Source organism: Gossypium arboreum, chromosome 4, assembly GCF_025698485.1.
Source record: "Gossypium arboreum isolate Shixiya-1 chromosome 4, ASM2569848v2, whole genome shotgun sequence".
Classification (NCBI taxonomy): Eukaryota; Viridiplantae; Streptophyta; class Magnoliopsida; order Malvales; family Malvaceae; genus Gossypium; species Gossypium arboreum.
In genome coordinates, this window is record NC_069073.1 from 41,158,206 (window position 1) to 41,230,294 (window position 72,089).

At 35.0% G+C, this 72,089-nt stretch overlaps 2 protein-coding genes across 6 annotated transcripts; one reads left to right on the forward strand and one right to left on the reverse strand.

Moving 5' to 3' along the window:
* Window positions 1-20,586: 20,586 nt before the first annotated feature.
* Window positions 20,587-45,709, reverse strand: LOC108460192 (uncharacterized). Of its 4 annotated transcripts, none has more exons than XM_017759586.2 (28): window positions 45,193-45,709; window positions 44,980-45,074; window positions 44,486-44,585; window positions 44,167-44,271; window positions 43,843-44,005; window positions 35,220-35,340; window positions 35,008-35,070; window positions 34,845-34,925; window positions 34,630-34,724; window positions 34,392-34,542; window positions 29,910-29,996; window positions 29,421-29,540; window positions 29,201-29,329; window positions 29,026-29,123; window positions 28,807-28,930; window positions 28,515-28,622; window positions 27,950-28,088; window positions 26,207-26,317; window positions 26,040-26,100; window positions 25,806-25,872; window positions 25,340-25,522; window positions 25,130-25,240; window positions 23,749-23,913; window positions 23,501-23,659; window positions 22,599-22,832; window positions 21,839-22,003; window positions 21,485-21,588; window positions 20,587-21,335 (listed from the first exon to the last, which is right to left on the reverse strand). In XM_017759586.2, the coding sequence occupies exons 1-28, from the start codon at window positions 45,353-45,355 to the stop codon at window positions 21,254-21,256; spliced, it is 3,384 nt and encodes a 1,127-aa protein (XP_017615075.1). In that variant the 5' UTR covers window positions 45,356-45,709; the 3' UTR covers window positions 20,587-21,253. The 4 variants fall into 4 exon arrangements, with proteins under 4 accessions (XP_017615075.1, XP_017615074.1, XP_017615072.1 ...); XM_017759585.2 differs by having other exon boundaries at window positions 20,587-21,394; XM_017759583.2 differs by having other exon boundaries at window positions 20,587-21,403.
* Window positions 45,710-48,041: 2,332 nt separating this feature from the next.
* Window positions 48,042-56,577, forward strand: LOC108460507 (DExH-box ATP-dependent RNA helicase DExH1). 2 transcript variants are annotated; one of them, XM_017760022.2, is made up of 16 exons: window positions 48,042-48,497; window positions 48,885-49,030; window positions 49,186-49,285; window positions 49,376-49,591; window positions 49,704-49,799; window positions 51,089-51,364; window positions 51,860-52,063; window positions 52,159-52,314; window positions 52,951-53,043; window positions 53,270-53,484; window positions 54,288-54,447; window positions 54,567-54,840; window positions 54,924-55,116; window positions 55,216-55,402; window positions 55,665-56,033; window positions 56,184-56,577. In XM_017760022.2, the coding sequence occupies exons 1-16, from the start codon at window positions 48,210-48,212 to the stop codon at window positions 56,313-56,315; spliced, it is 3,105 nt and encodes a 1,034-aa protein (XP_017615511.1). In that variant the 5' UTR covers window positions 48,042-48,209; the 3' UTR covers window positions 56,316-56,577. The 2 variants fall into 2 exon arrangements, with proteins under 2 accessions (XP_017615511.1, XP_052883136.1); XM_053027176.1 differs by lacking the exon at window positions 48,042-48,497 and having other exon boundaries at window positions 48,898-49,030; window positions 49,182-49,285.
* Window positions 56,578-72,089: the final 15,512 nt, after the last annotated feature.

Consider the following 72,089-nt stretch of genomic DNA (forward strand, 5'->3'; position numbering starts at 1 on the left):
TTGGTGCCTCTAATCGTCGATTTAGATAATAAAGACTCAAAACCATCTCCACCCCTACAAGGCGAAATCGTCATCGATGAAGCCCAAGTCTAATCGAGACAGAGCTTTCTTACAGTAGTCCCACTACTTCCGAAAGCTTGATTCCTAACCTACAACCTAGTTTTCCTTTACTACCATACTATACAGGTTGCTTAAATGAGGCTGAAACTTCTAATGACCATGGCAATTGTCCTTCGAATAGAAACGAGCACATTCCTGAGTGTCGAACATGATCATCCACCACTTGAACACATCAACCACCACTTGATGAACCAATAACACCTCCACATAGCAGTAGTGAAGTTGTGGAATATTTGAGCACCCCACCTAGCTCGCCTGAAGAAAATGTTTGACCACCCCAAAACAGTCAATGTAATAAGCGAGGCCGTACCTACACTATACCAATAGAAGCACGACTTCGAGGGTCCCTAAACTTTGCAACCACAGAGCACCGCGCAAGATTTGACGACATTCAACAACGTCCACTCCAAGTCTGTAAGAAATTTTCTCTTTACACTCTTGATATGCTTAATATACATGATGTTGTATTGAACTATTTCGATGTTATTTGTTGGAATTCGTTTACAAATATTTCATGTGTGGCATATTATAAACTAGTTTATGAGTTCTATGCAACATTTAGCTTCAATATTAATGCATTTCAAATTGTTGAAACTCAAGATGTTGTCTATTTTCGATTACTTGGTAAAGATTTTAAGATTTCAATTTCAGATTTTAACATCGCCATGGGTTTCGTTGACCCTGACAATGTTCAAACTAATTCATACTATATTGCATTATTGGATATATCAAGTAAATTTGATGCTAATGTTGCTTATTATGTTTTAACTCAATCTAGTATTCATTTTTATAATCCCAAGACCTCTAAGGACTTGTTAGTGCATAAACCAGCTTTAGGATATATTCATCAGTGTTTAGGTTTTAGCTATTCAGGTCAAAATGATTCATCTGTTTTAACCAAAATAGAATTATTTTTCCTGTAGTGTATGCATTCTGGATATAAGGTTAATTTAGGATATTAGTTTGCGCAAAATTTTCATGTTGTTTTACGCTCTAATCGACCACTCATACTTGGCCCATATATTACAAATTTAATCTCTCAACTTTTTCCCTTTGAAGTCAATTTTTCTTCCTTTACATGTGCATATACTATGGATCATCTGATGAGTATTGTTTGGATTCTACGGGCGAACTGGTCGTAGTAATAGGGTCTTTCGCCAATGTCACAATTTTGCTATTAGGAAGCTAAAGGAGCAACTTCCTTCATCTGTAGAGGAACATTTAAGCCGCATCAAAGCTTGCCTTGAAACAATGGAAACCTAAGTCTCCACGATTCTCGCCATCTTGCAAAGTAGTCACTCTCAACACTAACAACCACGTTAGATATACACGGAGAGTATAGTTGGCCCTTCTCTCTACTATACTTTAATTCTTATACAATATGCTTGAAGACAAGCATAGGTTAAGTAGGGGGTGTTGGATTAGTAAATATGCATGATTGTTTCTCTTCAGCTGCCTGATTGTTTCTCTTTCTCATGTGTTAATTCTTATGTTAGGATTATTCGTTAATTTGTTTGACATTGAGCTTCTAATTCCATGCCTAGTCAATTTAGATAGTTGGGTGGTTCTTGAATTAAAGTGTTAATTATCGAGTTTAATCGACGTGTGTGTTATAAAATTGAAATATTCTAATTAGATTATTTCATGAAAATTTATTGTTTATAAATTTGCTTGGTAAGTATATTATTCTTAGTTTTTTAATTTTAAATGTATCTGCTAATGGAAAAAAAAGTATTTAAAAATAATAATAATTAATTCTACTCCGTTAATGGCTTAAGTTATGAGTGAAGATTTTGAGAATGTGACCGAATTTAGTAACATGGATGAGGTGTTTGGGTTTTCATCTCATTTCGCGTAAAAAGGTTCAAGTGACGAACTAAAAACTTGCAAACGCTCCGCTATTCGAGCTACCATGAGTAGGGAAAAATAGCCCATTTGGAGATGTGTCAAATTGAGTAATCGGGATAAGGTGCTTGGGTTGCCATTTAACATCGCATAAAAAGGTTTGACTATGTCCCAAATTTACTACACAATTAATTGAGAATAAATACCTTGCAGATTTTGGTTCAATCTAATTTAGTGAAATGATTGAATTTACATGTTTAAATTTTCTAAACACTTGTTGATTAAACTGAGTATTTGAACAATTATTCATTTTTCGCCTAAATTGTTTACATTGATCATGGTTGGGCAAGAGAGACTTGATTTCTAATAAATTATTGGATAATTTCTAATGTAAGAAAATACAAAATGCTTGAGGACAATCATAGGCTAAGTAGGGGGATTTGATAGCATATTTATTTTGCATATTTGACGTGTTCAAATCAATTAATTCTTTAATTAATTCCTGCTAAATTGGTGATTTTATGTTTAAATTTTGTCAGCAACGCAATTGGGATGCTTTAAATAAAAAACAACTAGAAAAGAACTAAATTGGAGTACAAGTAATAAAAGAGGGGTCGAATCAGAAATTTTGAGACATTTAAGAGCTGGTTTGTAACACCCCGAACCCGAGACCATCGCCGGTGTCGGACACGAGGGGTTAGCAAGCCAAGTTCACTTGTTTTGCCCATCCATTGGACATTTCCAGTCAGGCTGGAAAAACTGCGTCACTGTCGCCTTAAAAATCATATCTCGAGTTTCAAAACTCGGAAACTGGTTTCGTAAATTTTCCCTAAATTTAGACTCATATATCCATCCATGGATTTATTTCTAGAATTTTTGGTCGGGCCAATTGGTACAGTTTATTAGTTAAATTCACCCATGTTACAGGGATCGACTGCTCTGACCTTCGCGCGGTATAACTTGAATATCTCTCTGTACAGGGCTTTAATGCTGGTGCCGTTTGTTTCTAATGAAACTATACTCAAAATGGAATCTGTACATATAAGTTATGTCTCCTAATTCTTTTGGATAATTTATAGTAAATTTTAAAGTTGCAACAGGAACCCAGAAACCGTTCTGGCCCTGTCTTACAATAGCTTTAATATCTCTTAACATGTAACTCCTATGACCATTTCGTTTCTTCCATATGAAAATAGACTCATCAATGTTCATTTACATAGCTGATTCACTATTTAATACCATTCCTACAAATTTTGGTGATTTTTCACATTCACGTTACTGCAGCTGGCAGCATCTGTTTTAAGGTAGGTCTTACCTATTTTGTAGTCTCCATGAACCAACTAGTCTTGCCTTACATAGGTCCACATATGATCATTTTAACCATGCCAATGGCTGATCATGTGACCAACATTCCCATTTCCAATTCATAGTCACATCATGACACCATATATATATATACAAACCGCAAATAGTTTAAGTTGATACTTCACTATTACGAGCCATTTTCGCATGGCCGTACACATATACATCATAACATATTTAAACCAACAAGGGTAGTCCTATACATGCCATTTCAAGTTCAACCAAGAATTTATACCAAAATGGGGGCTTGATAGTGTGGATGACTTGACTTCAACGATCCCGAATCCGATTGCTATCGAGCGAAATCTAGAAAACCGAGAGCCAAAGCGGCGGAGTAAGCATTTTTATGCTTAGTAAGTCTCAAGGAATATAATCAACTCTAATTACAGCAATACATTCACATAGTTAAATGCATCATTTCATTAATGCACATTCACATAATCATACTTACTTCACCATCCCAACTCTTATGTTCATACACAAATAACGGCTTCATTAAGGCCGATAACTCGTTCCATCATAGGAGCGGATATTCACACGCTCTTACTCCTAGCGCAAAGCACACACCGCACTTACCTTGTCATTGGGAAATTTCACAAGTGCATTAGCTGAAATTTTCCAGCAAGCTTATAATTTTCAAATCACATACCTTCGAGTTTAACCGGATGTCGCTACTCGATCAATCGCCTTGGGACATAGCCCGGTTATGGTAACCCGCACCAAGGCCTCACGGGACTTAACCCGGATATCACGATTTGCACAAATGCCTTGGTCTTAGCCGGATAGAATGACTTCATACGAATGCCTTGGTCTTAGCCGGATGTAGCCACTAGCACAATTGCCTTCGGTCTTAACCGGTTATAATTTCCAGCATAATTGTCTTGGGGCTTAGCCGGATATCATTCAATTTCTCATGCACACATACATCAATAATCATTGGACATACATATTTATTTTCGTTACTAAGGCTCAAACACAATTATAATCACTAACATAATCGCCTTCGGGACTTAGCCCGGTATCATTCGAATACTCATACACACATAAATTAATAATCAATACATCCATATTTCATTCCACATAATTCAAGTAAGGTCACTTCTTGAGGACTTACCTCGGATGTTGTCGAACGGCTTTTACGGCTATTCGATTACTTTTTCCTTCCCCTTGTCCAATTGTGGCCCTCTTAGCTCTTGAGCTAATTCAAACAAATTCAATTTATCAAAACCTCATTGTGCTAGCTTATGGCGAATATGACAAGGAATTTAAATGGTCATATGGCCACCCTTTAGCTTGAATACACAATGGTCATGCACATTTTATACTACATCAAGCAATTCAATACAATTTATTCGAGCATCAAGGAAAAGCTAAGGCCTTCAATAGGCTACCCAAGGCCGAATATACTTGTCCATGTTGAGGCCAATTATGCACTTAATACCACACAAAAACAGCATGCATTTTACTAGTTAATGCTTTGCATATTGTAGCTCAAAACTTACAATATAGCATCAAGTACTCATATGTGTGCTAGGCGAGAATGTGCTTACAATTTCACAATTATTCTTCAACATCTTCTTCTTTAAACAAACTTATTCATCACTTCCTTCATAACCAAAACATCATGTGCAAACATATATATACATATATGAGCATGGCGAATTTCAAGGTGTCCATAGCCATCCAAAACACAAATTTTAACTAACATGCAAGAAGCATGAACCATGCTCATGAATGCATCATGGTCGAATATGACAATCATGCTCCTTTTCAACTTCAATCATGATAAAACAAAAGAAAGCTCAAAATCTTACTCAAGAGTAGACAATCCATCATTGCATGCATCATCATCAAGCTTCACACTTAGCATGCAATGGCTTTATCACCATAACAACTTTGGCCAAATACCATTTCCATGGCTTAACAAAGATTTGAGCCATGGCTAACATGCACATCAAGTTAGCAACCAAAACATGCATGAAACTCCTAACACAACCTCATACATACCTTAATCTTGATGCAAACTTAGCCAAATCTCCTTCTAGATCTCTTCCAAACCAAGCATGAAGCAAAATCCTCCTTCTTCCTTAGTTTTGGCTCAAAGAAAGGATGAACAAATTTTTTCTTTCCTTCTCTACAACTCACGGCAATGGGGGATTACCACACTCACACACATTTTTTTTCATTTTTTATCACCCATACACCTTTGTTTATTATTTCACCCTAATGCACCAACAAAACATGTTTCATGACATGTTTAGCCCATCCTCCCTTGTCATGGCCGCCACCACCTATAAAGGGGAATTTGACATGCAAGTCCATTATTTTGCATGCATGCTTTAATTAGTCATCACACATTTCCTATCATACTTTCAAAGTTCATTACTAAGTCCTTTCTTGTGGAATTCACCCTTATAACACTAAATCAATCATCATAAAATGTCATACATGAGCACACACATATTATAGGCATCAAAATAAATTTTAATTATTTTTATGTCTCGGTTTTGTGGTCCCGAGACCACCTTCCGACTAGGGTCAATTTTGGGCTGTCACAACTCTCCTCCACTTAAGAAATTTTCGTCCCGAAAATCTTACCGTAAATAGGTTTGGATATCGCTCTTTCATAGAGTTCTCGGTCTCCCAAGTAGCTTCTTCTATCCCGTGCTTGAGCCATAACACTTTTACTAGCGGAACCCGCTTGTTTCACAACTCTTTCACTTCTCGTGATGGGATACGAATCGGTTCTTCCTCATAACTCATATTAGCTTGAATTTCAATTTCGATGGACTAATCACGTGCGATGGATCGGATCTATAGCGTCAAAGCATCAAACGTGAAAGACATCGTGAACCTTTTCGAGTTCGAGGGGCAAAATCAAACGATATGCCTTTGGATCGACTCGCCGGATATCTCATATGGCCCAACGAACCTCGGGCTCAACTTGCCCTTACGGCCGAATCTGAGTATCTTTTTCCAAGGCGATACCTTGAGAAACACTTTATCACCCACCTGATACTCGATATCCTTACGCTTCAGGTCCGCGTACGACTTCTAACGATCGGAGGCTATCTTCAGACTTTCACGGATTACTTTCACTTTCATTCAGCATCCCTAATCAAATCCACCCCGAAAATCTTGCTTTCACCGAGCTCAGTCCAAAACAATGGTGTACGGCATTTACGACCGTACAAGGCCTCGTAGGGTGCCATCTTAATACTTGATTGAAAGCTGTTGTTGTAAGCGAATTCAATCAACGGCAAATACCGTTCCCATAAACCACTAAACTCGAGGACGCAACATCTTAACATATCCTCAAGTATCCGAATTATCCGCCGGATTGACCATCGGTTTGGGGTGAAAGGCGGTGCTGAAATGCAACTTGGTACCCAAAGCTTCTTGCAACTTTTTCCAAAATCGCGAGGTAAATCTCGGATCTCTATCCGACACGATGGAAATAGGCACCCCGTGTAATCTCACAACTGAGAAACGTAAAATTCAGCTAATTTGTCAATTGAAAAATCCGACGACGGGGACAAAGTGGGCCGACTTAGTCAATCGATCTACCACGACCCAAACCGCATCCTTCTTACTTGCGACAATGGCGGTCCGGATACAAAGTCCATTGTGACTCGATCCCATTTCCACTCGGTATCGTGATTGGTGAAGTAATCTGAAGGCACCGATGTTCCGCTTTCACTTGTTGACATATTAAACATCTCGAAACAAAGTCGGAGATGTCTCGCTTCATACCATGCCACCAAAACCGACGTTTCAAATCATTGTACATCTTCGTACTCCCGGGTGGATTGCCATTCGGCTCCAATGGGCTTCATTGAATTATCGAAATGAGTTCAATTCTTTGGAACACACAGACGACTTTTGAACCTCAAACAATCGTCATCATCGATTTGAAACTCGAATCCTTGTTTGGAACACACTCGGCCGTTTTGCGCCAACTCGTCGTCGACTTTCCGAGCTTCTCGAATTTGATGTATCAATAGTGGTTTGGCTTTCAATTCAGCTACTAACACACTATCGGATCGAACAGATAAGTGCACGTTCATCGCTCAGAAGCGAATAATGATTTACGACTCAAGGCATCCGCAACCACATTCGCCTTTCCCGGGTGATAGTCATTGACCAGCTCGTAATCCTTTAACAGCTCGAGCCAACGTCTTTGTCGCAGATTTAAGTCTCTTTGGATCATCAAATATTTGAGACTTTTGTGATCCGAGTATACATGGCACCTTTCACCAAATAAGTAATGTCACCAAATCTTTAAGGCGAATACGATGGCGGCCAATTCGAGATCATGAGTCGGATAATTTTTCTCATGTGGCTTTAATTGCCTCGACGACAGGCCACAACTCGACCTTCTTGCATTAATACGCAACCTAACCCAAGTAGAGAGGCGTCGCTATAGATGACAAGCTCTTTGCGGACTCGGGTTGCACTAGAATTGGGGCTTCATCAAATAAGTTTTCAGTTGATCGAAACTTTTTGGCATTTCTCCATCCATTCGAACTTAACATCCTTTTGGAGTAAGCCGTCATCGGCGTGGCTATCGTTGAGAAGCCTTTACAAATCGTCGGTAATAACCTAAGCAAGCCCCAAAAAGCTCGAACCTCGTAATATTTCTGGAGGCTTCCAATTAAGTATGGCTGAAATTTTATTGGTCGACTCAAATACCCGATGCAGATACCACATGACCCAAGAAGCTAACCTCTCTTAACCGAACTCACACTTCTTGAACTTAGCATATAATTGCTTATCTGTAAAATTTGCAAGACTAACCGCAGTGTTCAAAGATGTTCGGTCTCATTTCTTGAATAGACCAAGATGTCATCAATGAACACGACTACGAATCGATCCAAATATGGTCTAAAGATCCGATTCATTAAATCCATAAATACCGCAGGGGCATTAGTGAGCCCAAACGGCATCACTAGGAACTCATAGTGACCATATCTCGCTCAAGGCGTCTTGGGTACGCGTCGAATCTCGGATTCGCAATTGATAATAGCCCGATCTCAAATCTATTTTCGAGAACACTGAGGCTCCCTTTAGTTGATCGAACAAGTCATCGATACGTGGCAACGGATATTTGTTCTTTATTATCGCTTTATTAAGCTGACGATAATCGATGCACAGCCGCATGGTTCCATCCTTCTTTTTCACGAACAACACTGGCGCACCCCAAGGCGAAAAACTCGGGCGAGCAAAACCTCTATCCACCAATTCTTGCAACTGAGCTTCCAACTCCTTTAATTCCGTTGGTGCCATACGATACGGAGCTATCGAAATTGGAGTGGTACCAGGTACCAATTCGATGCCAAATTCTATTTCCCGAACAGGTGGTAAACCGGTAATTCTTCAGGAAAACATCCGGTATTCACAAACCACGCAGCACAGATTCGGGTTTCTTTTCGATTCCTTGTCATCGAGCACGACGCAAGGTACGCCGCACTCTTTTCTTACATATTTTCGGGCCAACATTGCGATATATACGTTGGCAACCCCTTTAAGTCCGTAGACTTAACCTGAATTATCTCGTTATTCGCGACCTCAAATCGATAGTCTTGCTTTTGCAATTTACGACCGCATCGTGCATGGTCAACCCATTCAAACCAAGAATAACGTCGAATTCATCGAACGGCAAAAGCATCAAGTCCGCCGGAAACAAGAACCTCGAACACTAGGGGACTTTTCTTGCACACTTTGTTGACAAGCACGTAATGACCCAAGGGTTTGACACCGAATTACAAACTCGATGAGACTCAATAGGCAAAGTCTTCTTGGATGCTAAGGTTTCACATATATAAGATTGAGTAGAACCAGGGTCAATCAAAGCAATCACATTAGTATTGAAAAGAGTGAAAGCACCGTAATGACATCCGGAGAGGCAGATCCTCGCGTGCGCAGATGGCATAAGTCCTCGCAGGAGCACGAGCCTCGGATCGATGGTAGCATCTCTAGATCCTCTCGACCGCCACCGACATTGCCCATATTTCTAGGTGGCCTACCTCGGCGATGGTAGCACCCGAGTTTCCACTCGACTCACATTTTGTTCAAGCATCCTCGGGCAATCCTTCCTAAAGTGGTCGGCCGATCCACACTTATAGCAGGAGCGATCACGAAACCAACAGCTCCCGAATGCCATTTGCCACAATGTTGACACTCCGCCTCTCTCGGTGATCATTTCCACCACTGGCGATCAAGTGACTCGTGTGGTCACAGGGGTCGATCGCGTCCTCGTCTAGAAAAGCCCAAAGCGCCTCTAGACCGGTTCACATTATCTCGAAATCTCTTGATTGCTGTTGAAGAGACTTTCCGAGGACCTCTTCGAATTCTCCGGTTCCCACATCAGCTTTTTGTTTCTCCTTTCTAAGCTCTTCGACTTTACAAGCTCGCTCAACAAGTACTACGATCTCTCGTATTTCGAGAATGCCAACGAACATCCTTATATCATCATTCAGCCCATCCTCGGCGTTTACACATAATAGCTTCGGACGAAATGCATTCTCGCGTGTATCGGCTAAGCCTCACAAATTTTCGTTCATAGTCGGTAACAAACATAGAAACTTGCTTAAGATCAAGAAATTCCCTTCGCTTTTGGTCGATGAATCTCGATCGATATACTTTTTTTTTTTTTTGAACTTGGTTTGAAAGAATTCCCAAGTCACTTGCTCTCTAGGTACCACGAAGTCGAGTACTCCACCAATAGTAGGTGGAATCACGTAGCAAGGAGATGGTACACTTTAAGCACTCATCGGTGTACAAGATAGCTCATCGAGCACCGGATAGTGTTGTCCAAGCAAAATTCAGCTCGTTCGCATCATCATCATCCGTAGCTTTAAATTCAGTGGCCCCATGTTTTGAATCCTATCGATTGGGGCTTACTTGACCTTATTTGGTCGATTACGGAGGTATTGTAGGTGCGGGGTTGCATTTGTCGGGAATGGAGGTTGTGGGACAGCCGTGTTAGTTCGAATGTATTGATTAAACCATTCGTTCATCACACTATAAAAGGCTTGCCTAGCCTCATCATTCGGATTGCTGGCCATAGGTTGAGAGTCCGGCGCTGTCCCTTGTCGGAGCAGGCGCCACACTCTCCACATCATCAGCTATTGCTCGGTTGGGATCGGGATCCATTGCCATAAACAAACTCAAAGTCAAATTGTCGAAATCACCACACTATCGATTCATCATTTAATGGCATGTATAGCTAGACCCCAAACACCTCACGGTAGTCCTAGAATCGACTAAACCGTGGCTCTGATACCAATAAAATTGTAACACCCGAACCCGAGACCATCGCGGTGTCGGACACGAGGGTTAGCAAGCCAAGTTCACTTGTTTTGCCCATCCATTGGACATTTCCAGTCAGGCTGGAAAAACTGCGTCACTGTCGCCTTAAAATCATATCTCGAGTTTCAAAACTCGGAAACTGGTTTCGTAAATTTTCCTAAATTTAGACTCATATATCCATCCATGGATTTATTTCTAGAATTTTTGGTTGGGCCAATTGGTACAGTTTATTAGTTAAAGTCACCCATGTTACAGGGATCGACTGCTCTGACCTTCGCGCGGTATAACTTGAATATCTCTCTGTACAGGGCTTTAATGCTGGTGCTGTTTGTTTCTAATGAAACTAGACTCAAAATGGAATCTGTACATATAAGTTATGTCTCCTAATTCTTTTTGGATAATTTATAGTAAATTTTTAAAGTTGCAACAAGGAACCCAGAAACCGTTCTGGCCCTGTCTTACAATAGCTTTAATATCTCTTAACATGTAACTCCTATGACCATTTCGTTTCTTCCATATGAAAATAGACTCATCAATGTTCATTTACATAGCTGATTCACTATTTAATACCATTCCTACAAATTTTGGTGATTTTTCACATTCACGTTACTGCAGCTGGCAGCATCTGTTTTAAGGTAGGTCTTACCTATTTTGTAGTCTCCATGAACCAACTAGTCTTGCCTTACATAGGTCCACATATGATCATTTTAACCATGCCAATGGCTGATCATGTGACCAACATTCCCATTTCCAATTCATAGTCACATCATGACACCATATATATATATACAAACCGCAAATAGTTTAAGTTGATACTTCACTATTACGAGCCATTTTCGCATGGCCGTACACATATACATCATAACATATTTAAACCAACAAGGGTAGTCCTATACATGCCATTTCAAGTTCAACCAAGAATTTATACCAAAATGGGGGCTTGATAGTGTGGATGACTTGACTTCAACGATCCCGAATCCGATTGCTATCGGCGAAATCTAGAAAAGCGAGAGCCAAAGCAGTGAGTAAGCATTTTATGCTTAGTAAGTCTCAAGGAATATAATCAACTCTAATTACAGCAATACATTCACATAGTTAAATGCATCATTTCATTAATGCACATTCACATAATCATACTTACTTCACCATCCCAACTCTTATGTTCATACACAAATAACGGCTTCATTAAGGCCGATAACTCGTTCCATCATAGGAGCGGATATTCACACGCTCTTACTCCTAGCGCATAAAGCACACACCGCACTTACCTTGTCATTGGGAAATTTCACAAGTGCATTAGCTGAAATTTTCCAGCAAGCTTATAATTTTCAAATCACATACCTTGAGTTTAACCGGATGTCGCTACTCGATCAATCGCCGGGACATAGCCCGGTTATGGTAACCCGCACCAAGGCCTACGGGACTTAACCCGGATATCACGATTTGCACAAATGCCTTGGTCTTAGCCGGATAGAATGACTCGCACGAATGCCTTCGGTCTTAGCCGGATGTAGCCACTAGCACAATTGCCTTGGTCTTAACCCGGTTATAATTTCCAGCATAATTGTCTTGGGGCTTAGCCGGATATCATTCAATTTCTCATGCACACATACATCAATAATCATTGGACATACATATTTATTTTCGTTACTAAGGCTCAAACACAATTATAATCACTAACATAATCGCCTTGGGACTTAGCCCGGTATCATTCGAATACTCATACACACATAAATTAATAATCAATACATCCATATTTCATTCCACATAATTCAAGTAAGGTCACTTCTTGAGGACTTACCTCGGATGTTGTCGAACGGCTTTTACGGCTATTCGATTACTTTTTCCTTCCCCTTGTCCAATTGTGGCCCTCTTAGCTCTTGAGCTAATTCAAACAAATTCAATTTATCAAAACCTCATTGTGCTAGCTTATGGCGAATATGACAAGGAATTTAAATGGTCATATGGCCACCCTTTAGCTTGAATACACAATGGTCATGCACATTTTATACTACATCAAGCAATTCAATACAATTTATTCGAGCATCAAGGAAAAGCTAAGGCCTTCAATAGGCTACCCAAGGCCGAATATACTTGTCCATGTTGAGGCCAATTATGCACTTAATACCACACAAAAACAGCATGCATTTTACTAGTTAATGCTTTGCATATTGTAGCTCAAAACTTACAATATAGCATCAAGCACTCATATGTGTGCTAGGCGAATGTGCTTACAATTTCACAATTATTCTTCAACATCTTCTTCTTTAAACAAACTTATTCATCACTTCCTTCATAACCAAAACATCATGTGCAAACATATATATACATATATGAGCATGGCGAATTTCAAGGTGTCCATAGCCATCCAAAACACAAATTTTAACTAACATGCAAGAAGCATGAACCATGCTCATGAATGCATCATGGCGAATATGACAATCATGCTCCTTTTCAACTTCAATCATGATAAAACAAAAGAAAGCTCAAAATCTTACTCAAGAGTAGACAATCCATCATTGCATGCATCATCATCAAGCTTCACACTTAGCATGCAATGGCTTTATCACCATAACAACTTTGGCCAAATACCATTTCCATGGCTTAACAAAGATTTGAGCCATGGCTAACATGCACATCAAGTTAGCAACCAAAACATGCATGAAACTCCTAACACAACCTCATACATACCTTAATCTTGATGCAAACTTAGCCAAATCTCCTTCTAGATCTCTTCCAAACCAAGCATGAAGCAAAAATCCTCCTTCTTCCTTAGTTTTGGCTCAAAGAAAGGATGAACAAATTTTTTTCTTTCCTTCTCTACAACTCACGGCAATGGGGGGGGATTACCACACTCACACACATTTTTTTTTCATTTTTTATCACCCATACACCTTTGTTTATTATTTCACCCTAATGCACCAACAAAACATGTTTCATGACATGTTTAGCCCATCCTCCTTGTCATGGCCGCCACCACCTATAAAAGGGGAATTTGACATGCAAGTCCATTATTTTGCATGCATGCTTTAATTAGTCATCACACATTTCCCTATCATACTTTCAAAGTTCATTACTAAGTCCTTTCTTGTGGAATTCACCCTTATAACACTAAATCAATCATCATAAAATGTCATACATGAGCACACACATATTATAGGCATCAAAATAAATTTTTAATTATTTTTATGCCTCGGTTTTGTGGTCCCGAGACCACCTTCCGACTAGGGTCAATTTTGGGCTGTCACATGGTTAGATTTTTGAATTTGTAAAAGCCATATTTAGAAAAAATCTTATATGAATTTGATTTCATGTGATTGATTGTTAAGTGAGTTAGGCTAATTTTAATATAAGATATGTATATAAATAAGGTGTGTGGTGGCCTTTGAAAAACACACTTGAATACACTAGAAATTGAATGAAATTATTTTTATACCTTTCTATTTCATGCGTTAGTAGCATACTACCATTTTATTTCATTTTCTCTGTTTCTTTACAAATTTGTTCAATTGCTTCCTAAGTCTATTCCCTTTCCACCTTCTACCATTTCCATTAAATCCATTTACATACACCAACTAGCATGATTAATCACATGCTTCACTAAACTTTTACTTAGCTTTATGTTGGTGCGCTTTCCGATCAAGAATCATGAGAAAATGAATCCACACTAAAAATTTTCATAACGATATAGTACAAATTTATCCCTTAAAATTAATTCAATTTCATCACAAAATGCACATTGGGCTAGAGTCATTTTGGCGTACAGTTGGGAAGTCCAATCAGTCGTGCTATATTCGACTTTTGGCGAACAAATTGGAGCACCCTGACAGGGTCATACTAGTGGGATTTTCGTCAAGGGAGATAGTGATCAAATTTAAATAACCCACGCGGTTGAGGCCATTGATTCGAGTTAAATTCTTCAAAACATAAGGCTATCGGGGCCTTGAATTGTTAATGCAAGTATTGCGGTTAGACAATCGGTAAGGGTTGGTTTGCAAGTCGTATTTGTAACACCCCGTACCCGAGACCGTCGCCGGACTCGGACACGGGGGTTAACGGGCTTAATCCCCTTACTTTCACAGTCCAATTTAAAACTTTCCAGGCAGTTGGCTAACTGAGTCACTGTCACTTTAAAAATCATATCTTGAGTTCCAAAACTCAAAAATCAGTTCCGTAATTTTTCCCTGAAACTAGACTCATATTTCCATCTACATATTTTTTTCTAGAATTTTTTGTTGGGCCAATTAGTACAGTTTATTATTTAAAGTCTCCCCTGTTACAGGGTGCGACTACACTGACCTTCATGCATTACGATTTGGATATCTCCCTGTACAGGGCTTCAATACTGATTCCGTTTCTTTATATAGAAACTAGACTCAAAAAGGAATCTGTACATATATGGCATGACTTCTAATTATCTCTGGTCAATTTATAATGAATTTCCAAAGTCGGAACAGGGACTCCAGAAACCGTTCTGGCCCTGTCTCACAAAAACTTAAATATCTCTTAACATACTGTTCATATGATCGTTTCGTTACTCTCCTATGAAAATAGACTCGTCAAGGTTCATTTACATAATTTATTCACTATTTAATTCCATTCCTAATATTTTTAGTGATTTTTCACATCTACGTCACTGCAGCTGTCAGCATCTGTCTTTAAGGTAGGCTTTACCTATTTCATAGTTTCCATGCTTCAACTAGCCCTTTTACATAAATAGCACAAAATATGATCATGATTAACCATCCCAATGGCTAATCGTTTCCAAACATTTCCATACCTCTTAATGAACAACATACAATGATTATAATACCATGCCCAAAGTATACTTAAGCCATTTTCGCATGGCTATCCAAATTTACACAAAACCGAAAGGTACATGACCTACAACAAAAGGGTAGTCCTATACATGCCATTTCAAAGTTCAACCAAAAATATACCAAAAGGAGCTTTGATAGTGTGGGCGACTTCGACTTCAAAATTTCCGAGTCCGATAGCTGACGAACCAAAATCTATAAAACAGAGAATTAAAGAAACGGAGTAAGCATTTAATGCTTAGTAAGTTTTGAGCAAAGAGTTTAAGCACATCGGAAGTATAGCATTCATATAACTAAACGGATAATTCCATATATACATATTCTCAAATCATTCCTACTTCACATTCCAGCCCCTATATTCATACATAAGGATCATCTTAGCCAAATACGGAGGCTCATTACTCGATCGGCGAATATTATTCAAGGGATCGACTATTCCAATGCACATCTGAAACATACCTCATTGTTGGGACTTTACAAGCGTATTAACTGAATTTTTACAGCAAGATCGCTCATTCCCGAATCACGTACCTTCAGGATTTAACCGGATATAACCACTGCACAAGGCCTTGGTCTTAGCCCGATTATGATCACTAGCATAAATGCCTTCGGACTTAGCCCGGATATAGTCGCTAGCACAAATGCCTTGTGTTTTGGCCCGGATATAGTAACTCGCATAAATGCCTTCGGATCTTAGTCCGGATATAGTCACTTAACACAAAAGCCTTGGGACTTAGCCGGATATCATTCGAATAACCATGCACATACATCAATAAATCATGACACATCCATGTTTCATTTTCATTACCAAAGCTCAAACACAAGACACTTATCACACTTACAAGTTTCGGCTTAATAGCCACATTCAAAGAGCATGATTTTGATTTGTTTGTGACATAATCTAATCGAATCATAATCTAGGTTCCATTGCTCAAAACTTACCTCGGATGTTGTCGAACGGCTTCAACGGCTATTCGATCACTTTTTCCTTTCCTTATCCAACTGTGGTCCCTAAGCTCTTGAGCTAATTCAAACAAATTTAACTTATCAAAATCTCATTTTGCTAGCTTATGGCGAATATGACAAGGAGTTTGATAGGTCATATGGCCACCTTTTAGCTCAAATACACAATGATCATACGCATTTTAATCACATCAACAATTTAATACAATTCATTCGAACATCAAAAGAGAAGCTCAAGGTACTTAGCCCATATATACATTAGACATTAGAGTCACATATGTACGAAATCACGAATCGAATTCAACATACTAGCTAATATTTCCCTTAGCGAATTTTCTAAGTCAAGCTAAAGCCATCAATAGGCTACCAATGGCCGAACATACACATCTATGCTAAGGCCGATTGCAACACTTAATACATTCTACAAGTATGGTCACTTGTGTTGACTAAACACCATTTGTTTCAAGTTCAAAACTTGGCTAATACACATATATACACTATTAAAGCATCCTCTCCTTTACACTAATTCAACACATGCATTACCCATAATATACCAAATTACATTCGCCTTAGCACACAACTTGCTAGCCGATTCTTCTCCATCTAGCAACTAATGCACATACTGAGCTCATTTGTTAGACTCTACTTCATCTAACAACAACCTTATTTCTCTTCTATATCCTACCATGGCGAATGCATCACAACACCTTACCATTTCAATTTTGGTCATGGTTGAACAAGGAACTTAATGTCTCACTCAAGGATGCTAAAAGGAGATTCAAGAGTTATCAATCCACCATCACATGCATCATTAACAAGCTTCACATTTAGCATGCAATGATATCAACACAAAATCCACCTTGGCGAATACCATCCCCATGACATAGCAAAGATTTGAACCATGGGCTAATAAGAACATCAAGCTAGCAACTAAAAAAACATGCATGAATCTCATGGCACAACATCAAACATACCTTAATCTTGATACAAGTATGGCGAACCTCCTCCTAATCCTCTTCTAAACCAAACATGGAGCAAGAACTCCTTCTTTCTTCCTTAGAATTTTCGGCCAAAAGAAATGAAAAGGATGAACACACTTTTTTTTTTTCTTTCCTTTCCCTCAACTCACGGCAATGGGGGGGGGGGGATCACACACCTTCTTTCCTTTTTCCATTTCTTTATTAGCCATACTCCTTATTTTATTTATTCCAACATAACCCATTTACACAGCATGTTTTATGACATGTTTTGCCCACCACCCTTTGTCATGGCCGGCCACTAGGCTTTAATTTAGGGAAATTTGACATGCAAGCCCATCATTTTCACAACATGCATTAATAGGCCACTTTGCATTTGCCTAGCACATTTCTAAATTTTCTCACATAAGTCCTATTTGATAAAATTCACTTACAATTAACAAAATTCAATCATGAAATTTTCACACATGCATATGTACATATAATGAGCATCCACTATGATGGCTAATTATTTTTTTATGACTCGGTTTAGTGGTCCCGAAACCACTTTCCGACTAGGGTCAATTTAGGCTGTCACAGTTTTAGAATCAACTATGAAAAGAAGAATTGGCAGTTGGGGCGTTCTTGGTCGTTATAACCATCTTATGGTTTGGAAGAGAAAACCCATTTTCAAGAATCGATTCAGTACTGGAATTCAGCAATTCTAGGGCTAAGACTTTATATTATTGCTTACGAAATTTGATTTCATTTTCTTATTTTATTTTCGATTACTATAATTGTTTATTGTTGCTATTTCATTTTATTTAGTTCCTAAACATTTTCATCTCCCCTTATTTATTTATTTTTAGCAAGTTCATCACGAGTCGTGGGCACGCTTATTACAGCGACAATAATTATATTCACAAGAAAGGTGAAATTAGATAATCAATCCCTATGGATTCGACCTTACTGCTCTATACTGCTATTTAGTGTTATTTTTCATAGAAATTTATATTTTGTGGTTTCGATACCTATCAATTATATAAACCCAACAGACTTAATGGATAATCAATCTTGTTCTTAGTTATTGCTGTTAGTAGTTCAATAACATTAGAGAATCCAAAACTACACGTGAGGTCAAGATCGAGGAACAAGGAAAATGTAAATTCTTTAAGAGTTTTCTTTTAACAAAATAAAAAAGAAAGGAAGATTTAAGGATGTGAAAGACAAAACGAGATGAGAAAGAAATAAGCATAGGAAAGTCTTCAAAAGTAGGCTCAACCTAACCAAAAGTAAGGAGGTTCTATTTCAGATGGATTTACCTAGTAGCAGTAGTGTGTCCCTAGAGGAGATTCTAGAGGGGTCAAAGACCTATATATTTCCATGTGTTCCTATGTTTTTCGCCAAGGGAGGGGTCCTAACCTTAGTTGAGCCTTGGAGAATGGGACAGTCTTGGACATTACTGTTATTACTGCAAAGTTTTTAAGCTCTCTTTTTTGTCCTTTAGGATGGGAAAAATACTATCCTCCTTCGGCATTTCATGAAAATGTTATTTCATTCTTTGTTGTTGCGACCAAGAACATCCCAACCTTGATAACATTGGTTCAAATGTTATTTCATTCTTGTTGTTGCGAAATGGTCAGCTCCTTTATTTGGTTGTTGCCATTGGAGATGCATCCTTTTTTCCCCATTTCTAAGCACTATTGATACGTTAGAAGACTTTAAGCTAGGATCAATAGTGGATTTGGCAAGAAGCGGGTGGTTACTACTCGTGGATCCTTCAGCTAGGAGTCGGTGACTACGGTCTTCGGCCTATTTTTGTTTTTGAATGGCCCGTTCTGCCTTTTTGTTTTGTTTACCCACATGTGACGTTATTGGTCATTCACCCCTTGTTATGAAATGAATCTATTTTGCATTTCATATGATAGATAAGATTTCTAGAGACAAACAAGTTTTTAATTTGATTACTTTTCTTTTTAACTTGTGATTCCGAATGAGTTGATCACCGTCTTCAACGAAAAAGATATCTACAATTCTACGAAATATATTCAAATCCCTTGATAACAATATCCATTTTTCTCTTAGGCTTTGAAAATATATAATAACTTCCTTGAAATTTGATGAAAAATACACTAATCTCTTAAATTTTATTTCTTAAATGAACTTTAAATAAAAAAATTATACTTTATTAATTCATTATTATTTTATTTATTTTTCTATCTTTAATATTTTTATTCAATGATTTTCAATTGAAATTAATAAAGATATAATTAGTTATCAAATTATTTAAATTAAATTATAAATTACCTTATATTCTAATACAAACATATGTTAAACATAATCATAAATGATATTTACGTTTCTTTTTGTCCTCTCTTTTATTTTTTTGTTCTTTAATTATTATTTTTAACAAATATAAGTTATTTTGATTCAATAATATATATTAATTTTGATATGAATTTATTTTTTACTTGATTTCTTGACTTTTATATTTTGATCAACTTTTCTCATTGAATCGTTTCTAAATAATAATTAATTAACTAAGTTTAAATAAAATAGTTAACTCATCCCAAAGTTAATACATAAATATATATATATATATATATAATTTTAAAATACTTCATTTTACTTGAAGTTGGAGCTTTCCATTGATCTAATCAAGTAGAGATGCGACCTAACCCAACTCGATGGCTAGTTTCACTATTAATAATAACAAAATACTTAAAAATATATTTATATTTATATTTTTATATATTATTAAATTTAAATAAATTTAAATAATTCAATTTGAATATTTTAAATTCATTTGAAATGTCAAAACTAAGCTAAAGTCAAATCAGCCATGTTTGATGTGTATCACTCGAATTATGAAGTCTACTTAAAATTATATATAATTTAAAGTTTACTTTTATAGCACTGAAGTAATTAAATTTTCAAATATGAATAGAATAAACGGATAGAAGGGGAGTATTTGATTTTCTTCAAACATATCTAGGAGTATTTATTAGATTTTCTTGGTAAATAAATCAGTGGAGATTAGTTTGATTTTCTACAAACTTGAGGGATTTATTTAGGTTTATTCAAACCTCGGAAGAGGTAAAGTGAAATTTTTCCGAGTATATTTGCCAATCTTTTACCCTTTATTTATTAATCTTTTTTCAACTTTTGATGAGTATAAATAAATCAAGAATCCGAACTACAAAGTCAAACAATTGTATTAAGTGTTACTGATTTTCTCCAATCAAATATTCTGAGTCCATTTACATTATGTAACATAAAAATCTGTTATGTTCGCTTATTATTGTATGAAAACTCAAAAATAAAATGTTACTTCTATTACCTCCAGAGGCTTTCTCAATTCCTATTTTATACCAATAATTATACATTTTAGGGACCATAATTTACATGTTACAAAAACTACAAGTAAGATCCCATTGTTAAGGGTACAGAGAATTAGTAAACCTGTTGAGCCTCGTATTTTAAGTAGATTGCAGCACCGTAAGATAATAGGGATATCCTTGGCACTCTCCCGAAGACTTGTTTGCTTCTCCTTGACTTTCTTCAATGGGTGCTAGATTCCAATTCAAAGCATAGTTTGATAAATCGTATATTCCAGGAGCGAAAACACAGATCTGAAGAGGAATTTCAGCTGTCGCCCTAGGTTGAAGTTTGACTTTAGTAGAGCTTGAACCTGTCCAAATGAACTGGGGGGCACTTTCCAGGGAAACTGAGTTCGTAATACGTTTTGCAAGAGCATCGGTTGTGATGACTTTCGTGTCATTCACTGCTGGAATGCTGAACCACCCTGCTTGATTTTCCAGAGGGAGACCTGATTGAGATGCAGTAGCATCGATTGATTGGCTGTTACTACTGCAGGGATCAAAGGTCTTGATATGGACAAATGAAGCAGCATCGGATGAATTGTTTATAGTCATCTTCAAATTTACTCCACATGGAGAAGCTGAGAAGTTATGTTGTATGGTCTGAGGCCCATCCACAAACCAAGATATTGAACTGAAGCTATAAAGACTAACAAAATTATATGATACAAACTCATCAAAGAAAGTGGTATCTAACAAATTCATCATTAAAAGGTTGCCTGAGTCTCACCTGCAATGACAAACATGATGGGAAAAGAGAAGTGGTCTATGAGGAGCACCAGAATCAATATTACCCCTCCGCAGTTGAGTGATGAAAACGAAATCAACATTCCCCTGGTCCATGAAAACATAAAAACTTAATGCATCAGAAGACTAGTGAAATCAAAGAACATCTATCAAGTCTGAAAATGGAGCAACATTATCATCATCAACTATATATGTTTGAGTCAAGAATGAAATGGTGATATAAATATCAGACAACCTGTGTCAGATTTTGACCGTAACAGTAATGTTTATGTATAGGATAGACATTTCTAGTTAGTTCTTACAGAAATGGCACAAAAAGAATAAGAAAGTTAACAACCTGACATGACATTCCCTGGTACAATCTCTCATAACCGTGGAAATCAGCCAAAGGTGAAGAACATACATCGAAGAGGGCTTCACTGTTTCCCGGAGGTCCGAATCTTACATCACTCTGGAGGAAAAGAGGATTACTGTCTTCAGAAGTTGATGACTTCCTGTGATACTGAAATGAAATTAAAGTAGATTATAATTTAAAGTCAACCAGTTAAGCTGAAAAATAAATAAATAAATATTATTTGGCAATACAATAACTCACAACAACAAACAAATCCAACAAACTAATATGCAGCCAATATAGCATGCTACCTAGCAATAAAAGATGATAAGATTAATAGAATATGTAGAATTGCAACTTATGCATAATGTACGAGGTTAGAGATCATGCTACTCCAATCTGGATCACAACCAAGACCCCAATCTAACATTTGCCAGATGTTTTTACTGTCTGTAAGGTTTTTACCAGTGGCTCTTGCTGTCTTAGATTCAAAAGTACATCACAATTTAAACTACTATTTTGTCCCACAGAACCAACAGGAAGGTATATGATCAAACGCTCTCCAAACCCCTGCCTGAAGCCCAATAAAAAAAGACAGAAGTTGCCCAATAGTATCTAGCACAAGGAATTATGCCACTAACAGTATAACTTTTATCGTAATTAACAGAAGACTCAAAATAGTTTTGCTTCCAGTAGAAAAGTACACAAAATATTTTACCAGATGAATAATCCAAGGTGCAAGTTCTTCTATGGTTGTACCAACCTTAAGCATGAAGAAGCATGACAATGCTTGACCAGCAAATAAGGATTGAGACGGTAAAATGCTATCAACAGGTTGGAGCAATGAGAAATCCCACTGCTGCCCAACAGAAGACAACTGATGAATCTGGAAACATTCAGAACTGGTCTTGTTGACAACATCCATACGCAAGAGGAACTCTTCCAATCTTGATGGACAAGGACTAAGTTCAAATGATACATCCAACGATGGTAAAACCTAACAAAGATGAACAGAATATATTAAAATTGGCGAGGTAGCAATTCATGCATAGAGGCAAAAACACATACGATCAACAAAGTATTGCCATATGACCATTCGAAATAATAAAGGTTTCTTTAATAAAGAAGTTAAAATAGAAAAGAAAAAGGAAAAAGAACCAAATGTGATCAAGTAAACAGATACTTAGATAACACAAGAATGGAAGAATTGCTTCAAACATAATTGGTAAATATAAATAGTTTTCTAAGGAGATTTTTCCTGACTACCATCAGAGGACATATATTAGCATTTTACCATCCTACTTTCAACCCTAGTTTAAGTACTTGGAATTTATTTTGATAACAAGAAGTGGGAGATTTGAGTTCAGTATCAGCATTTTAACTAAACTTTAAAGGATATTTTCAATTAATTTACAACAACATATTGCTCCCCCAATCAATTTCATTTTCATCTTAGCTTTTATGTATAAACCATATTGTGCTCTAACATAAATACATTAAGTGTTGATTGTACCTTCATCCATTTCTTACTTAACAAAAAAAATTAACAGACAAAGCTAAATCTCACTTAGAAACAATTTATAGTTTAAGTTACTACATATATAGCAAATGTAAAGGCAAAATTCAAACTAAGATACCTCAACCTTTTCCTATTCAAGAACATACCTGCAAATTATAATGCATACGTAGAGTGCGGAATTTCATAATGCTTGATACATTTTCCAATTCATAATATACAGTAATGTACAAAGAAACATGGCCAGGAACAGCAGCATGAAACCAAAGAGGCCAAGATAATGATGTTTCCTCCTGCACTGATATGTCCTGAAGCATAGACAATATAGATTTTATGAATGAAAAAGGATGAGGTACTAACAACTTGATATATGCACAGGGAAACATTCCAAACAGACCTCAGGAAAATGGAACACATTCTGCAACATTTTCTTAGCATTACCATGCCCACCGCTTTGCTCGACATTCAACTTCTTTTCTAAGCAAGCAGGAAATTCTACATTTAAATAACTCTGATTCCCAGCATTTAGAAATCTCGGGTTGCTGATCTTCATCTTTAGATTCTATCAAAATATCGTCATAACCCGCATTATAGAATCAATAAATATTTGCTAATCAATTATATAAAAGACACACAGCACAAGCATGAAAGCATATATATAAGGGTACACCAATAGCAATTGATCCATGCCAAGCTTGGGCTCCACTTGAGGCTCTACCAATTAAAGTCCCAAACCTACCTAAGGGATAGTTAACATTGCTTTCGAAAAGTTTGATTCAAGTGTTCAATATTACTGTCAAAAAGCGTTTTTGAGAAATAAAATGTCTATTTTAGACTTGATGTCTTAAAATAAAAAATATGCACTTAAATAATATTTAAATTCATTAATATTATGATATTTCAATAAAAATATAATAAAATAAATTATAATAACTCATTATTAATATGGTGATATATGAAATATAATTTTAAATATTTTAAGCAATTAATATTGATTTTTGTAAATTTTGATTTGAATATATAAATTATATTTTCAAATATTAAAATATAATCATTAAAAATTCAAATGTATAAGTTATATATTTGAAATAAATTTCAATAGGAATTAATTGTATACCTTTTTTTATCTAAGGGAAATAAGTGCATACCCAATATAAAATATATTAGATTATAAATGAGGGTTAAAAACATCATATGAAAGTACTTTTCTAAAAGGCAAAAGCTAGAAATTATAGCTTTTGTATTTGGATTCAAAAGCTATTTGTTTAGCATTTACTTATGGCTCAACAAAGGTTTTTCCCAAAACTGCCTTTGAAAAGCCTTGCTAAACAAAGCCTAAGACGTGTTATTTAACGAAACCTGGTAAAGACAATGACAATCAAACAAATTTTTATCCATGCATAAATTTATTTGTAAAGTTTAAGCAACATAAATTACATGGATATACCAATCTTTAGAAAGTAAGAATGACAAATTATTACCAGAAAAAGCATTTGATAGCTAGTCTTAAAATATTTTGACGGTTCTATAAATGAATATAGTAGATAATCACATAATATCAGTCCGTGGTTCAGCCATTGACCATGGTCATACCTACCTTTATCAACATGATGTCTATGCTGTCTTTAATTAGTCTAGGAAAACCTAAACCCAATACAAGATCAAGATGCAGATTGAATTTTAAAAAATGGAATGAAATTGGTTGATACTAACTCAGTCAGCAGCAATATGGTAAAGAATAAAGATTACAACACAAAAATGGGTAAAGAAAACCAGACCTTGACAGGAAATTTTGATTGGTTATTTAACTCCAACACAAGATATCGCAACTCTCCCGCATATGTTTTTTCTGGTAAAGAAGGAATAAAACCCTGAAGCCTGGGTAGACTCTAGACATTCATTGTAAACAGCACAAGTAAGATGCAGTTGCACAACAGAAAGATATTGATGAAGATTGCAAAAAGCTGGTTCATAGGAGACACATGCACCTTAATCACTACAAACTTCAAGTCAGCGCTGGGCGAATGCTTGGCTTTCCTTCCCTTGGCAATTCTTTTGTTCACAGAGTTAGACTCAAAATTATGCAAGCCTACTACTGAACTTGACAATTTCCATTTAACACCAACAATTGTCAGAATGCCTTCTACTCTTGGTGTAACGGTTAGTTGCACCTGAAAAAAACGATATAGCAAAAAAAAGTTAAGAAAATTATAGCATATAATGAAAAGAAATACTTTAGTTATTTATACTCTGTCAATAAGAACATCAATCGTGTGAATAACTATTTCTCCACATGATTTCACTTGCATACATAAGAGCCGAGAAGTCTATAAAAACCATAAAACCAAATTGAGCTTTTAGCAATCTTCACAATTACATTTTAGTAGCAGATAACAATTCATACCAACACTTATATATAAATAATTTATTAAAGTATTCCTGTAAAATACGTACCAAGATTGTTTCACCCCCTTCCAGTGAAAAGTCAACCTCCGATAAAACCAAAGATGAATTAATATCCCTGCAGTCGTTATACAAACACCATTAGAAGTTGTACGCAGTACGACAATGATATATAGGAACCTCCCAAAAGAAAGAATTATCGTAAATACATAAAAATACATCAAAACATACAAACAAATATATATATATGCATTGTACATATATGTAGACAGCAGCCACACATACCCAGTGGAAGTTGATGTTTTGTATTCATCATTCTGGGGCTCGACGTTTGAACTATTTGCCTCTGCATTATAATTAAAATGTTAATAAGTGAATTTTAATCAAATTATAAATAAACTAAAGAAAGGAACAATAGCCAAAGTAAAATGTAATAGATTTTGACTACTTGCCAGAGTTCAATTCTTCAGGATTTGCAGAAAGCTCGCATATCAATGAAACACTTAAGATGGAAATAGGGATTTGCAGAGGGTTTTTAAATTCAATATCCACTATTATTGCTTCTGCAAGCAGATGAAGAAAATAATTAAAAAAAATTAATATAACAATAAAGTACACCTACTTATCATATCATTAACTCATTATTTTACATTTCTAATGGTTAAAGTTTGAGATTTCAATTGAGTTGAAGTTGAATCTAAATTCCTTCTCAGGAAGGTGAAAGCTTTCTAGTTAGGCTAGGAAAGGATTAGTGCAGGACATCTAATTGAACAACCAATCCTCAAAAATGCTCAGTCAGTACCAATTGCATCATTGCCAGAAAAAAAAAAAAAACTACAAGCTGATTTGCGTAGAACAAATTAATTATTTTCAAGCATTCTACTTTTAAAATCAAAATATCATTTCATACTCCAAAGATCAAAAGCAGGCCAGCCACCAATCTCTTAAAAACATATCATTATGTAGGCTTTGGCAGGTGAATATTCTATAGTAAACTGAGCAGGATAACATTGTGAACTTTATAAAGTAAACCCCCAAAAAAAAAAGTCATCCTATATGTTTTGTGTGACAGAAAGAAATTTAAAATTGGTAGTCATTGTCCCTTCCCAATCACAATAAACTACGCTACCTAGGCTGCATCCAGTTAATCCTGTGGCATAATTATTTCTATGAACTAATAGAACAGAAAGAACAAAAAATTAGTGCAACCAAGGGCAAAATATTCCTCGTGTTAACAAACTTCACCCATCATGTCCCTCCAAGAATAATGCAAAGCATGCATTTTTGTCTCCTTTCATTTTAAGAATCTCTCTCATTTATGCCTAACAAGTCTTAAGAGCTTTAGACTGCCAATTTGTGATCCCAGTTGTCCGCAGAAGCTCTTTGAAAGTTCAGCAAAATTGTGTTCTTCCAGTTGAAATTGATAAAATGAAAATACACTCAAGCTTCATTCACCTTTAAATGATTGAAAAGGAAACTTTTGACATGTATTTTCAAAAAATTCACTTAAAGTGAAAAGGAAAAGTTTTAGCTATACACATTAAGACTAACATACATTTAAATGATTGAAACACAGTCAGCAAATCAGAGTCTTCCACGGGCAAACTTGTATTGCTAGAAAGAACTTCAGGTTTTGAGTTTAATTCTAGGCATTGAAGTATTAGGGATGGATTTGGGGTGGTTGCCTCGTGTTCTAGAAAGTATCCAATTGGGAATAAAATAAAAAATAAAAGAATTAAATCTTCCAAAGGAACTCCATCTAGATGTCTGTCATAGCAAAAAGATGATGAAATTAGGGAAACAAGTAGGCTAAAACTCTGTCGACAATAGCAGCAAAGAGCGTGATGATATTCTGTTAATCGCTAATACACAGATATGTAGAATAAAATTTCTCAAGGCAATAGGCAATATGGAACTTCGGGACAAATTTTTGCAGCACTTGGTACTAGGCTTTATTTTGGTTCAAGCTTTGGTCCATTCAGGTAGTTCAGAAACAATAAAAGAGAAAGCTGGTCTCACTGACTAATATCTATGTAATGCTTTGTTGCTCAAAAGTAAAAATTAGCTGAATGTGAACCAGTCACCAGCTAAAAAACCTTCTTAAGTCTGTCTTGACAAAACTCTAAGCTGGACAGAACATCTTTTTGTCCCAGAAAACAATTATTGGCATTATGTAATGTAGTAACACCTCATACCTCCTGCCACACAAATATTGGATTCTTTATATTTTCTCGGAATACGCTTTGATTGCACATCCAGCCAGTTGGACTTGGCAGACAATGATGGGATCATATCCTCCTCCAGTGAACACCATACACCTTCTTTGATGCTTGCCTAAGAAAGAAATAAAGAAATAACAAGGGAATCATGCAGAAATCATCTAAACCATTTTCTGAAACATATTCATTAAGCATACAAATAGATCACAGGAAAATAAATGTGGTTATGTTTATAAATAGAATTCAGTAATTCCATGCACAAAAATCATAATCGTGAACAAAAACTAAACTAAAAATCATGTGCCTCCAACAAGCAATGCTTCAGCAATCCATCACCAGCATGATCCATATTCCAACATCACCAAGATCACTACATTTAAAAATTATATGAGTGCTTTTGCATGCATGCACAATCCATCAATTAACAGTGACACAGAAACAAAGTGGGGAAATCGAGATCTAGAAGGAGGCACCTTCAAGAAAATTGAACAAAAAAAAAAATACAAATTTCCAGGTAACAACAAATAATAATTCAACTTACAGCCGCAGGAGATGCATAAGTTCGATGATCTTCAAAAATGACCTTAAGTGTGGAAATGTTGATAACAGGTAACTGAAGTTTCAACACCTCAAACATTTTTCCAGTTTTCTATATCATCCAAGAAAAATGCAATTAGATAAACCCAGTTAAACTTACATGTGACAAAACTAATTAGACAATCCCACTTTTCAAAATAAAGGATAGATTCTCTACGACCCAAGAAACACCTATTTTATTTTTGCTTTCCCCAGTCTACCAAACACAAAGGAAATAAGCTAGCATTACTGATCACCTGAACAATATGAAGAAAATCTCTCAGAAATAGCTCCTGTGATGTCTTTGATTGATGACTGCTGGCCAAGATCTCCAGCATATGAGTGACTGCAACATCATACATGCCAAGAGAAGCATACCACCTATATCAAGCAAGTTTTATTAACAATATTCCACAATAAAAATACGAAACCATTAAATTTATATAGGACCCAGATGCACTGTCTATGTAGCTTACTGTCCAATGTGGAAATGAACACGATCTTTAATAAGGTTCCATGTGGTTCCTCTGTAAACAGAAACAGCATTCCTATATGTGCGTATCGCATGTTTAATCTGAAAAAGATATCATTGTAAAATATTAGAAGATGGAGAAGTTTATATATTATCCCGATACTTCCGGATTTGGATACCTGATCACATTTTTTATAGTGATCACCAGAGAGAACAAGATGAAACCCATATTTATGCAGCATTGGTGGTTTTGACAACAAGTAGCAAAAAGAAGCTTGCTCGAGCATCACAGCCGAATGTAAAAGATCCTACGGGATGAAAATAAAAATAAAATTAAAAGTTGTGAGTTACAGAAAATATGCACTCACCCAAAGCAATTCCCAGGAAATGGAACATTACCTCACCACAAATGCGGAAATAAACAGTGGCAGCTTCTTTAATCTGATTTCTTGTCTTCAGCATCTCTATCCACCAAAAACCACATCTCGTAGCATTTTGTTGAACAGGAGACCCAAGCTTCTGCATGATTTGAAAAAAAAAAAAAGCAAAATCACAACCGGGGATGTTAACACTCATTGGAATTTGCTCTACATGAAAGTTTGTTTGATATCAACAACTCCCAGTGGTCACCACACCATTACTAACTACTTACACAAATCAGTATAAGACTTAGTTCATTGTAGCAAAAGAAAAATCCCCAAAACATCCCCAATAACATAAGTCATCTTCATGACATCAATAATCAAATCACTTCAGATTAAAAATGGGTTCCATAATATGGATAGTGATGAAGAAAATTAAGGTCGCTAAAAGAATTCCAACAAACCATATTCATAATAAAGCCAAAAATTACAAGGAAACAGGAAAGGAGCCAAGAACTATACATACTAAATAGGTATTAAATGCAATTTCCATGCAATACTCTGCTTCTTTTCTTGATTGATCAAGCATGAAGTATGTAAGCCCGATCATCTCCTGAAGAAATGAACAAAACATATTAAGTTTGAAAATAGACACAATAACCCAAGAAGTAAACCCAAACATACTAGTAGAAAGTTTTTGCGACACCTATGCCGATGAGAATGAAAAGGAATCCAAACTTTCTATTAGGAAGATGAAAATCATTCGCATGAAACACAAAAATCAACTTAAAATGGTGCATGAACATAAAGAGCAAAAGAAAATGGTATATTTATTGAACAAGTTTAGGAAGAAGAATTATTCTTATTTTTTCTAATCTGTCTATAGCCTTTTAAAGATGTAGAAATCAGAGTATTTTATACTAAATAGAACATAAATCAGAGTTTTTATATACAACCTATGACACTACTTTAGGAAACTCTAAGTTAGGAAAGATACTAAATAAGAGATATGATCCCTTAAAATAAGGGATTTTAATAAAAAATATCTACAAAATATTCCTAAAATATTTACGAATATTCCTACACTCCCCTCAAGTGGAGAATATACATTGTATAATCCCAGCTTGAATAGGAATTTATTGAACACGTGTTTTGGCAAAGCCTTGGTAAGAATGTCGCAATCTGTCCTTCTAAAGGAATGTAAGAAAGAGTGGCTGTCTTTTTGTTGACTTGATCAGCAATAAAATGCCTATCAATTTCAACATGCTTTGTTCGGTCATGTTGAACTGGGTTCTTGGCAATCTGAATGGCGATTGATTATCACACAAAACTTCAAAGTGATCCTCCGATTTGTGCCAAGTTCTTTTAGTAACTTAAGTAGCCAAATTCCTTCAGATATCCCCAAAGCTAGTGCTCTAAATTCAGCTTCAGACTACTTCTTGAAATAATGATTGTTTCTTACTTCTCCAAGTTGTAAGGTTACCCCAAACAAAAGTGCAAGACCCACTAGTGGATCTTCTTTCGGTGAGATCTCCACCAACTAGAGTCTGTAAAAATCTTAACAGCTTCATCTTGTGTCTTCTTAAACATTAAGCCGTGTCCGGAGTTTTCTTCAAGTACTTGAGAATTCTATTTGTCGCTGCCATATGCTCTTCAAGAGGATTAGTCACGTGTTGACTTATCACATTTACGGAAAAGCTATATCCGGCCTTGTCAAGGATAAGTAGATTAGTTTCCCAACTAACCTTTGAAATTTCTCTCTGTCTACTAAGGACTCATCTTCTTTATTGAATCTCAAGTTTGCCTCCATTGGTGTATCACCGGCTTACGACCAAGAAAACCAGTTTCTTTGAGTAAATCAAGTACATACTTTCTCCGGTTGATCACAAGTCCTTCTTTTGATCTTGCCACCTCCATTCCTAGGAAATACCTTAGCTTTCCCAAGTCCTTGGTTTCAATTCCTGCTTAACAACTTCTTCAAATTGCTAATCTCTTCCTCATCATCTCCAAGAAGAATGATGTCATCCACATACACAATTAGGATAGCTTTCTTATTTGTAGAAGTTACCTTGATGAAAAGCGTATGATCGACAAGGGACTGCTTGTAGCCATTTTGAAGAATGACTTTAGTGAACCTCTCAACCAAGCTCGGGTGATTGTTTTAACCGTATAGAGACTTGTTGAGCTTGCAAACCTTGTTGCTACTTTCAATAGACTTTGAGCCTGTGGCAATTGCATATAGACTTCTTCCTCAAGCTTGCCATTAAGAAATGCGTTTTTACATCAAGTTGGTGTAATTTCCAATCGCAATTTACAGCCAAACTTAGAGTACTCGAATAGTGTTAAGCTTTGCCACAGTGCAAAAGTTTCGTGAAGTCTATCCCATATGTTTGCGTGAAACCTCCGCCACTAGTCTAGCTTTGTATCGTTGGATACCGCCATTGGAGTTATACTTTACAGCAAAGATTCATTTACAACCGACAGCCTTTTTTCCTTGAGGAAGGTCCGTAATGGTCCAAGTAGCATTTTCTCTAGTGCACAAATTTCCTCTTCAACAAACCCTTCTCCATTTTGGATCCTTTAGAGCTTCACTATGCTTGTGGGAACTCGTTCTTTATCCAAAGTTGCTGTAAATGCTTGAAAAGACGGCATCAATGAATTATAACCAAGAATTTTTCAATAGGATGCTTGGTGCCTGTCTAACCCCTTTTCTAATAGCAATAGGAAAGTCATCTAGAGTAGTGGACTTCTCGATTTCTTCTTCCATTTCGGTACTGGACCCAAATCCAATTCTCGGCAAGAATCGATTGCAAAACAGTCTGTGGATATGTCTTCTTTTCTTGTGTATACACGGTTGTTTGGGTGGTGGTGTTTTTGAAGACCATCAATTGGAGTAGGTGTATTTTCGGAAGAGTGTTTAAAGTGGGTGTAGGTGAATTAGTCATAGGTACTACAGAGAATCAATGGGAGCATTCACAGTGACAAATCTGCAGGTAATGGCGAACAAGATGGCAATTCTGAAGGTTGAGAATGAAGATTAGGAGGAGATACCTGTTGTGGCTGAAAATCACTCCATGTTTCCCCCTGAATTTCAGCCTGAGTGAAATAGGAATCCTTCTCATAAAATGTTATATCCATAGTGGTGAAAAATCGTTTAGAAGGAGGATGATAGCATTTATAACCCTTCTTAAGTGAAGAATACCCAACCAATACACATTTTAAAGACTTAGTATCTAACTTTTCCTAAAGCGATAAATGACTTGGAGATCTCAATTTTAGGAGAGGTAGGGAGGATGTAGAGACCATTATGCAAGCTGGCCTTACCAATCATCTTCTTCGAGTTCAGTGCCTGCAAAGTACAATCACGATCATTAAAAATTACAGAGCAAAGGCAAGTCTGTGGACAATTTACTAACAGAGATGAGATTGCACACCAGATTTGGTACAAAGAGAACATTTTAAGTGCAATCTGTTCATTGAGAATAACGATGCCATGTCCTCTATTTTGCACAAGGTACCATCACCGCTTTTGATGACTTTACCAAAGGTATGGAAAAATTGTGAAACAATGCCTTGTTACCGATCATATGATCCGTAGCACCGAATTGAGGATCCAATTAGAGTCAACGGGAGGAGAAAATGCAAGAGAAGAAAGGTTACCTTCGGATCTTTTATGACCAGATTACCCTCACAAGACCCTTGAAACTTTCCAAATAGTTTTTTGCAATGATCACACCAAGGAATTTATTATCTCGAGAGTGCTTGGACTTCCAGTCCTGAGGCTTACCATGAAGCTTCCAACACTTCTCCTTAGAGTGGCCGGGCTTTTTGCAATGATCACACCAAGGTCTCCCCCGTTTGGAAGAGGGAGATGATTGATGGGTCAAGAAGGCGATCTTCGAAGTGGAAGATGGTTCATCAGACAGCATCACACACCTTCGGCTTTCTTCCTTCTTGACCATAGAGAAAGCCTCTCGAAGGGAGGGAAGAGGAGAAATAGCCAGGACCCTACTGCGAACCTCGTCTAGGTCCTTATTTAAGCCTTGGAGAAATTGAAAAAGTCTTCGTTGAGTAACAATTTGCTGATAAAGAGCAGCATCTCTTGGATCTACCCAATCATAATGTGCATACAAATCTAATTGTTGCCAAAGAGCAATAAGGGTATTGTAGTAGAGAGTAATGAGCATGGTTCCTTGTTTAAGAGTGGTCGCTTGATCTTCAACATGATATAATTCAGCAATGTTATCCGTGCTAGAGTAGGTTTCGCAGATCGCACTCCAAATTTCAGCGGTTGTGGTGTAAAGAAGAAAGTTCCCGCTTATACTGGGGTCATGGAATTAAGGAGCCAAGTCATAACTCGACCATTGTCACGCATCCACTTAGCAAAACCAAAGATCATCCACAAGCAGCTTCTTGATTTCACCAAGAACGTAGTCCAATCTTTCTCGCCAAGAGAAAAATCTTAACCGATTGGGACCATTCAAGAAAATTGTTGCCATTCAATCGATGGCGGTGATAGTCGACTGCATTTAATCGATGGAGCATCGAACTAGAAAAATTTTCGGATTTGAAGTAATCTCCAAGTAGGAGAAGGAGTTTCAACATGGTCTAGGTTAAAAAGAAATCGTAACCTAAGTCGATACCATGTAGAAATCGAGTTTTTATACTAAATAGAACATAAATCGAGTTTTATATACAACCTATGACACTACTTTAGGAAACTCTAAGTTAGGAAAGATACTAAATAGAGATATGATCCCTTAAAATAAGGGATTTTAATAAAAAATATCTACAAAATATTCCTAAAATATTTACGAATATTCCTACAAAAGAATAGCAGGAAAAATAAAAAGGAAATAATCTCTAGAAATTAGTCTATCCCTAAAAATTAGTAATTTGATTATGGCTAATAGTACAAGGAAATTCCTAGAACTAAGGTAGAAAATCTGCTTAATTTAAGGAATTCCAACAGTTACAATATAAATAAATCAATAGCATTAGAAGCAACCTGCACACCAGCATAGCGCTTCCAGGCTTTATCAAGCTTGTAATCAGTGGAAATTAGGCGATAGCTGGAGACGGCAAGCTCATAGTCTCGTAACATGAATGCATAGTCACCCAAAACTCTAATCTGAGATTCAATTGAGCTACAGGTATACCTATGAACAGAAAAAATAAAACTAAATTACGATAACTCAAGAAACAAGAAACAAACTTGAATTTCAATGAATGAGCAGCACACTCACACAGGACCATTTGTGGTGTCCAATGCATCTTCCTTCCCCTTCCTCCACCATAAGTTTTTAAATTGGTTTCTAAAACCTTTCCTTGTAGAAGAAACCTAATTTTAATATGAAACATGACAAGAGGAATAAGAACACAAAAAAAGACAATAAGAAACAAACATTAAAACATAAAACAATAAGCAATAGATATGAAGACATTTTGGGAATTAAAATACCTGTTGGTTCAACAAACGTATCTTTTGTTCCATGTAAGGAATGATGTGTTTAGATGATAATTCTTGCATGAGATTCTTAATCTGTTCCCAGATTATGCAACCATAAGTAGAAGTACAAACAGAGTTATCCAAGGATATCATATAAAGTTGCTGAAAATCTTACTTCATTAAGGTCATCTAGTTTGAGGAAGTGACCAAGATGTTCAGTAGCTAAAGCATCATATCTCTGACACAAAAGTACATAAACTAAAGCATTAGACTGATATTATCAAGTACTTTTGTTGGTACCTTGAACCAACATAAGATTCCCAAACATTTCCCTATGAACAAGTATGTAACTGAAAGATAATAATCCTTCAAAGTCAAGTAATTTACAAAAGTAGCCCAAGGGGTATCTTTATGACGAGTCTGCCCATCTTGAGAAGAATTAATGCAAAGTAATCGACAGTCATTTGGGCCAAATGTACTTCTCATCTTAGTCAAAAGTTTAGTAGCCCTGCAAACAAAAAAGAGAAAAGAAGACGAAATAAAGAACTTTCAAGTTTCATCTGACTACGCTGCAGATCTCATCATCATTTGTTCTTTCCTCGCAAGGCATCCATGTTAATTAAATGAAATACGCATGATGTTATTATGCAATCTATATCAGGTTTTCAGCTTCCTTTTTAGTAATTATATTATCAAAACCATCACCACAAGCAAGTAGAACTAATGACAAATTCCTGATTGGCATAAGATGAAAGAAAATCAGTCTGAAACTGCACTTCCTATCCTCAACAAAAGGTCAAGTTGTTCCCATTTTCACATTGACATAGGAGCTTTCATTTATATTATAATATTTTATTGTTTTAGTTTTATCTTATAATATTTATTTTAAAGCATTAATATATTATAGACAGCTAGGGTTATTAGTTATATTTAGGGTTTAAAGCTAGGGCTAGGAATAAAACTTTGCTTACAAGAAAGCCTAGTAACTTTACTTCCAAGAAGAAATGGTCTATAAGGGCTTTACAGCCCTTATCATTAATTTGATTATTTTCTTTGAATTAATAGAAAAACTAGAGGTTTTCTATAACCCTAAGTTTTCTAGAGTTCCATCTTCTTTCTAATGCGTTTGCTCAGCCGTAATTCTCTTATTTACTGATGTTTTCTGATACGTGATACTTAGTGAATGAGAAATTTGACAGAGACGATAAGAAAGAAGCAAAGAGTTGAAAGGAGAAAGAGAGAAAAAATCACAATCATTCCATAATCATCCCTTTACACACTTCCCACTAGAAATAGGAGTGCATAATGGCCAAGGGGTTGGTTGCCACGAGCTGTTATTGACAGCTGTAACCTTCCCTCAAACATCACCATTTCAATAAACTAACTATGTTGCCCAAAGCGCAGCGTTTCTAGCTAAGCAAACTGCACCGTTTCACTTAAAATCCTACTAACCAAAACGGTGCGTAGCACCAACGGTCATTAAAAGCAAAAGAAAACAAAAACTAACAAAAGCATTTTCATGCCATAACAAAACTGCCTTCCTTGAAAGATCCTTGTCCTCAAGGATTGAAATGGGGCCATTTTTGTTGTAAGTCGTGGAGCACCTCACAAGTTGAGTCCTCAAGGAAGGTATTGGCCCACTCAACTAACCTCAGTGATTGCACAGTCTCCTCTTCAAACCATCCTCCGTTGTAGTACTGTTAAAATATGTATATATTTTAAATTTATTTAAGTAGATAAATCTTATTTAGGTAGATAAATTTTATTCATATTCTAAGACTATTTTTATTTTTATCTTTTACTAGTTTATTAAAATAAAGGAACTATTTTCCCAATTAGGATTAAGACTATTTTTTCTATTTAAGTTCAGTTCTTTAGTTAATAATAATAGAACAGTTTTATTAAAAGCTCTCTAGGAAACTTTCATGGTATCAGAGCTAGATTAAATCTCTAGTAACATCATGGTTAAACCTTGGTGCGATCACTACAAAAAATATTGGCACACTCGAGAAATGTGTTGGAAGCTCAATGGGAATACGACAAATGGAAGGAAAAAGAGTGGCAATGGTCATAGTTCACAATCAGGGGATAGCAGAGCTTTCCAAATAACTAATGGAAATTATGAGGGCCAAAGTTCTCTGGAAATGTCTCCATTCACTGAAAAACAATTAGAGTATCTACACAAGTTTTTTCAATCACCACAATTTCGGATGAATTTTTCTATTCCTAACTCATCCAATAATCTTTCTTTCTCTTTTGCCCAATCAAGTACTGATTTTTCTATTTTTTTTAGTGTCAAGCCTTGTAAAACAAACACGTGGATCGTTGATTCTGGAGCTAGTGATCACATGACTAGTAGTCATTTTCTTTTTTCAACTTACACACCTTGGGCAGAAAACAAATAGATCAAAGTAGCATATGAGTCCCTCTCAGCAATAGCCGAGAAAGGCACTGTTAAAATTTCATCTTCCTTGATTTTACATGATGTTTTACATGTGCCAAATCTAGCTTGTAATCTCATATCGGTCAATAAATTATCCCAGTCCTCAAATTGTCATGTTATATTTGACTCCTCCATGTGTAAGTTTCAGGACATAGTCTCAGGGAGGATGATTGGCAATGCTAAAGAGTTTGGTGGAATTTACTTTCTTGAAGACGACCATCTAAGTCAACCAACAACTACTTTATGTTTAAATTCTGTTTCTGATTTTGATAAGGTTATGATTTGGCATTATAGGCTTGGACATCCTAACTTTTACTATTTAAGATATTTGTTACCTAATCTATTTAAAAATAAGTCCTTCTTCATATCATTGTGAATTTTGTGAATTGGCTAAACATCGATCCATTTTCCCACCTCAAAAATATAAAGCCTCCAAACTTTTTTCGTTAATTGATAGTGATGTTTGGGGACCTTCAAGAGTCTCAACTTTTTCAGAAAAACATTGATTTGTCACACTTATTGATGATCATACTCGAATTTGTTGGGTGTTTTTATTAAAAAATAAGTCTGAAGTTAAAAATGTGTTTCAGACTTTTTATGCTATGGTGGAAACACAATTTGGTATGAAAATAGAAGTATTTCGGACTGACAATGGTGGGAATTTTTTAGCGACCAATTAGGTGTTTTCTTAACTAAACATGGAATAGTCTACCAAAGTTCTTATACAAATACACCACAAAAAAATGGGATTGCAGAAAGAAAAAACCGACATCTTATGGAAGTAACTAGAGCCTTGATGTTCACTAGTCAAGTACCACGTTATCTTTGGGGCGAAGCCTTGTTAACAGCTACATAGTTTATTAATAGAATGCCTAGTAAAACTCTAAACTATAGAACTCCTTTTCGTCTCTTTAAGGATAACTTTCCTAAATCTAAATTAATCACAGATTTATCCCTCTAAGTTTTTGGGTGTACTGTTTTTGCTCATCTTCACAACCAAAGTAAACTAGATCTTTGTTGGCCATGCTTCTAATAAAAAGGGTTACAAATGTTATAATCTAATTGATAAGAAGATTATTGTTACCATAGATGTCACTTTTGTTGAAACACAATCTTATTTTGATTCTAATCTTCAGGGAGGGAATTATAGTAAGGAAGATTCTATAATTGATCAAGAAAAGACTAGGAATATACAACACAGGGATTCTAATAATGGGGAAGGCGAATTTATGATTAACACAGAAATTAAAAATGTTAATGTTAATGAAAAGGAGTATGAAGGTGTAAAGTCTGATCATAAGAATAAAGAACAAACAAAGGAGTTAATTGTTTACTCAAGAAGAAATCGAAATCAAGAAAGTGAAATCCACCAGATTCATCACCAAGAATATGACCCGCAAGATCCTGCCTAAAGTCCAGGTAAAATTCATAATCCAACCAATGAATTTTTTTATTTAGATATTCCAATTGCCAAAAGGAAAGGTGTTAGAAATATTGTCAAATATCCCATATCTAACTTTGTATCCTATAAAGCCTCAACCTTTGTTTCGTGTCTCGATACTGTAAAAATACCCAAAAATGTGAAAGATGCTTCACAGGTTCTTGAGTGGAAGGAGACTATTTTAGAGGAGATGCGCGCTCTTGAAAAAATAGGTACATGGGAAACAATGGAATTACCTGTAGGAAAAAAAACAATGGGCTGTAAATGGTTGTTCACAACCAAATTCAAATCAAATGGATCTTTAGATAGATACAAAGCCCGATTGGTGGCTAAAAGGTACTCTCAAACATACGGGATAGATTATCTTGAAACATTGGCTCCAGTAGCCAAATTAAATTCCGTTAAAGTTCTTTTATCAATTTCTATTAATCTTGATTGGTCTTTACAACTGCTAGATGTGAAGAATGCTTTCCTAAATGGGAAAATTGAAGAAGAAGTTTACATGGATCCTCCTCCAGGTTTTGAAGAAAAATTTAGAACTCGAGTATGTAAACTTAAGAAATATTTGTATGGTCTAAAGCAGTCTCCTCAAGCTTGGTTTGAACGGTTCACTCAAGTTAAAAAACAAGGTTACTCACAAGGGCAAGCTGATCACACAATGTTTTATCGACATTCACAAAAAGGTAGAATAGCAATTATTATAGTTTATGTCGATGATATCATTCTCACAGGAGATGATATGGATGAAATAAGGCGTCTCAAGGAGCATCTAGCATTGGAGTTTGAGATAAAAGACCTGCGTCCTTTGAAATACTTTCTTGGAATGGAAGTTACTCGATCAAAGAAGGGTCTTGTGGTCTCTCAGAGAAAATATGTGATTGATCTTTTAAAAGAGGCTGGGATGAGTGGTTGCCGCCCAACTGACACACCAATTGATTAAAATGTAAAATTCAAAAATAAAAAAGGTCGATTAGAGAATAAAGGGCAGTACCAAAGATTAGTTGATAAGTTAATTTACTTATCACATACAAGGCCAGACATAACTTTTGCAGTGAGCTTAGTAAGTCAATTTATGCACTCTCCAATGGAGGAACATGAAGAAGCAATGTTTTGAATTCTAAGATACTTGAAGAGTTCACCTAAAAAGGGCTTATTCTTCAAGAAATCCGAACAAAGAGGAATTGAAGCTTATACAGATGCAGATTGGGCAGGCTCAATAACAGATAGAAGATCTACATCAAGATACTGTACGTTTGTTTGGGGAAACCTTGTGACTTGGCGAAGCAAAAAACAAAGTGTTGTAACAAGAAGTAGTACAGAGGCTGAGTTTAGATCAATGGCTCAAGGCATTTGTGAAATGATGTGGTTAAAAAGAATTACGGAAGAGCTGAGAAAATCAATAACTTCACCAATGAAGTTGTATTGTGATAGCAAAGCTGCCATTAGTATTGCTCACAACCCAGTCCAACATGACAGAACTAAACATGTTAAGATTGATAGACACTTTATCAAGAAGAAGATTGAAGAAGGCCAAGTGTGCATGCCGTTTGTTCCTTCAAAACAACAGATTACTAACATACTCACCAAAGACAAGCTTTGATTTTCTTGTAAGCAAGTTAGGCATGATTGATATATATGCACCAACTTGAGGGTAAATCTTATTTAGGTAGATAAATTTTATTCATATTCAAGGAATATTTTTATTTTTATCTTTGTTTATTAGAATAAGGGAACTATTTTCCCATATGTTTTAGTAGTTTATTAGAATAAGGGAACTATTTTCCCAATTAAGATTAAGACTATTTTCTCTATTTAAGTTCAGTTCTGTAGTTAATAATAAGAGAACAGTTCTATTAAAAGCTCTCTTGGAAACTTTCAAGTACTCTCAAAGGCTCTTTGGACAAAGCTCCATTAGTGTCAACTGGTGGCAGATTAATTTGGCTCGGAGCCTTCCCCACATGTTTTTTTAACTAAGATACATGGAAGATTGGGTGGATTTTGGAGTCAATTGGTAGCTTTAACCGATAGGCCATTTCCCCAATTCGTGCTTCCACTATGTAGGGACCAAAATACATTGGTGAAAGCTTCTGGCTCATGACTCGTCTCATGGAGTGTTGTCGATTAGATTGCAATTTCAGATGCACCAAGTCCCCTTCTTGAAATTCCTGGTCACTCCTTTTTCGATCAACTATCTGTTTCATTCTACCTTGTGCTCTTTTAAGGTGGAATTTAAGCAATTGCCTGGCTGCCTCTCGGTGTTTCAAACTTCTATCCACAGTTTCCACAAGTGAAGTAAGGCAACTGGTGAGAAGGTTCTTGACCATATAGTGCCTCATAAAGGGTGCATTGGATGGCAGTGTGATGGGTATTATACCACCACTTTGCCAATGGTAACCACAGCAACCAGTCACTTGGCCTCGCGCCGATCATGCACCAGAGGGACTCAAGGCACTTGTTTAGAACTTCTGTCTGCCCATCAGTCTTTGGATGGTAGGCAATTGACATGTGCAAGTTAGTGCCTAACCTTTAAAACAACTACTGCCAAAATTTGCTTGTAAAAATTCGATTTCTATCAAACACTATTGAATCAAGAAAGCCATGAAGCCTGTAGACCTGGTTAAGGTACTCTTGAGCAACAACCCGTGTAGTGAAGGGGTGAGTTAAGGCCAGGAAATGTACATACTTGGTCAAATGGTCCACAACCACAAGAATGGTGTTTCTTGCCCCTTGAAGCTAGCAATTCTTCTATAAAGTCCATGTTGACTGATGACCAAGCTCGAGTAAGGACAATAAAGGCTGTAGAAGGCCTGGATTATGGAATTATCAGCCTTGCACTGTTGACATATCACACATTCACGCACCCACTATCCAACATCCCTGGAAAGTCCCTTTTAATAGAAAAGTCCAACCATCCTGCGTCTAGTGGTCTCTACCCATGAGTGGCCACCAATAGCTCTACCATGAAAATACTAAAACAAGTCTCTTCTTAGAGTGTCACTGTCTCCCACAACAGTCTTCCATTTTCTTCTTGAACCTCTATCATCCCAAGAGTATTTAGGATGCAAATGGAGCTGTTGTTGAACTTTGGCACACAACTACAGCATTTTAAGATCACTTACACATGAGTCCAGTACCCTTGTCCAAATATGAGACCTATTGAAGCTGCCAAGGCATTGAAGGAACTAACCCTCTTCCTCTTGTGGCCTCCTGGATAAGGCATCTGCAACCAAGTTATGAGTGCCTTTTCTATAAGCCACAACATAATCATACCCGAGCATTTTTGAAACCCATTTCTACTGATAACAAGTAATGGTTTGCTTGTCAGATAGGAACCTTGGGTTTTGATGGTCAGTTCTAATTTGGAATCTTTTACCAACCAAATAGGAGTGCCATCTCTTTACTGCCAAAAAGACAGCAAGCATCTCCTTGTCATAAATGGAAAGTGCTTGGTGCTTTACTTTTAAAGCCTTGCTAAAGAAGGCAATTAGCTTCCCATGTTGTCACAGCCCAGCTCTAATGCCATGACCACTGGCATCAGTGTCTAGGCTAAATTCTGAATTGAAACCAGGCATTGTAAGAACAAAGTGTTGTGCACATGGCTTTATTGAGTTGTAAGAAAGCATCATTGGTTGTGTTGGTCCATTCCCACTTGACTTCCTTCTTCAATAGTGTAGTCAATGGCTTAGCCATTGCCCTATAGTGTTAAATGAACTATATAGCCAAACAAACCCAAAAAACCTCTCAATTCATTCACTGAAGTTGGTGTTGGCCAGTTCAACACAATATCGACCTTAGTAACATCCATAGAGACTGAGCCTTTGGAAATGATGTGACCCAGGTATTCTATCTTAGTGGTACCAAAAGTACATTTGCTCTTTTTCGCAAATAACCGATGCTCTCGAAGTAATTGAAGGACCTCCCTTAAATGGACCAAATAAGCATACGAGTCCACTAAATACACTAGGATGTCATTAAAAAAAAAAAGCACTGATTTTCTAATAAGTGTTTTGAAGACTACATTCATCAAAGACTGAAAACTCGAGGGTGCATTGATGAGGCCAAAGGGCATGACTTAAAACTCGTAATGGCCCTTATGTGTCCTAAATGCAATTTTGTGTATGTCCTGCTGCATTTTGATATGAAGATAGCCAGATCTCAGGTCCAGCTTCGAGAAGAATGTTGCTTGACTAAGCTCATCGAGTAGCTCTTCAATAACAAGGATAGGGAACTTATCCTTTATCCTTGATTATAAGTTGATTTAATTGCATGTAGTTTACACATAAACGCCAGCTCCCACCCTTATTTTTCACTATGACAATTGGTGAGGCAAAGGAACTGCAGTTGTTTCTAATTATTCTAGCCTAAAGCGTCTCTTGAATCATTCTTTCCATTTCATTCATTTGGAGTATGGAGTACTAGTAGGGCCTAACCTATAACTTTACTTGCAAGAAAAGATGGTCTATAAACAAGTTGTAGTCTTTACAGCCATTATTTATTGTTCTGATTATTTTCTAACTTAATAGAAAAACTAGAGGTTTTCTATAACCCTAAGTTTTCTAGAGTTCCACCTTTCCAATTTGTTTGTTCAGCCCTAATTCTCTTATTTGCTGCTGTTCTCTTCCCTAATCCATATCACACATGATGAGCTTCCATTTCCTACAGCTTCTTTGAGGATGTTTTCAATCAAACCATTTTATTCTATGTCATGTAGGATTCTTTTTTTAAACTAGGTTTCTTCATACATGGCAGGAATCTCTTTCCAGGTTTTAGCTATTCAAACTGAGGTTCTTGCATTTTCCACTTGGGTTCATGTCTCCATGCATACATATGGTTGGTAATATAATATATTCAATTAGCTGCAGCTGAAATATTCTTGCAAGCCTAATCAGCAGCCTTAAAATGTCGTAATAACAAAAGTAAGAAAAATAAAATTAATATATAACGATTAATAAAAAAAAGAAAGAAATGTATATTATTTATGCACATTGCTCCACAGAAAAATAAAAAGTTAAATCTATATAGGCATGCATGTCCTTATGAAATTAGAGAGCAGAATTAACAGCATTTTATCATGCTTATCGAACTTAATAATTTCAACCATAAACAAATATGAAGGTGTGGCATACTTCTCTGAAGCACCATCTTGATTATCATGCACAAGTAAGTAATGCTTCAAAATCTTTGGGTCCATTGCACCATCATTGAGAAGGGAGGGCAATTTGTTGGTGTTAAAGAGGTCTAAAAATCTATTTATGGGTTCCTCATCCCTTGAAGAAACAACCAAAAGGCCTACAAATCATTTTTGGAGAAGAAACAATCAACAAGAGAATACAATACGGTGTCTAGAATGAATAGTTTAAAGAAATCCATAAAGTGGAAAGGACATGATTAGCAGAGCTTAAATGCAACAAGGGGAAAAGGATGGTATTGAATAAACTTCCAAAGCTTACATGCCACAGGATGATCAAAAGCTTCATGATCAGAAAAAGACAAGGTACGTACAAGCTCTTTATTGAAAAACTGAAACCATGTCGGTAAAATTTCAGACTCATGCCCTGCATAAAACATTCACCATATATAAATCAAAGCAACTAGTTAAGTTTTATTAATAACTACAAAAAATAAGGTCATGCTACAAAATCAGACAATCTCAATAGAATATTAAAAATGAAAATCTAGCCACAGGAAACAAAATGCTAATAAAAATGACAACAATAAACCATGCAAAATGATACCCGTTAAAAGATTTCAAACTTGAAAGTAACTTACTTGAGAGAAGATCATTCACTTGAGGTAGATCTGAAGATATTTCAGGGAAATCGTCCTCTCCCGCCTTAGTAATAACTTGCTTTAGTCTCTCCTTTGCTACCTAGTCAATTGACATATATTTCAGAAGCAAACCTCCAGAAAATGAAGCTAAAAATTCTCACATGATTGAAATTGCAGACCCACTATGAAGTGTAAAACATACAACTTTTAGACTTATCAGGGTACAATAAATCTCCCTCGATCCAATCAGTTAAAATTTCCAGATTCTTACACTAATATACTCTATAAAAGCTCAAAAATCAATGTCAGATATATTCCAACTGAAATAGCTCGGTCTTCTAATTCGACTAATAGCTTACCGGTGCTGGCGATTACGTTCCTATTACCAAATTCTCGTTATCACGTAAATCCAAATCATAGAAATTTGAATTCAGTGATCTTCACCTACGTATATATTATTAAGCTACAAAACCAGGAATCTCAAGAGAAATTACCTCGAGATTGGGTTGCCAAATATCCGAGGCGTAAAACAACCTAAATTTGAACTTGTGCAACCTGTAGGGTTGATCAATCGCCGTCCGAACAGGCACTGTCACCATAATTCAGATAAGTAAAAAAGAAAAGTAAGTCACCTCAAAGTCAACGTACAAATACACAAACACGTACAACTGTGGACATAAAAATAGAGAAAGTTTCGGATTACTCACCATCGATGTTGGTGAAGTCGCAGAAAGGGGAGAGCATTTGGACAAAGGAGAGGCCGTTCTTAAGGCAAGATTCTTCTACGAGTGGAGTGCAAAGCACCATAACCACCGGAGTGATCTCCTCCAACAGCATCTTTCCAAGCGGAGTATTCGCCGGATCCACCATGACTCACCCTCTCCTCCGATTGGTCGGATGCCCTAATACAGGCCTAGAGCGGCTTCTCTGAAGCTCGGGGTTGATTGAACCGGAGATATGACAAGTGAACCGCTCTTTGAAGAGGTAAAGAAATAAGGCAGAGTAGCTGCCTCTAGAGCGGTTTCTTCGATCGGATCTTTCTGTTGGATGTGAGTAGGAGAGAATCAAGGTTTGGGTGGCCGGTGGTGAGGTGACGTCGAAGGAAGAAGTTGTGGGCTTTCTTGGTCATGACAATGACCATGGGCCGGAAAACCACCGGCTCAAATATCAATAAGCATTCGATGGGCTGAAGGGGTTGACTTCTTCTTTCTTTTTATGGACTATATCCATGGGCTGCAAAATCACCTACTCAAATATTTAAAAATAGAGTAAACTATAAAATTGTTACTTAATTATGCATTTTTTCTATTTTAATTATTTAATTATTTTTTATTTAATTATTCAATTTTTAAAATTAAATATTTTAGTTCTTCGATATGATGTGATCTTTTTATTAGTTTAATAATAAAATAGTCCTTTTAATGTTTATACATTTTATTAATTTGATTATGAATATAAAAATTCAGTAAAATTAGTTTTCAATGTTTACAAAATTTTTCATTTTAATTCAAGTTCTAAAAAATTAATAAACTTAGTCCTCAATATTTATAAAATATTTTAATTTTAAAATTTAAAAAATACATCGTAATTATATTTGCAATTCTCATCACATGCTGACCATAAATATAAATGTCAAAAGCAGTATAGGACACAAAATATAACAGACCATTCTAGCATCTCCACTCTCCTCCTGTATCTCTTTGACATCATTTCTTTCTCTTCGATAAGTGTAAAGTATCGACTAGAAATATCACAATGCACTAAAACTATAATTTTACTTTTTGATTGTATTCTACCTTTTCCGCTGCCCTGTGATCAACATGGAGATTGAATTCTTGCAATAGAAAGCTATAAAAGACAACAAACAGGTAGTGAGTACTGCTACTTTGCTTTTATAGTAAGATTAGTAGTAGGATAATGACTAGGTGAATTTGATAGAACCTTGTCAAATAAATCAACAACGGCCGCTGCTGAAGTATCCTATCTGTTGCGAGATAGAATTCTTGAGGCATTGCCACTTGTTTTTTTGCATTATAGAAGATTCTGAATTCTCCTTTGCTCTCAAATATCTACAGAAGCAATTAACTTTTCCAATTATCAAGTAAACATGGTTGTGAAATACCAAAGCATAATTTAAATGATAGAGTATATTTTTGTTCAACAGCCTTGCCTTAAATTTAAATTTTAAAATTTTATAATTAGAACTAAATTAACAAATTTTATAAATGTTGAGGGAAATTTTTTTAATTCAAATAAAATAATAAATTTTATAAATTTTGAGAGCTGATTTTTTCAAATTTTTTATATTTAGGATCAAATTGTTATAATGTGTAGATATTAAAAGACTAATTTTATTATTATATCAATAAAAAAACTCAATTAGCTTAGAGTAGCTGGAATATTTAATTTCAAAAATTAAGTGACTATATCAAAAGTTAACACTTACATAACAAAAAAAAGAACAAATAGCGTAATTAGGTAATATTTTTGTGATTTGCCCTTAAATATTGGATTGGATAAACAAGTTTTAATTCTATATTTGAAAATGAATATAATGAAATTAATGTGGTTAAAATATAGTCCAATTCATGTACTCTTTATATATTTAGAATTTAGTTCTTCTATTTTTAATTTCAAATATTTAGTTGTTAAATTTCATAATTTAAGCCTAGTTGTTAATATCATTAAAATTCTTTCATTAAATCTATTAATGCGACATCTTAAATAAAATAAAATAAAACAAATACTCACTTAATAGTCACGTAACAATTTGTAATGATTAGGATCTTGTTTTAATCCTTACCTTTCAATTTTAAAAAATCAGAATTTTTTAATTGTGTAACAATTTTAGCTTGTATTTTTTTTTTTAATCTAACAGAGGAACTAAAATATTTGACATAAAAGTTAGAAAATTAAATTCCAAATGTAAAAAAAAAGCGCATTTTAATCAAATCATATTAAAAAAAATTATCCCACAAGCTAGAGTAAAAAATTAGCCTTAATATAATTTTTTACCCCTAAACTTGGCAACTAAGTTCAATTTGATACATTTTTTTTTGTCCATTTTGCCACCTAAACTAGACAATATCTATTTTGGTTCCTTAACTTGATACGATGCAATACAATCTTAAAGTGTTACGTCATTATATTTTTACTTCTTTTAAGAAATAAATATTAAAACTATACATGAACTTTGATTTGACCTGTAATTTGATACACAAGCTTTAATTTGATGTAATTATACATTGAAACTTTGATTATACTTCAAATATATATATAAATCATTAATTTTTATTTAATTGTACGTATTTAAAGAAATAAATACAATAATTTATTTTTATATTTGATATATAAAATTATTTGTATTGCAATATGTAAACTTAAAAACAATATTATATCGATAATCGTATTAATAATTTATGAAGATTGATTAAATTAATATTTAATAGAAAGTTTACAATCAACATTAATATATAATATTACATATTAAATTATAATTTATGTATAATTTTAATATTTATAGTTGAAATAAAAATTGCATTAACCCAAAAGTTTACTAGCAAGATTAATGTGAGAAATGATAACCTAAAGCATGATATTGTTCAAATCGCTTCACGAACCAATAAACCAACTCAACTAACCGCCCCACTTCCCACAGTGCGATCCATCCATTACCATGTGCATAAAGTAAGAGCTCCAATTTTCTTCGGTCCACCGTGTATAAATGCCTGTGCGCTTGCTTAGCATTAATAATAAGCTCACTTCGCTTCTTTTCAATCGCCCCTTCCCCGCCCCTACGCCGATCTTTCCTTTTTCTCCACTCCAGATTTCATCTTTCGCTATGTCTTATCGCCCTAACTACCAAGGTGGCCGTCGAGGCGGGGGTCCCAACTCCGGCCGCGGAGGTGGGCGCCGAGGAGGCGGCGGCGGAGGACGCGGAGGACGAGGCGGTGAACAGCGCTGGTGGGACCCGGCTTGGCGCGCTGAGCGTCTCCGTCAAAAGGCCGCTGAGGTATCTAGGAACTGCAAAATTTTGTTTTTGGCTTGTTTGAAATTACGTAACTAAGGTTTAAGCTGCTGATTAAGTTTTTGCCTCATTATGCAATTAGCTTCTGTTTTAGGATGTTTCTGATTGACGTTTGAAATACAAAGGTAAATACTAGCAATTTTGAATGATTTTAATAAATAAAATTTTCTAGATACCAAATTTCATAAGTTTTCTTTGTCCGAGTGCTAGTCTGTCAATTTTAAATTTTTTGCTGATTTTTATAGTACCATGTTAACTTTTCATCATTTGCTTTACAATAAGTACATCTTTGTAAGCAGCAAAAAATTGGTTAATAAAAGTAACAAAAATGGAAGTTTGTTAGTATTTTTATATACTTGTGCTTGTGTTTAGATGGAAGTTCTGGATGAGGCTGAGTGGTGGGATAAGATGAATCAAATGGAAAAAGGACAGGAGCAAGAGATGATCATTAAACGAAATTTCAGCCGTTCAGACCAGCAAGTTCTCTCTGATATGGCTTACGAATTAGGTCTTTACTTGTATGTTTCTGTAATTACTTCTCAATTACACTATATTTAGTTTAAGTGCTGTTTTTCCCAATAATTTTGTTGAATTAATTGTCGCTTTCCGTTTTTAACATGTTATTAATTTTATACTTAATTTTTACCTTGATTTTTCACTTGTGGGAAGAAAGCCATGCGTATAATAAAGGGAAGGCTCTTGTGGTTAGTAAAGTTCCATTGCCAAATTATCGTGTAGATCTTGATGAACATCATGGATCAACACAAAAACAGGTTAGATCCGAGTACCATCTATGTTCTTAATGTTATTGTATACTTACTGAGCATGTTCATATAAGTTCTCATTTTCCAACTTTTGTACAGATTCAAATGTCTACAGAAACTGAGAGGCGAGTGGGAAATCTCTTGGATGTCTCAAGGGACACAAAGTCGGGTGATGATTCAGGAGTGGCATCTAGTAGGGGAACCACAAAACCATTGCCTGATGTAAAAAGAATTGATTCAGTTTCTACAATTGAAACAGATTCTTCCAAGGAAAAATTCAGTGCTGAACTCAAGAAAAAGCAGGAAAACTTGAACGTATGCATGCAAATCAAGACATTATTAATATTATACTTTGTTAACAGCCATATCTTTCTATGGTTCAGGTTGCTCTGCTTAAATATTTCTTATGTTATTTAATCACTTGCAGGCAAGTAACAGTGTGAAGGCGATGCTGTCTTTCAGAGAAAAACTACCAGCATTCAAAGTGAAAGCTGAGTTTCTAAAAGCTGTTGCTCAAAATCAGGTCTAATACTTGTCAAACAGTTTCTCCTGATTTCAGATAGCATCATTCTTTTCTAATATGTCACTAGCTTGCTGATGATGCATTTTATTCCGCAAAACAAGAGAAAAGAGGTTGTTAACTAGACTAGTTGCTTGTATAAAAGTGTAATCAATTTTACATAAATCTGGAACCTTTAATAAAAATATTCATCGTTCATGCTATGCTCAAGCCTTTTTGCCATAATTGTGCATTTCTTTTTTCATGGAAAGAAAAGAAGAGTCTTCCTCATGCTTGATGCTCCAAATTGATTGGTGCATATATTATTTTTTAGCCTTTTCTCTTTAAGGTTTAGTACAAGGTATCATGAAGTCATCTATCAGTTGTTTTGGTATGGTACATTTGTATGCTAAAATCATAGCTCTCTATACACATGTTTGTGTATTTGAAGGATAAGCTGAAAAAATTGCATTTAAATTTCAAATAGAGCTAAATGCTTGAACTTATCATTATAAGAGAAGAGAACAGAATTCTGTAACCAAGATGAGCTAGTAAAAAGCTCTAGCTCTAGCTCAAGCTCAGTTGAAATCTTGATGATTGAACTCAAATCGAGCTATGCTCAAGTATTACTCAAAAAATACCTAAACCACTTAGTCTGACTTTTTTTTTTTTTAATCTAGCCACTTAATGTGACTTGATTAAGCTTTGTTGTTGTACAATTAACATTAAAATTGCAATTATAAGATGAACTATTGTGCTCTATGTTATCTGCATATTAAATATACCATTTATTACAAAAAAAAAAATTAACTAGGCTTGCAATTTTTTTATCTTAACTACACAAGTATTAGAATGCTCTAACTCAACTTGATTCACTACTTGAACTATTCAAGCTTGAGTTTGATTCAATGATGAACTAGCTGAGTTCAATTACTCAATAAGTCAGCTTCATGTGCTCATGAGTATCTTTACCTGCATACATCCAAAGGAACAATAAGAAGATGACATGGAAAGCTTAGTCAATGATGAATTTGATCAGGCCAAAAAAAATATGATGGAATTGAGAACTCCACAGTCTGGATTTTGGATTCTTTCATAGTCAATATTGTTTTCTTTTTGTCTCCTCTGTCCTTTGTCTATTTTTATTTTCCAAGCTTGGTTTGCATCATTCAATAAAAGTTTATTTACTCCTTTGGGTTCCGGAGACTGACCTACATACATATGATCCATAAGAAAGTTCTATTTATTTCTTTCCTTATGGTTTGCAGTGCTTAAAATGTATTCTGAGTTATGTTATTTTCTCAATGATACAGGTTCTAGTGGTTTCAGGAGAAACAGGATGTGGTAAAACAACACAGCTTCCTCAATTTATTTTAGAAGAGGAGATATCATCTCTGAGGGGTGCTAATTGTAACATAATATGTACTCAGCCACGTCGCATATCTGCCATATCTGTTGCAGCGAGAATATCCTCAGAAAGGGGAGAGAATGTTGGTGAAACTGTTGGTTATCAGATTCGCCTAGAGTCAAAGCGATCTTCTCAGACACGGCTGTTGTTTTGCACAACTGGAGTGTTACTCAGACAGTTGGTACTGTTCAATCCTCTTTTGTTGTCAAGTTTGTATCTCTTTGTGTTTTTTTTTTTTGTATTTTTTTTGTATTTTATTCTCTTCTGAAGCTTTAGAGATACCTTGCATTTTAAAGTTTTTGGGCTAGAGTTCTGATTGTTATAGCTTGGTTGTGTTTTTTAGCTATCTCGTCACTCCCGGGAATTTTTAAGGTGTATGGCTATCCTGTCACTGGCGTTACTAAAAGTTTTATTGGTTACTTCAGTGAAATGCATCTTGCTAGTACATTTCTGTGATGTTGAAACTAGAGCTTTTGTTTGCTTAATAATGTTTCTTGATGTGATTAAACTGCATTATGAAAAATTTTCTCAGTAGCTTCAGTAAATTTTCATAGGGTACTTAAAAAGCCCTAGAGCATTTTTTTGCTTCATTTGATTTTTTTCTCCGGTCAGCTAATTATTTTTCCATGATATGACATCTTTTTTCTTTTATCCCTATATTCTTCTGAAACTGCAGGTTCAGGACCCATATTTAAATGGCGTGAGTCATTTGCTAGTGGATGAAATTCATGAAAGAGGCATGAATGAGGACTTCCTGTTAATAATTTTACTTGACCTTCTTCCTCGGCGTCCAGACTTGCGTCTTATTTTGATGAGTGCAACCATCAATGCTGATTTGTTCTCTAAATATTTTGGAAATGCTCCAACTATTCACATACCGGTATAGTCAGTGGTGAAGTTCCACTGTTAGAAAGGAGTTCTTTCTGTTTTGTTCATTGTATGTTATTTTATACATCATTACTTTTGTTTATGCAGGGGTTGACCTTTCCAGTGGCTGAGTTATTTCTCGAGGATGTGCTGCAGAAAACTCGTTATAATATCAAATCAGAATTTGACAATAATCAAGGCAATTCGCGAAGGAGGAGGAAAGAGCTTGATTTCAAGAAAGATAATTTAACTGCACTATATGAGGCATGTATTCAACGATGGGTCATTCCTAGATATGCTGCCACAAAAGTGGGCCATAGGCATTAATAAGTGTCATCATTCTGCCATTTTTTTCCTTGACATTTTTAGTTAATATTAAAAACAATTGAATTAACCTACTAATAGTCATAAGCTTACCATTTTGAGTCATTATTAAGGGTCCAACCAAACCAGGTTACTAAGGGTCTGAAACCACTTTACCCCTTGGGTCTTGGCAGATTTACTGATTGTATATCTATTATTTGCATTCCTCTTTATGCTTTTTCACCCCCCAACGTTATGGCAGCAATACTAAGCATTTTATGTCTTGTAAGTTAATTGAAGGTTTGTTTTTTCATCTCATTTTATGCTTACTAGACTTCTGTGGTAAATGTACTTCCTGTAAGTGAACATTTTAGCTTCATTTCAGATGGGTTGCTCTTTCTCTTTCCATTTACTCATTGTTATTAATTCATTTCCTGTTATTAGCACTTTAGCATTTATTAATTGGGGATTTAGTGCTTTCATCTGGATAATCTAAATAGGTATCTTCTATCTATAAATAGAACCTACTTGAAGATTAGTAAATTTTTTCTTCAATTCTGCTAGGTACTCCTGACATTTTGGCATTTTCTTATGTAGGATGTTGACATTGATTCTGAATATAAGAATTACAGTGCATCTACAAGACATTCACTTGAAGCGTGGTCAGGCTCACAGATTGATTTGGGTCTGGTATGTAATTTTCAGCGTTTTCTAAGTACAGGACTTGCCGCCTTTTTCCAGCTTGGAAGGAAATTCTATTTAATGCAATGGATGTTTGTTTTCTTATTGTTTTTCTTTTGCACCTGCCATTTTCATGTTTATAGTGAAATAGATTATCTTTTTGTTCTCAAACATTTTAAACTATATTAATTTCTCTCTGTATCTAATCTTATTTACAATTGTTGGAAATTTCTAGGTGGAGGCCACAATTTTGTATATTTGCCGCCATGAAGCTGATGGAGCTATTCTTGTATTCCTCACAGGCTGGGATGACATTTCTAAGCTCCTTGACAAGATTAAAGTGAACAGCTTTCTTGGGGATCTTAGCAAGTTTCTGGTTCTTCCCTTACATGGTTCTATGCCTACCATTAATCAACAAGAAATATTTGACCGTCCTCCACCTGACAAGCGGTAAGCATTTCTATGTTATTAGTTTTTTCTTTTTTTAATTTCTTGATGGTGTATGGCACCCTTTTCTATTAGCAGCTAGCATAATTGTTTATTATTATTATTGTTATTATTTTAAGGTGTATTTTTAATTGATAAGTAAGATGAGAAATAAATTTTGTGCCATTATGATATCACCTGTTGCTAATTTTCTTATCATAGAAGTATGGCTATAATGACCAAAACAATCCTGTAAAGAACTAAGCATGAATATGCTTATTCTGGACATTACCTATAACAAGGATTCTTCTCATCTGGTGAATATTGACAATTTTTCTTTGTGGTCCTTTTTGACTTTAAACACTTTTATTTTCCCTGTGGTCACTTTAGTGTCAGGTTTGCATCATTGCTTGAATAGGTTAAACCTCTCATGGTTAGATGGATTGAAGAGCAAAGATGATGCATTATATTTCTAGTTTGGATTCTTACGAATTCATGTAACTTCTTTGTAAGATAATATTTTATGAAACTGTGTATATCTTATCATGTTTTTTACTGTCAGAATAGAAATTCTGGAATTTCATCTGGCATTAAAGATGGATTTTGTTTGTCAAGTGAAAAGTAGTTATTTCTTGGCCTAAGTGCTGTTTTTCCTATGCTACTGGTCTTCCTGTTCCTTTTTTGCAACATATGGGACCATAGATTTTTCTTTGCTGTATGTTTCCAGCTGGGTGCTATGCTCACTGCTTTTGCATATATATATTTAACATTTGTTTTGGTTCTATTTTATATCCTCTTGAATTCTAAATCTGCTTTTCATATTTCAGAAAAATTGTTTTGGCGACAAATATTGCTGAAAGTAGCATCACCATAGATGATGTTGTGTATGTTATAGACTGTGGAAAGGCAAAGGAAACAAGTTATGATGCTCTTAACAAGCTGGCATGTCTTTTACCTTCATGGATTTCAAAGGCTTCAGCACATCAGGTATTTGTTTATTTTCAAGGTGGTGTGGGTTGGGTGATTCCCTATATCTGTTAATGTTTTGCCTAGTTTCACGCGTTACCAGGAGTCTTTTTTCCTTTGACATGGTATGACCATCTCAGAGACGAGGCCGTGCTGGTCGTGTGCAACCTGGAGTTTGCTATAGGCTGTACCCAAAATTGATCCATGATGCAATGCTTGAGTATCAATTACCTGAAATTCTCCGAACACCATTGCAAGAGCTATGCCTACATATCAAAAGCTTGCAGCTTGGATCCGTGGGATCATTTTTGGCAAAGGCACTTCAGCCTCCAGATCCTCTTTCTGTTGAAAATGCAATTGAGCTTCTTAAAACAATTGGAGCTTTGGGTGATGCAGAGGAGCTTACTCCTCTTGGTATCTTTTTTGCTCTTTCTTCATTGTTGTTCTCTACACATTTTAGTAAGATATTATTTGTTACCTGAACTGGTATTTTGCAGGTCGTCATCTTTGCACTCTACCTTTGGACCCAAACATAGGAAAGATGCTTCTAATGGGGGCTATTTTTCAATGCCTGAATCCTGCTTTGACAATTGCAGCTGCTCTTGCTCATCGTGACCCATTTGTCCTTCCAATAAATAGGAAAGAGGAAGCTGATGCAGCAAAAAGATCCTTTGCTGGTGATTCTTGCAGGTTAGGCTGCTATGCTAAGTTATCCTTTCTCTGTGACTTGCAAATTGAGATTAATTATGATTTTGTTACTAACGGAAATATTAACTTTTTTATATGTAGTGACCATATAGCACTTGTTAAAGCCTTTGAAGGATATAAAGATGCAAAGCGTAATGGAAGAGAGAGAGCATTTTGTTGGGAAAATTTTCTATCCCCAGTGACCTTGCAGATGATGGAGGATATGAGAAATCAGTTTATAGATCTGTTATCAGACATAGGCTTTGTAGACAAATCACGGGGTGCTAGCGTAAGCTCTGTCTTATCTAATTTTCTTGCCATGCATGAGCATTTTCTTCAACACCCCACCCCCAGGTGGCACATCATTTTTTAAGTTTAGCTATTGCTATACATCCCATTTTCAAGAACTCATGGCCATCCTTGATTTATGAGGTTTTCATTCACTGTACATATGCTTCTGGTTTTATCAGTCTTCGCCATTATTTTTTATCATCAGAATGGTCACTGTCTGATTGTACTTATAATTAATTTCCATGTGTATTTTTAAACAGGCTTACAACCAATACAGCCATGATTTGGAGATGGTATGTGCAGTCCTTTGTGCTGGGCTTTACCCAAATGTTGTGCAATGCAAAAGAAGAGGAAAACGTACAGCATTCTACACTAAAGAAGTCGGAAAAGTTGACATTCATCCTGCATCTGTTAACGCGGGGGTTCATCTCTTTCCATTTCCTTATATGGTTTACAGTGAAAAGGTCAAAACAACCAGCATTTTTGTCCGAGACTCAACAAATATTTCTGATTACGCTTTACTTCTGTTTGGTGGTAATCTTATTCCTAGCAAAACGGGAGAGGGTATTGAGATGCTTGGGGGGTACCTTCATTTTTCTGCGTCGAAGAGTGTACTGGACTTGATACGGGTAATTCCTCTTATACTTTTCTTTCGCATAAAAAATGGATTTTTATCCTTTGTATAGTTTAACCGACATATGAAGAGCAAAAACATTTAAAACATTATATATTTTTCTTTGTTTATGTTATTTATTATTATTATTAACATTTTTATGCAGAAACTGCGTGGGGAACTTGACAAGCTTTTGAACAGAAAGTTTGAAGAACCTGGATTTGATATATCTGTTGAAGGAAAGGGAGTAGTGTCTGCTGTGGTTGAGTTATTGCACAGCCAAAATGTACGGTACTGAATTCGTATTCTTTTAAGTTCTTTATAGTAGGATGGATTGCTATTCATTTTGTGAGATAATATAAGCAAAATGCAACTTTTTAGGGGTGATTTAGTCTATTCAACATTCCTGTTAGGATGTTGAAAGCTTTTTTAGTTGCAAATTAAGGTAAAAATGGGAAGGCACGGTCCTAAGTTTGTTTGACTTATCCCATTGTTCACCATTTGGAGACTTAATGATACCTTAGGCAGCAATTATTTTAATTATTTCATTTATGTCAAAAGGGTTCCAGTCTTTACCATCATTTATGTTCCAATTGTAGTTCTAATCGTTCAAAATGATTGACACTGTAGTTTACTCGTCACTTGTGGATTTACATTTACGCTTAGTTCCTTTAGCTTTGAAGCTAAGAAAATATTCAATCAACAATGCGATGTCCACTTATTGCATGTAACTGTGGTTTACATTTCAAGCTTGCTGGTCAAATATTTGTCTGGAAGGGAACTTAGTGTTGATATGTTTTCTTCTCCATATCTGCTTACCATAGCCTGCTTTCTTGCCTTTTGGCATCCAAATATCGCCTGGGCCTACTGAAACTTTGGGAGAGCTTGACAGATCAATCTGACAAGAAAGGGAGAATTAGCCTTAAAAAAGCAGGATTTTCGTCGCACGTCCAAATCACACTGAGTTTTTGGGTGAAGACATTGCGAGTTCTCCAAAGCTGGTGATAATGCTGTTGATGATCCATCCCCTCAGTAGTATAATTGAGTTTGTGGTATTGGATGGACGATGGGAACCAGGAAAAGACAATCCCAATTTTCTTGCAAGCTTTCACTTTTGAGTAATAAATGACTCAGAATTGTACCGTGCAGTCTGCAAATGGCATTATAGAATAGTCCCAGCATGATCAGCTTAGAGACTCTGTCAAGTTCAATGGCTTCATTCGAAACCGCGGCCTTACCTTCATAAACAATGTTAATAATATCCAGATAGAAACTGGTTTATGTTAAGAGAATGAGTAATGCGAAGCAAATACAACAAAAGCAGCTCTGGCCTTACTTGAATGTCCATAGATGATATGGACACCAAAAGGCAGCTTTTCCGCACTGCATAAACAGAATGAGGAATTGAACTCAACATAATCTTGAAAATTTCCTATGATATACTTCTAGAATTAATCAAGCATGGCTCCAGTTTTCGCAACATTTTTTCCTTTTTTGGTCGGTCTTCCATGATGTTTTTTATCGCTAATTGCTCGTCCGTTTTGAACATGAACAAGCCGACTAATCGACTGAACTTATTGTTTTCTGCTCGGATGTCTGAATTACACATTAAACTTGTAATCATTGGATCTTTTATGTATCCTGTTATTGATATGTCATCGGTACAGGCTTCACCACTATCATCCCCACCTAGTTACAATCTTTAAGGTCGATTAGCATGTGGAAAATATGGCTCATCTGTGGAAAATATGGCTCATCTATCTTGGTTAAACGCGAAGATTTAGTTATGATATTGGTTAATAACTTAACTAGGTTACTTTAATAGAATTGGAAACCTAGAGGCAAGAGATTTGGATGATCATGAGATAATTGGAACAAGAGTTGTTCACCAAATAAAAAGTTACATAGGATGTAATTAGCAATTGTTGCTTACCTAAATAACCACAATCTTGAGAGAAAAGCTAGAGTTGGTTTAAGAGGAAGTGAAATATAAACCTTTACCTACTAGAAAACTTTAGAGATGATTTTTCGAAATTAATATCTAAGGGTTATTAATTTTGAATGAAATAGTGGGAGCGCCTTTTAATAAAGTCCTTTTTAAATGTTCATAATAAACTTGGTAATTTTACTCATAAACATGTTTTATTATTGTAAATTTATTATGGCAAACAACATAAACTTTTTACCATTGTGATCTGTCCTTGAAAAGGACAAGTTGAACGACTTAAACTTTCTTGACTAGCTCCGTAACTTGAGGATTGCCCTCAAACAAAAGAAGAAATTATATATCATTGAAGAACTCGTTCCTAACGAACCAACAAGCAATGCCTCTAGAGCTAACAATGATGCTTATAAGAAGCATCTTGATGATATGTTAGACATAGGATGTCTAATGCTTGCCACCATGACTTCTGAGCTTCAAAAGCAACATGAGGATATAGTTGCTTGTGATATGATCCAACACCTCAAGGAATTATATGAGGGACAAACAGGTCAAGAGAGGTACGAGACCTCTAAAGCTCTATTTCTATACAAAATGGTGGAGAGGACTTTAGTGGGAACTCATGTTCTTAAAATGATAGGCTATTTTGAAAGCCTTGAAAAACTTTAGATTCCCTCTAGGTGTGGAATTGACCACCGATGTTATCCTACAATCGTTGATGGATAGTTTTTGCCAATTTGTCCTAAATTTTAAAATGAATGAAATTAAAAAAATTTTGCCATGGTTACTTACCATGTTTTGAGCTGCTAAAAGTAACATGAAAAGGGCTAGACCTAAGCCCATTCTGATGATTTGCAAGGACAAGGGCAAAAGAAAACTTAATGCAAAGGCAAAGGCTAATGACAATGTTAAGGTCAAACCTAACAAAAAAAAAACTGCATTGAAACCTAGGAGGAATTGCTAAGGAAGGAAAATGTTTCCATGGCGGTAAGATTGAACATTAGAAAAAGGAACTGCCCTACCTATCTTGAAGAGGTCAAGAAGGCAAAGGAAAGCAGAGCGTCCACTTGATGTATTTATGTTATTGATATTAATTTATCAATGTCTAATTTTTGGGTATTAAATACCAATTGTGGTTCTTATATTTGTACCTATGTATAGGGACCACAAAGGAGTAGGAATCTAGCTAAAGGAGATGTGGACTTGCAAGTTGGAAATGGAGCAAGAGTTGCTGCATTAGCTATAGGAACATATATTTTATCATTGCCTAGTAGACTTGATTTAATTTACGAGGTTTGTTATTTTGTGCCCAGTTTGACTAGAAACATTATTTCAATTTCTTATTTAGACAAAATTGGTTTTGACATAATTATTAAGAATAATTGTTGTTCATTTTAGCCTAATAATGTTTCTATGGTTCGGCACAATTAGTAAATGACCTCTATATTTTAGATCAAGGTGTGCTCATTTATAACACAAATACTAAAAGATCAAGAATAAATGACTCTAATCAAACTTATCTTTGGCATTGTCATTTGGGCCATATAAGTGAGAAACGCATATCAAAACTCTAAAGATGGATTTTTGGATTCTTTTGTTTTCAAACAGATTGATATATGTGAGTCTTGCTTGATGGGTAAAATGATTAAAACCCCTTTTAATAGTAAAAGTAAGCGAGCTAGTAATTTATTAGGCTTAATACATAGTGATGTATATGGACTAATGAATACACAAGCCATGGGAGGTTTTTAATACTTCATTACTTTCACTGATGACTTCAGTAGATATGGGTATATATATCTTATGTGTCATAAATCTAAAGCCCTTAAAAAGTTTAAGAAATTTACAATGAAGTACAAAACCAAATAGGCATGTAACACCCAAAAATTGAGCTTAGAAGTTTTGAGGGTATCTTAGGAATTTTAGCTTATATGTGCTTAGAATTTCACAAGGTTGGTAATCGATAATGTTTTCAACAACAGCTATTAGGAAATTAAGTCAATTTTTTAAAATGAGTTTTAAATACCTCTAATTTTGAAAATAGGACTGATCTATAAAAGAGTTAAAATTGAGAGTTTTTTATGAAATGATTTACCTAGAATTTTAAAATCAACCTAAAACCCCCCTTTCTCCAAATTGTTCATGATAGAACTCTCTACAAAAGCTCTTGTCGTCCCTTTTGTTTTCTTTTGCTATTTCATTCTATTTTGATTTCCAAATCCTAATTACTCTTAATTTCCAACATTCTTTGAACCATAAATTGTAACACCCCGTACCCGAGACCGTTGCCGGAGTCGAACTCGAGGTGCTAACAGACTTAATTCCTTACTTAAACAGCTCATACAATTCGTTTTTAAAATTTCCAGAAGAGCTGTCTAACTGCATCACAGTCACTCTAAAAATCATATCTCAAGTTACAAAACTCGAAATCCAATTCCGTAAATTTTTCCTGAAACTAGACTCATACATATATTTACTAATTTTTTATAGAATTTTTGGTCTGGCCAATTAGTACAGTTTATTAGTTAAAGTCTCCCTGCTTTGTGGTTCGACTACTCTAACCTTCATGCATTACGACTTAGATATCTCCCCGCACGGTGCTTCAATACTTATGCCGTTTGTTTCTAATGAAACTATACTCAAAACTGTACATATAAAGCATGACTTCTAATTATCTCTGGTTAATTTATGGTGAATTTCCAAAGTCGAATAGGGATCCGAAATCGCTCGCCCTGCTTTCACTAAAACTTAAACATCTCATAAAATACGGCTTATATGGTCGCTTTCGTTTCTTTCATATGAAATTAGTCTCATCAAGATTCGATTACATAATTTATTCATTATTTAATTCCATTTATACTATTTTTAGTGATTTTTCAAATTCACATCATCTTCTTTGTCAAGATCTATTTTAAGGTAAATTTTACCTATTTCATAGTTTTCCATGAATCAACTAGTAATTTGACATACATTATTTCCAAGTATAATCACGATTAGCCATGACATACGTAGCACCAATAGGACCATGATTGGCCATTCCAATGGCTAATCATTACCAAACATTTCCACACCACTTAATAACCATATCATAAGACCATATATACAAAATGATCATAATGTTATACTCAAAATATACAAGCCATTTTCGCATGGCTATACGAATATACATTACCAAAAGATACTTAATCAACAACAAGGGTCAGCCCTATACATGCCATTATCAAGTTCAACTGAATAGTACCAAAAAGTGGCTTAGATAGTTTGGATGACTTCGACTTTGACACTTCCGAGTTCGATAGCTGACGAACAAAATCTATAAAACAGAGAATTAAAGCAAAAGAATAAGCATTTCGATGCTTAGTAAGTTTTAAATATGAAATCATTTAAAAGAATGGCATAATAATATCTAAGTTTGTTTGTTTCATCCTTTGGCCGAATAGAAAATAACTAAGGTACTACTTTTATCATTCATATCACAAAGGTGAAAGCAATATATATATCCAACTAAATTCATTCTATAGTCGAATACGCTCATCTCACATTTCCGTGTCAATCTCATGCATATACACCTACATCTCACATTTGTGAAGTTGAACTCTAATTCGAACTCATACATCATAATCGATCATAAACGTTCAATGATTTTAAACAATGGTCTAAGCATCCCCACCAATTTCAAAGTCATAATTTAACATAATCATATTCTCAACGAAAGTAAATTACTTACCTAGTTATCTTACTGTAAGTAACACATTGGTTTAAAATTGTTTCAACATGTATTATATGATTTCTCGTACGAATATTTACGAGTTTTCAACTCAATATTATGCCGTCACAGACGCCCTTCGGAACCAAGTCCGATTCTTAGCGCTGACTCAAAAAGCCCTTCAAGACCAAGCTCGGATTATGACATTGGCCCGAAGGCCCTTCGAAACTAGGTTCGGTTATGACACTGGCTCAAAAGCCCTTCGAGACCAAGCTCGGTTTTAAACCCCGATTAACATTCACACATATATGCATATATATATAATTGCTTTATCAAATCATAAGCTAAGTTCCAAGATTTAAAGACTTACCTCGGATGTTGTCGAACGATTTCAAATGACTATTCGATCACTTTTTCCTTTCCCTATCCAACTTTGACCCCTTGCTCTTGAGCTAAATAAGTATAAATAGAGATGTTTAATATTTTAATCAATAGTGTTTACTTATTATTCACATTCGGTAATCAAATATCCATCTCATTTTAATATATTATCATTACCACAATTAGTCTTAAACCTACCGATTTCATAACTAATATATGTTCATACACAAATGTTACTTTCACCAAATGCTCTTGTAATTAAAGTAATAACTTATCAATCGACTATCAAAACCAAATGTCATTATATTACTAGATATACATGCACCCACATACATAAGCTCAATAATCATAATATAACATCATGTAATTATATTATTTATGTGGCCGAATATACTTGGTCATACATACCCAAAAAAAATCAAATTCCAAATTTTTATTTCATTTGCTCACTAAACCGAATACACTTACCATGTTCACAAACACTCTTCAACGATTTCTTTTCTTTAGTCAAACACATAATTTTCCATCTCAAAATTTATTTTCCTACTAATTTAACTTACTCGAGGTTGAATGCTACTTTAGCATTAAGCTTATATTCTCTTCGTTATTAAGTAATTGTTCATAGCTCAACTAGCATCCATTTTCGATTTAACACAAAAATTCATAACCGAATGTTGTTTATCTTCAGCTATCATTATATTATCAAAATTGAATTAATTAAACTCATATAAGCACTATCAAAACCAAAATCTATGTCTAGCATTACTCAAGGTTTATACTAAAAAAAAATCAATTACAAAGCCGAATTTGTTCAAGTAACTCAACAAATCCACATTCATCTATTTCATGTACAAATACTAACACTTAAGTATTAACTAGTTCAACTTCAAATAACCACAAAAAAAACAACAATCTAACCCCTTAATTTCTACTATGGCCGAAAGCTTAAGACATTACCCAACTCAAAATTTTGTCATGGGTTAAGCAAAGAACTTAAGAACTAACTCAAAATATACTAAAATTTCAAGAATTAGCATGAACTACTCACCTTATTTTGAGTTCAAGATCACCGAATGGTTGTTCTTTTCTTTCTTTAGAATCGGCTAGGAAGAAACATGGATGAAGACTTTGTTTCTTTCACCTATTTCCTTCCTTTAATTATTATTTCTTTATTTTATTACATTCATCCATGATAATATGGCATCTAGCTAATTAAAGTTAATAGAAAATTCATATTTGATTATACTGGTTTGTAGCATGGCGGCCACTACCTATAGTTTGGCTAATTTGACATGCAAGTACAAGCACTTTCCAACATATATTAATAGGCCACTTTAGCATTTGCCTAGCACATTTCTAAATTTTCTCATACAAGTCCTATTTAATAATTTCACATACTATATACAAAATTTAAGCATGAATTCTTCACACATGCATATTCATATATAATAAGCATCAAATATGACTGTTAATTATTTTTATGACTCGGTTTCGTGGTCCCGAAACCACTTTCCGACTAGGATCAAATTAGGGCTGTCACATAAATCTCCATTGAAACCAAGGAAAACACTAAAAAACCTCACTAATTTTATTATCTTCTTCAAGAGTGGGTTTTCTCGAATTTGCGTCAAAACTCGTATTTCTTCTATCGAAGGTAATCATTCGTCCTTCTAATAGTTTTAAATGATATCTAGTCTCTTAAACTGAATTGTTAGCCCTTAAAATGTATGTTTTAAATAAAATTCGAAAAGTTAGTAGTTAATTGTGAATTTTGGGATTCTGGATTAAAATATGGTTTCTATAACACCCTTAACCTGTATCTGTTGCCGAAATAGGGTTATAGAGCATTACCATAAAACTATAACATCAAGACATTCATTTCAAAGTATTTCATGAATTATTTGATATTCCAGTCAAACACATGCATATTATCCCTTATTCAAGCCCTCGAGGCCTTAGAAACACTTTAGAAACGGGACTAAATCAAAACATTTAAAACATCATGGAAAAAGATAGAAAAATTCACACTGCAGGGATCACACGATTGAGACACACGCCCGTGTCTCAAGCAGTGTGGGCATTCGAAGTAGGGACCCACAACCATGTCCCAGCCCGTGTAACTTTTGAAATGCAACCATTAAAACCTACAATGACACATGTCCGTGTCGCATGGCCGTGTGTCACACACGACTGAGACACACACCTGTGTATTAGGCTGTGTGGACAAGAAATAGGCCAATTTCAAGCCATTCCTTTCACCCATTTCAAGCTCACACCTACAAGACATTTGCACATATGATCAAGCTTTCAAACATACCAAAGCATGCATATTAAGACCAATTCATTAGGTCAATTATTCTTACAACCAATATGTCATATAGGCACCTCAAATGCAAACATACAATTTATCTAAACATATATATGTACTTAACACATTCTATTCATCAACACTTAATTTATTTTCCATTTCAAAACTCATTATAGAATGACCACATTTATACTATTACAATTAGTTCATAGTTACCTAAAAGCACAACTCCACTTAGACTTATATAAGCATACCAAACATGGTCATTCCAAACATACCTAAACATGTGCATGTTTAAGCATACCATACTTGACTTATGCCATGTCAATATAACTTATCATTTGAATGATTATTTTCATGAATCTCAAATACACATATTCCTAACTTAAATATATATATATATATATATGACCATAACTCATCCATATATATATTTAGCTTAATTTCATATCAAGTTATACCATAACTGTAACACCCTTAACCCGTATCCATTGCCAGAATAGAGTTATGGAGCATTACCGAAACTTTTAGAACATTTACAGATAAATCTTGTCAATCACTGTTCATTTCATGAGATTATTCAAAATGTCCCTTAAATGGACCCTCGAGGCCCAATTTAAAATCGAATCGGGACTTAATCGGAAACTCTAAGAATTTTTCGCGACATTTAAAAAATTTTCCAAGGTGCAGCGGTCACACGGACACGCCTGTGCTGCCGGCTGCATTCGACCCCGTGTAATTCACTGACTTGTGCACATAGTCATGCCACACGCCCGTGTGCTAGGCCGTGTGGTTAATTAAATTCTTTCGAAATTAGGTGCAGGTTTCACACGGCCAAGACACACGACCGTGTAGCACATACGACTGAGACACACGCCCGTGTCTCTACTCGTGTGCTCAATTATGAGCATTCTGTTTCTCAAATTTAAAGTGCAGGGGACACATGGCCTAATCACACGCTCATTTACCAGGCCGTGTGTCACACACGGTCTAGACACATGCCCGTGTGTCTACCCTTGTGGACAAAATGAAGCCATTTCTAGCTTCATTTCTCACCCAAAATCATATCAATGACCTGCACTAAGACTCACATCCAAATACCAACCATATAAAGCATTCAAATTAAGCAAACTCTATCATTCAACATGGCATATCTTTACATGCATACAAGTTTATAATCTTACCTTGGTATATTCCACATATTAGGCATAATTTAAACAACCATTTAACATGTATGTAGCTACCATAGTATGACATTACTAGCATATAAAAAACAACCATTACTAGCCATTCCAATTCCTAGATTACAAATTACATATTTAAGCCATCTATGGCCATGTTAGCCTATACATGCCATTATACCAAAATGATTTTACTATATATATACCAAAACAAACTAGTAGATAGTGTGACGATGCTCTAATGATCTCCAACCTTCGTGAGCTTCCGAGCACTATAAAATAGGGGAAAATAAAATAGAGTAAGCATTACATGTTTAGTAAGTTCGTATAACGGAAACTAAATTTACCAATCCCATTTATTAAATCTAAGTATACAATATCATGTTTTCCATCAACTTGGCAAAATTTGCCTAAAAACATGCACTCAATCAAACATGTTAGTCACAAAATTTTCATATACATTAAGTAAACATAGATGAGCTCATCATGCAATATTCTTTCAAGACATTATCATTTCATCTCATAAATTTTCTCATTATGCCAAGAGCTGTGTCCATTGAATCATTGAAATTCTGATGGATACTCAAGCAGTACATTTAAGGTGTACAATTCAATAACCAGTCAATTCTTATTCAAAAGTACCCTTTAGGGCATTTAATCAAAGAACACACTCTCGAGCCACATATCGTATTACAGAATTACCAGTCCAAGCTAAATCCTTTATGTAATGTATGCTCAGAAGAGCTTAATTAGGATTACCAGTCCAAGCTAAATCCTAATTGTATTATATGCTCAGAGGAATTATATCAGGATTACCCGTCTGGGCTAAATCCTTTCTATAATGAGATCAATAGGATTACTCGTCCGAGCTAAATCTCGTCAGCAACAAATGTAAGACCTCATTCATTTCAGGAAAGCACATTTATCCATCGAAATTCAATATTCAAACGAGACTTTACCCTTTTTCCAACATTTTCGAACATGTAATCATTTCACACATTTATAACATTCACATAAATATAATTCATATTGCATACAATTGTAACATTCAAGTTAACATATTTACATGCTCGATTAAGTTATACGAACTTACCTTGACACTTGTTCGCATAAATAATCTACTAATCCGAAACTTTTCCTTTTCCTCGATCTAACCTCAAATTGGTGTTGTCCGGATCTATATAAATAACTCTAATCATCAATTTCACACATTTCACATTCATTTGGACTCAATTTACATCCTAGGCAAAATTACCATTTTGCCCCTAACTTTTCCATAAATTCTAATTTCGTCCTTAGGTTGGAAAATGAAATTTATGCAATTTACTCCCTATTCCAAGCCTAACCAAAATTTCAACATAAAATTTACAGCACATATTTTCTATAAATTTTAGAATTTTTCATCAATTTTCACAACTTTACATTTTAGTCCCTAAATTATGTTTTCATCAAAAAACACTTTGTAAAAGTTCTTTATCTATCAACAACCTTTCATTTTCTACTATAAATTTCTAATTTTCAGCATATACATCCATGAACTAATTTCCATACTTTGATAACTCTTCAAATTGATCCCCCAAATAAATAGATTAAGCTATCCCAATTTCAAAAATATCAAAATTACTAAAAACGGGACAAGGAAACTTACCCAATTAAGCCATGAAAGTTTATTCTCTCTCTCTTAGGGTTTCTATGTATTTTTAGAGAAGAAGATGAGTAAATAAGATGATATCTTTTATCATCTTTTTAATTAATTAAATTATTTCAAATTTTAATTTAGTCCTTGCCCTTTTTCTAAATTTCCATGGATGAGTCACCAAAATATCTACATACTTTTCTTTAATGGTTTAATTGCAAAATAAGGACCTCTAGTTTTGAATTCCATAGCTATTTAATCCTTGTAGCTACTAGAGTTTAATTTTTGCATTTTATGCGATTCAGTCCTTCTCGTAATTAAGCACATAATCAATAAAATTTTCTTATCAGAATTTTCACATGACATTTCTAGCATATTACGGACCATGTACTAAAATAAAAATAAATATTATTTTCAACTCAGATTTGTGGTTCTGAAATCACAGTTCTGATTTCACTGAAAAATGAGTTGTTACAATAATTGACCACAACCCGTTGAACCATTTAGAATAATATCGGATACATTGGAAAGCTCACACAAAGTGTGCTAAATGATGGTCGAAACCATCCCTTTTCATATTCGATGGTTGTCACCATCCCTTTTCATATTCAATGGTCAAAACCATCCCTTTGCATATTCGATCGAAACCATCCTTTTTTATATTTAATGGTCATCACCATCCCTTTTCATATTCGATGGTCGAAACCATCCCTTTTCATATTCGGTGGGCGTCGATACATTATTGGATTTTTCTGTTGAGACATGATATGATAATGCAACATGATAGCATTTAAAACAACAATTTAAAACGCTATTTAAACATACGAACTTACCTGCCTAAATTGCAGAAATGACAAAGTACAGAGGCATTTTGGTAATTTTCCATTCTCCTCGATTTTCCACTTGATCTTGATCTAAATTAATAGTTTTATTCAACCTATTAATTTAGACAGTAAAATAATGTATTTTATGCAATTTAGTCATTTTTGAAATTTTACAAAATTGCCCCAAAATTTTACTTTTATTCAATTTAGTCTCTAAGATTAAAACATGCAAATTAACCATTTTTATTTAAACTTTACACTAGCCGAATATTCATAGCCTCCATTTCAGCCCATTTTTGCAACAATTTCACATCAAATCCTTGTACTTTTATTATTTCAACAATTTAGTTTCTAATCGGTAAATTCATCAATAATCACTTAACAAAATACTTTTAAATACCAACTAACACTTCAAATTCATCATTTTACATCTAAAATCACAAAGTTCATCAATGGAAACTTTCAATATCTTTAACAATTTCAAAATCGAATGTACGGGCTAGTTGGACCTAGTTTCAATGATCTCAAAAACATAAAAATTATTAAAAACGGGCGAAAAATGACTTACCATGCATGAAATGAAACATGGCCAAACCTAGCTTCTCCATAGCCATGATTTTTGGTTGAAACAAAAATGAGAAAGGAAGATGACAACCATTATCTTTTCCTTATGTTTTATTTAATTTAATTAATTATCAAATTACCATTTTAACCTTGGTTAATAAATAAATAAAACACCAATTTCGTTCCCATAATTGTCCACTAACTCATTGAATGATTTAATTACCATTTCAGTTCATTTTCCTTCATTCAATAAACCATTTAATCACTCAAATTAAATAGTGATCCAATTTTACATCTTTTACGATTTAGTCCTTTTTAATTAATTAACTATCAAAACATTCAAATTTCTTAACAAAACTTTAATACCACCTTAGTGACACTCCGTAAATATTTATAAAATATTTATGGCTCGGTTTATAGAAACGAGATCTCGATACCTCATTTTTTAAAACCACTTGACCTTAGGGTCTTACCAATTGAGCTTAATTAATCATTCGAATAGCATAAGTTATCAAATCAAAAACCTTTTTAAAACTATATTTGACTCGTAAATATTAAATAATAATATTTATGAACTTACTCGTCATATTTGTGATCCCAAAATCATTATTTTTAACACCATTGAAAAACGGGTTGTTACAGTTTCAAAGTGTTTTTTAACTTGTTTTAACATGATTAGAAGGTTTCTAAAGTTACTTTAAAGTTTTGTTAAAAATTTCTTGAGTTTTAATGAATTTTTGTCATAATGGTCTAAACTTATCGAAAAATGTCGATACCTTAAAACGTGTAGTTTTACGTAGTTTAAAGGTTGAGAATTAGTCACAGATGAATGTGTAGATGAACAGAATTAATTTTGCGTGAAAAGATTAAGTGTAGGCTAAGATATTCAAATTTAAAGTTTTCTAGGTCGAAGGTTTCGGTTAAAAGAGAACATAGTTTAGACTTTTTTTTTTATTGTTTAAGGTGAGTTAATGACTGATTGTTGATTGTATGTTTGTGTGGTTTTTTTGTTGAAGTTTTGGAGTCAATATGACCTTCAACGAGTAGAAACAAAGGCAAAGAAAAGCTTGTCTGAGCTTTCGGCTTTTCGGTGAAAGCATATTTTTGATGAGTGTTTTGGAATCGTTGCTCGTAGATGATTCATTATATTATTGGGAATTTAGAGGTAGCTTAATTCCATACTTTAAATTTCGAGAGTAAGTGTTCTCACACCTATGATGAAATGTGATATATGTGTGCTTGTGCAATTGTGAAAATATGAACATATATGATATGCTATGACATGTGCCACAAGCTTGTGATGACTGTTGTGAAAGAGAATATATGGGTATGTTATTATTGCCATGTGACAGTAAATATGTGGGTATGTTTTCTTACCATATGACAGTGATTATAATGTGCTAAAAATGTGAATATGCAATGAATATGTGTGAAAAATTGGTATGTAACAACCCATTTTCAATGAAATCGAAACAGTGGTTTCGGGACCACAAATTCGAGTAAGAAAGAAAATTTATTTTAATATTATTGCATGATCTGCATTATGATGGGAATATCATATGAAAATTCTGATAAGAAAATTTTATCGATTATATGTTTAATCGTGGAAATGACCAAATTGCATAAAATGCAAAAGTTGAATTCTAGTAGCTAGAAGAATCAAATACCTATGAAATTCAAAACTTGAGGTCCTTATATGGAAATTAGACCATTAATGAAAAATTAGTAGATATTTTAGGATGATTCATCCATGGAAATTTAAAAAAGGGCAAGGACTAAATTGGAAATTAAATTAATTAAAAGATGATAACAGAAAATATCATCTTATTTACATCATCTTCCTCAATATTTGCATGAAAACCATAGGAGAGAGAAAGGAAACTAATCAAGCTTAATTGGGTAAGTATTGTTGTCCCGTTTTTAGTAATTTTTATATTTTTGAGATTGGGATAACCTAATCTATCTAGATTGGGGATCAATTTGAAAAGTTATCAAAGTATAGAAAATTTTACAGGATGAATATGCTGAAAATTTGAAATTTATGGTAGAAAATGAAAGGCTGTTGATAGATAAACAACTTTTACAAAGTGAATTTTGATGAAATTGTGATTTAGGGACTAAATTGTAAAGTTGTAAAAATTGAAGAAAAATTCTAAATTTTATGAAATACATGTGCTATAAAAGTTATCCTAAAATTTTGGTTAGGCTTGAAATAAGGATTAAATAGCATGAATTTCATTTTTCGAGCCTAGGGACGAAATTGGAATTTGTGAAAAGTTTAGGGCAAAATGGTAATTTTGCCTAGAGTGTAAATTGAATATAATTGAATATGAATTGTATTAAATCGATGATTAAATTCATTTATATAGATCCGAATAACTCAAAATCGAAGCTAGATCGAGGAAAAGAGAAAGTTTTGGATTAGTAGATTTTGTTATACAAACTATTATCGAGGTAAGTTCGTGTAACTTAATTATGCATGTTAATATGTTTCGATTGAATGTTGTATATGATTTGAATGTGGTATATTTTTGTTTGATTTATATGAATGTTAGAAATATATGAAATAATCACATGATTGGAAATGTTTTTAAAATGTTAAGTTTCGTTGGAATAATGAAAATCGATGGATACTTATGATTTCCTATATGTGAATGTGATTCTGCATATGTTGCAAACAGGATTTAGCTAAGACGAGTAGTCCTGATATAGCCCTCTTGAGAATTCTGATGTATAGTTCCTGCGAGTATCCTGATTGGTAGTGATTTAACATGTGTTACGCACTATCGCAACTCTACGTGAGTGTCCTGATATGAACTTTTAAGAGTTTCTTGACATGGATCACTTGAACTCCTTGTTACCTTATCCGATGCTCCCTGATATTATCTCTTCAGAGATATCTGATAAGCTTTATGAGCTCCCTGAATAAAACTCTTATGAGTTTACTGATTAGCCCAGATAAGTGTCCTGTTACATGATTACATAGTTCATTTGAGCATCCTGTTATGTGGCTCGAGTGTGTGCTTCTTGAATAAGTGCCCTACTAGGTACCTCTGATTATGAATTAACGAATTACTGATTAGTACACCTTGAGTGTACTATTTGTGTATCCATCGATATTTCAATATTTCAACGGATAACTCTTGACATGAGAAAAATAATGAGATAAATAGAAATATGCCTTGAATGCTTTTGAATTATTTGATAAAAGGGTTATATGATGAGCTCATCTATGCTTATTTAATGTACAAATGTATTATATGACTAACTTGCTTGATTGAGTATATGTGTTTAGGTAAACTTGTCAAATTGATGAAAAGCATGTTAATTGTATGCTTAACATTAATACATGTAATTGGTAAGTTTTAACTCTTGTTATACGAACTTACTAAGCATTAAATGCTTAATAGGTTTTATTTTCTCTATTTTATAGTGCTCAGAAGCTCACGAAGGTTGGAGATCGGTTGGAGATCAGTTGGAGCATCATCACACTATCCACTAGCTTGTTTTGGTATAAATAGTAAACTTGT

Bases quoted from the DNA above. Each gene is read 5' to 3' on its own strand.
- LOC108460507 (XM_017760022.2), top strand. From the start codon at position 48,210: ATGCCTGTGCGCTTGCTTAGCATTAATAATAAGCTCACTTCGCTTCTT. The intron at 53,485-54,287 runs GTAAGCATTTCT...TTCATATTTCAG, and splicing joins CGTCCTCCACCTGACAAGCG to AAAAATTGTTTTGGCGACAA. The intron at 55,403-55,664 runs GTAAGCTCTGTC...ATTTTTAAACAG, and splicing joins ACAAATCACGGGGTGCTAGC to GCTTACAACCAATACAGCCA.
- LOC108460192 (XM_017759583.2), bottom strand. From the start codon at position 45,355: ATGGTGGATCCGGCGAATACTCCGCTTGGAAAGATGCTGTTGGAGGAG. The intron at 29,997-34,391 runs GTTGCTTCTAAT...TCATTTCTTCAG, and splicing joins AGCGCTATGCTGGTGTGCAG to GAGATGATCGGGCTTACATA. The intron at 29,330-29,420 runs GTAATGTTCCAT...TTCATCCCGTAG, and splicing joins ATTTCCGCATTTGTGGTGAG to GATCTTTTACATTCGGCTGT.